Source organism: Rosa chinensis, chromosome 5 (genome assembly GCF_002994745.2).
Source record: "Rosa chinensis cultivar Old Blush chromosome 5, RchiOBHm-V2, whole genome shotgun sequence".
Taxonomy (NCBI): Eukaryota; Viridiplantae; Streptophyta; class Magnoliopsida; order Rosales; family Rosaceae; genus Rosa; species Rosa chinensis.
In genome coordinates, this window is record NC_037092.1 from 72,823,102 (window position 1) to 72,893,343 (window position 70,242).

Sequence of the window (70,242 nt, forward strand, 5' to 3'; positions counted from 1 at the left end):
TATTGTGAAGGTTATCGATCTTCAAGATGTTTTTGATGAGGAGGAGGTGATTGTGCCTGAGATTTGCTGCTGCTACTTCTTACAGTATGCCTTTGTTCTTCACTTCTTCGTGTTGATATCAGCTCACGTAACACAACTGGTGTACGAGAGATGAATGGTGAGTGGTTGAATTTCATTTCCATCTTAAACTCTGTTTTTGGGATTAGTCTCATTCAAAAGGTGCAGTACGTTCATTGTGTAGCAGAATGGGCCTGCTGGTTGCTTCCTTGAGGTACTTTCTTCTTCCTCAATATTTACTAATTCCTATACTAGGTTTTTCTTATAGATCAATTCTTCTTTTCGGAGAGGCGAAGGGGCTGGTGATGGTTTTTCTTTGAGAAATTGAGCTCATTTGAACAAATAGGAATATCCGATTGAGCTAGCACCCATTTGATCAAATCCGGGGGATTTGATTGAACAATCAGAGATCTTTGAAGGATTGAGCTCCGGGTAAGCTACTTATGGTATATTGGTTTTAAATTTTGGTACATGCAGTTTTCGGTGGCTTTAATGAATATGGGATGTTCAATTTTGTTTAGATGGTAAAACTCTATAATCCAAGAATACTATCAGCTTGCATAATATGATAACCATATATCAAATGGCATTATTAAGTGAAAACCATCATCCTGTCCAGCTAAGTTGTGCTCAAGCTAAGGTCGGAACTTCATTGCGTTAACACAGATGTTTCAATTGGAATCATTCAGATCATTAAAACAAAAAGAATGTATTTGACTATTTTTGTGTTTCACTGTTATATTTGAACAAAGAATGGCATGACTTACACATTTCTTTCTATTTCACTTTAGACCTAACTAGAATATGTTGTGCATTCCTATTAACAATGAACAAAAGCTTGGCCTTCATAAAAAAACCTATTGTGCATTCCAATTTCAATTGATAGTGCCATTCAGAAGTGATGAATGACAATAGCATGACTCTTTTTCTGTGCTGGAATTGATTGTACTGACAAAAAAAAAACTCGACCAATCTTTGTTGAAAAGGTCAATCAAAATTTTCAATTGATTTAAATGTATTTCCAGATATTTAGCTTTAATGGTGCTCTTAATTCTTCATTGTTGCATCAACGCTAGCAGATCAAATCGACAAGTTAAATTTTGTTTGGAGCCTCAGGACTATCACGGTGGTTAGAGCGAAGCTTCAGGGTTTGGTCATGATTGTTTGTTGGACTTGCACAGGGAGAGAGAGGGGTGTGGGCTGCTCTTCTCCATGAAATTGTGAAGGTAATTTTTTTTCCCAAACTATTATTGAGGTAGGCTGTTGAGAAACGTTTCCAATTTCAATTTCAAGCTAATGGAGACTTGGGTATAGTTTATGTGCTTCATATAATAAGTTATCTTAATCAGTTCTCTTCACTAACCTCTATTTTACATAAATAGCTGTTTTGTGCCTTAACTGCATCAACAAAAAATCAAAATCAGGTTGATTTTGGTGCTTAACTTTTCCCTTGAGTATGCATATAGAAAAGAAACAACTTAAGTGCAAGAATCAATCTGTTATGCATTATATTCTAACTGCATCGATAATATTACTCAAGTATATGCCTAAACATGCAACAACTTGGCTGAAAAATTAAACATCTTCATTAGTTATCTCTAAAAGTAAAATACACTTGCTTGCTTCATTCCAGCAAGTTTTGCCAATCTCAGATTTTGTTTGAACTTATTTTCAAGTGAAAAATTATGACATTGATAAAGCTTTATGAGCAAGGGTAATATCTACAACACTTCTCCTCTTTTTCCAGCTATTTACTTTGATTCTCTTTTCTTCAATTTCAGTCGAGAATTTGGTGTCTTCACCCACATATAATCAAAATCTGTATCGTACATAAAGGTATTAGTCTCTCCAAATGTTATGCAAGAAGTAGGGGCAACTTATCAACATACTGAACTTGAGAAGTAAACTGCATGAAAAAGACTTGGTGTGGTCTTTTGCTTATAGATTTATGAGCAATGTTTAGATTTGGTTTTTTTTTTTTCGCTTAGTTGTGTGCATATGTCTGGGTTAATGTAGCTTTTGCTATTGCTTTTGCTGATTATACCTCAGGCTGTTGAGAATGCTTCACAGACTGATAAGCTGTTAGCGCTTCTCCAAACAACATTCATAATTTCCAAAAGTAGAATACTTAACTGTCATTAAGATTCATAGCTTAACTGTCATTAAGATTTAATTTCGACAATGCTTTGAACCAAGTCTGCATTTTATATTAGTAACCTTCTGTGCTTTTTTGAGAATACCCAACTGTCTTTTTTTATTTCTCACTTTCATCAAGAATGAAGTCAATTTCAATTATGTTTTTCATGGTTGTTTGTTAGCAACAACAAATTCCGCGGCAAAGCGCGGGCTCCTTTGCTAGTGATAAAACAAAAGGAAGTTGCACATTCCACCAAACCACTTATTTATTTATTTATTTTTTTTTACAACAAATCAAATAAAGGATTAAGCGATATTAGCTAGGGCTAGGCACGGGCCGAGACGGGCCGATTATTAACTCATCCCAAACCCGATCCTGAAATAAGCTTCCGGTACGGGCCGGGACGGGATTGACATTTTCAAAACTTGATACCGAAGGTACCAATCCTCTTTCGGTTTCGGTACGGGCCCGGGCCCAGTTCGGGTTTAAAACCAACAAAATCCCCAAAGTCCAAAATTGAGATTTTTTTTTGAAGAGTCAAAGTTGTTACAATCATATGGTAACCCAAATCTTCCAAGCCATTGTCTCAGCTTCAGAAGCTTTCTTTAGACTACCTAAAGCAACATTGATCTCAAGAAAAACTAACTTTGCATGAGTTTGCAAGAGTAAAGCAAACAAAAGAATTCGACACCGACTATTTCAAGGAGCTCAATGTAGTAATAGTAATACACTAATACATGAAGACTATGAAATATGTGAAATATGTCAAATAGGTGAATATGCAGACCAAAGCAAATATCACATTCTCCTACAGCACATATGCAGAGTTGGAACTTGTTGGCTTGAACCCATAGGAGCTTGCTACCCTGAATTTGCTGGATGAAGGGCTTCAATTGAAAGAGGAGCAGAAGGTGAGGTTGTGGTTGAAGAGCCTTCAAGGCCCGAAGCGGTTGGATGAGGCCGAGCAGTTGCCTTCTTCCATCTAGCCATGTAATGATTTGAATCAAAGAACTAAACTGGAGATTAATTATGAATCAATAGTTATATCATAAAGATCTAACAAGTGAAAAATCTACAAAAAAGAAATTGAAACAATCTATATGATTGATTAAGAGAATACTCGAAAATCAAATCCTGTTTCTTTTGAGGCTTTAAATCAAATCTTCCATTTGCTCATCTTATCATGCTTGCTATATGAGGGAAAATTGGAAAGAAAATTGGGGATCGGGGATTTAGATGAAGAAGAACTGGAGAGTGAAGAAGACTAGAAGAGACTCAAGAGAGCTTAGAACAGATCTAAGATGTTAGCGATTTGGGGATCGAGTTGTTCGTTTAGGTTAAAATGGTTTAGTGATCATGTATGGTTGCAACTCTGTGTTCCCATACAGTTGACTAAAACTAACCAATCAAACTCAGCGAAATACTATAAAAAAAAATTAAAGATTTAATTTATTTAATTAAAACGGGACAGGATGGGACCAACCGGCATTGATTGGGCCGGTACCGGTACTGGGCCCGTTTCCTTGGAACGGGACGGGAGGGGCCCAAACAGTAAATTTCAGAATTTGGTCCCGGCCCGTACCAACGGATTTCAGGATGGTTTCGAGACGGTACTGGGATTTTGGTTTTGAGTGCCCGGCCCTAATTTTAGCTATTCAGAGGCAAACACTAAGGGCACAAAGCCCATCCTCGATCCTGAAGGAGAGGGGTTTGCCACTCTCTTTGAACCCAATGCCCTTCCCCCTGTTTATTTTTATTTTATTAATAAACAAAAAGAAAAAATACGAGCTAAGAAAAGGAGAGGGGACATAACCCTTATCCCAAATACAAAAGGAAAAGAAACATAGCTTCATGCAAGCCTAACAAAAGCTCAAAACTACATTTATGGATACCCCTAAACAATCAGCCGTAAGGCATCGTTTGGTTCATGAAAAATATGACAGGACCCGCCCTGGATTTCAGAGTGAAATCCGAAGTGGCCATGCGGGGCCCACCTTAGAAGAAGTTTTACTAAGAATTTGGCGAAACTTCCCCTAAAATAGATTACCCATAATCTATAGAAAGACAATTACACTTCTAAACAAACCATCCTTATTCTACTGAAGCCATCCTGCTCCCCGAATCACATCATCTCCCAGTTCACATTACACAAAACTGCACTTAACAATACACACACAGACACACACACACACAAGGTTATCAGAGCAATCTAATACACAAGAACATAAAATAGAAAGGGGAAAGCATCGATAAATCCTACAATGCAGAGGCAGTGACGACTATGCCTCAATTCCACATACACCTGACCTCAACTAATCTAGCCTGCAAGCTGAGCATTTGAAACCGAAGGGCTTAGGGGAAAAGCATTTAAAAACGTTAGAGTGAGTGGACGAAAGATAACTAATCTCGAAGGAAAGCAAATATAAGATTTAATGTTTTCCCAAATTATTCCCTTAAAAAAAAAAAACAAGCATGTAGTAAAATCCTGAAAATACTCTTAATTTTTTTTCTTTACTGAAAAGTGAAAACTCAATCACATGTTGTAAAATCTCTCAAAACCATCTTAAAATCTCATGTCTCAAAAATAGACGATGACTAGAGGGAACTGCCGACTAGTCATCTCATGCCACCTGGAGGGGACTGCCGACCAGACGAGGAGGTAATGGTTAGAGAGGACTGTCGACTAACCATAGATAGTTAGAGGGGACTCCTGACTAACTACCTCATGCCATCTGGAGGGGATTGCCGACCAGATGATGCATCAAAGGGGACTACTGACCAGAATATTCTAGAGGGGACTGTTGACCAAATTGTTACCTGGAAGAGATTACCAACCAGGTAATGCATGCATGCGCTGACTTATTTACCTCCTCAATAAACTAGAATCAATCTCTTTAAAATAATTGCTTTCGGAAAGAACCCAATATTAATTCAATAAATCACTAAAAGCATAACTCGAAACATCTCGATAAATCACTCATACTCAAAAATTATTAATTCTCACAATATTTCCTCAATCAATCACTTTCCGAAAACCACTTCTCAATACTTCTAATAACTCAAAAATCAATAAATACTTCCGAAAAAGGAAACTTAATATTAATTCCGTAAATCCTCAATAATCACTGGAAGCATATTTCAATATATGAATCTCGATAAATCAAATACTCAAATATTATCTGCATGCCACTAAATATAATTTAAGAGATTCCGATAAATCAACAATTAAAGGAAATTATTATATAAAAAAAAATCATATACTAAATCTCAACTGGAACATAATAGAATAAATCAAATACTGCATGCATAATTATTTAAAATCAAATGTCCACTCACAGGTTTACGCTATGATATCCGTCTAGCAAGCTCCCCGTATATCAGATTTATTTATCCTCCTACGATCCTTTATAAATTGAACTTATGTCCTACTCCAAGTATTCATGTCCGAGTCCTTTGATAAACATTAAAACCGATAAGTATTCGATCAATAATTTCATTGCTCAATTTCCTTAAAAGTCCCTGATTTAATCTTAATCGATAATTAATGAGAACTATTCCCAAATAACTCAACTTATGTAGTACAAGATCTTCCAGAAAACAATGATCGCACTACTTCCCATATTCTAATTTGGGTCAACCAACTTGACCTTTTATTTAGCATTTCTTTTTCTATCTTAAGCCATTCATTCACAATAACCATTCCCGGATAATTTCCGGTAATTCCGGAATATGGTATTATTAGAGTATTTCAATCGGTAAATTGTTCGTCAACTTAGCCGAAAACTTTTTTTTTTTTAGAGGTTTGGACGACAGTAGTAACCACACACACCTTCATGCAGTGTATCCCAGTGTAGCCGGACTAATCACTGCACCGCAGACACACGTACCTTGGTGTTTAATCAACCTAGCCGGAAACTTAATTTAACTTATTCAAAAAAAATCCATCAATTCAATAATTCGACCAAGCCGATTACAACAGTTATAGGGTCACTGAACCTAAATCGGTTCAACAGAACACATAGCCATCACCTTCTTCAATTCCAATTCATAATCCATTTATCGATGTTGCCTTCCATCACCATTAACCATTCAGGTTCCTAGCAAACAGAATACATTTAACAAACAACCTTCAATCCAAACACCTAACCAAAATAGAGTTCATGCAAAATCCATACCTTGATATTCTTATTCAAACCCAACCTCCTTCTTCTTGCTCGAAATTCCCAAAATCTCACAAATCCACAACCTCATAATCCAATTTAAACAACAATAGGTTTGTTAGGTTTTGTTAATCAATTCAAGCTTGAGGAATGAACTGAGAACGACGATAACAATATGGGAATGACTTACTTTATTCAAAGCAAAGAACATGGCTTTATAGCCTTTACAATCTTAAAAGAATGAGTAAATTCAGCCCACGTAGAGCATGACTAATTCTACGTGGTAAATCAACAAGGAAATGGTCAAATCTAGCTGAAGCAACAACCCTATACATTAGGGTTTTATTCTAACAAGGAAACCTACGTAACAAGAAACCTAAAAACCTGCAACAATTCTATCATTCCCTCCCTTAAACTAATGCGTTTTGAGCAATTAGTTTACATCCATCACGTCACAAACTCCCATCTGAGCACATAGTCTTTGAAAAGCTTCCAACTTCAACGGTTTAGTTAGCAAAACTGCCAGCTGTTCATGTGAACCACACTGCACAAGTTCTACAGCACCATCTTGAGTTAAGTTACGAAGAAAATGAAATCTTACGTCAATGTGTTTGCTACACCCATGAAGCACTGGATTCTTCGAAAGCTTAATGGTAGAACTGTTGTCACACATCACAATGATACCTCTATCTTGAACATAATTCATCTTCTCCAAGATCCTTCCTACCCAGATTGCTTGACAAGCACAAGCTGCAGCAGCTATATATTCTGCCTCGGTGGTTGAAAGAGTAACTATGGGCTGCTTCTTCGATGACCATGACACAACACCTCCACTAAGCATAAACACATAACCTGACGTGCTCTTTCGATCCTCCAAGTCTCCGGCATAATCACTATCAGTATAAGCAATGAGTTTCTTGTTTCCCTCCTTCTTGTAAAATATGCCATAATTAACAGTTTCCTTCAAGTATCTCAACACCCTCTTAGCTGCTTGAAAATGTAACTTAGTTGGCTGTGACATGAACCTGCTAATTAGGCTAACAACAAACATCAAGTCAGGCCTCGAAGCAGTAATGTACATGAGACTTCCAACAATTTGTTTGAAATAGGTCTCATTAACCCTAACACCACCTCCATCTCTGCCCAGTTTGACTCCAGGAACAATTAGATTCATCACCCCATTACTATCCTCCATACCAAACCTCTTGAGAACTTCCAAGGCATACTGCCTTTAACAAACAAAGATCCCATCCTCCTTTTGTAAAACTTCCAGGCCAAGAAAGAACCTCATCCTTCCCATATCAGTCATTTCAAACTCTTTCATCATGGAGCTTTTAAAATCAACCATCATTGACTCATCATCACTAGTGTAAATCAGGTCATCAACATATACACTTACTATTAAGTTATTACCTCCATGACCAGCCTTGATGAATAATGTTTGCTCGCTGCTGCACCTTTGAAAACCCTCCTTTGTGAAATAAGTTTCGATTCGACTAAACCAAGCACAAGGTGCTTGTTTTAACCCATACAATGCTTTCTGTAGCTTGTACACTTTGTCTTCACTACCTTTCTTCTCATAACCCAAAGGTTGCTCCACAAAAACATCCTCATTTAGATCACCATGAAGGAAGGCTGATTTGTCGTCAAGCTGATAGACTGTCCAACTCCTCTGAGCAGCTAATGCAAGTATCAACCTCACTGTATCCATCCTAGCCACCGGAGCATATACTTCTGTAAAGTCCACACCTTGTTGCTAAGAGTAACCCTTGGCAACTAGTCGTGCCTTGTGCTTATCCACTTTTCCACACTCATTGTACTTTGTCTTATAAACCCACTTTACTCCTATCTTCTTTGCACCTGCGGGTAGCTCGACTAGCTTCCATGTTTTGTTTCTCTCAATTGCTTCTATCTCAGCATCCATGGCCTTTCTCCACATCGAGCTTCCTACTGCCTCTTCGAAACAAACAGGATCATTAGACATCACTAGAGCCATGTTTGCCTCAAGTTCCAAATCAGAAAGTCCTTCTCCACTTGTGTAATCACTCATCCAAACCGGTGGTTGCCTGTTCCTCTCTTCTATTGCTTCAGGAGTTTCGAAACCTTGATTTGGTGAATTAGTCACATCCTCATTCATCTCTTCAGCACTTGAGCCACTTCCTCCAGCATTCTCCATGTCTTCAGCTCCATCATCATCTTCACTGCTTGGACTTTCATCTTCACTGCCATTGGTATCCTTCTGATCTTCTCCCCATTCCAGGTCCATCAACAACTGCTCCTCATAGCTTGCATCCCAGTCCTACTCTTTATCTTCTTCAAAGACCATGTCTTGACTAATCACTATCCTCTTTGTGATAGGATTGTAGAGTCTGTAGGCTTTAGACTCTTCGCTAACTCCAAGTAACACACAAGCAACACTCTTGTTTTCTAACTTGGTTCTCCTGGCATCAGGGACATGAGCATGAGCTATACACCCAAAAACTCTGAAAAATTCCACCGAGGGTTTCTCATCACTCCAAGCCTCTTGTGGAGTCACATCCTTGATTGACACGGTAGGGCATCGATTCAGTACAAACACAGTCCAGTTGACTACCTCAAGCCAAAAAGTTTTTGGCATTTTCTTCTCTGAAAGCATAGATCGAACCATGTTTAGAACCTTCCTGTTCTTCCTTTCTGCAACTCCGTTTTGTTGCGGAGTGTAGGCGGTGGTCAATTGCCTCTAAATCCCATTCTGCTTGCAATACTCAGTGAACTCATTTGAATTAAATTCCCCACCTCTGTCAGTACGAAGACACTTGATGAACAAACCTGTTTCTTTCTCCACAAGTCTTTTAAAGCACACAAAAGAATTGAAAGCCTCCGACTTCTCCACCAGAAAATACACCCCAAGATCTTCTACTATAATCATCAATGAAACACAAAATGTACCTCTTGTTGCCATTTGATTCTGGAGTGATTGGTCCACATAAGTCTGCGTGGATGAGTTGCAGTTTTTGAGTTGCTCTCCATGCACTCTTTCGTGGAAAGGGGTCTCGGTGCTGCTTCCCAACAAGACAATCTTCACACTCTACTTTGGAAGCATCAAACTTAGGCAAACCATACACCATGCCCTTATCTTGTAGTGTCTTTAATCCCTTGTAACTGAGGTATTCGTACCTGCTATGCCAAAGATGAGACAAGTCTTGTGATGTTGTGTGAAAGCAGCTTGTATTCTTCGTTATTGCATTGGCAAAGAGTATGAACATTCGATTGGCCGACATCGAGGTTTGAATGATCAATCCTTTGTCTGGATGATATATTTTGCATTTCCCTCCCTGCATTAGGACTGCGAGACCTCTTTCTTGTAACTACCCCACACTGAGAAGATTATTCTTCAATTCCGGAACATAGTATACTTCTGCTACAATGTGATGAACTCCATTAACATGTAGCTTCACACTTCCTCTTCCCATCACGTTTATTTTGGAGTTGTTTCCAAGCTTTACCGAATGCCTGAAACCAACATCCAGTTCATGAAACATCTTCTTGTCACCACACATGTGATTTGAGCATTCGGAATCAATAAACCATGCATCTTTTCTATTGACACCATGCTCTTCCACATATGCCATCAATGTCAGTTCCTCCTGTTCATTCAGCTTCACATAAGTCCCTTCGGTGTCTTTCCCACATAACTCCACGTGAGACATGAGCAACATAGCCTCCTCCTCTTTCATTTATGCATAATTAGCCTCCTTTTCCAAACCTGGACATTCATATTGGAAATGTCCGAGTTTGTGACACCTGTAGCATTCAATGGTGGCTCGATTGAATGTCTGACGTCCTCTCCCCTGCCTCTGCCTCTCATTGTGCTTCTTCCACGTCCTCTTCCTCCTATTCTCTCCTCGTAGGACACCTTGAGAGCCTGATCTTCACCATGCTGTCTGTGGAGCTTTTGCTCATGGACTATTAGAGAACTCTGTAGCTCATCAATGGACATTGCGTCAAGATTCTTAGACTCTTCAATAGAGCAGACTATGTAATTAAATCTGTCTGTTAAAGACCTAAGGATTTTCTCTACGATAGTCACATCTTTCATTACTTCACCATAGATACGCATTTTATTTGCCACAGACATAACCCTAGAAAAATAATTGGTAACAATTTCACCTGATTTCATTTCTAGGGTTTCAAAGTCCCTTCGCAAGGCTTGGAGAACTGATCTCTTCACTCTTTCATTTCCAGCATACTTTTTCTTCATCGGGTCCCAAATGTTTTTTGACGTATCCTTCTTTAGAATGGTTTCCAGGATTGTCCTATCGATTGCCTGGAACAAGTAGTTCTTCACTTTGAGATCCTTCAGCTTCATTTCGTCAAGCCTTTTCTGAGCAATCTCTGACATGTTCGAACTGGACGTCAGCTCCTCGAAGCCAACTTCAACTAAGCTCCAGTATTCCTTTGACCTAAGGAAATTCTCCATGAGCATACTCTAGTGGTCGTAGTGACCATCAAATCGAGGAATTTGTGGTTGCACAAAACTCCCCTCACTCATCATCTCACCTGTTTTGAAAGTCACTCTAAGATGCGGCTTATCTCTCTTTCTCAGGCCCAGTGGGGGCTCTAATACCAGATTGTTAGGTTTTGTTAATCAATTCAAGCTTGAGGAATGAACTGAGAACTAAGATAACAATATGGGAATGACTTACTTTATTCAAAGCAAAGAACATGGCTTTATAACCTTTACAATCTTAACAGAATGAGTAAATTCAGCCCACGTAGAGCATGACTAATTCTACGTGGTAAATCAACAAGGAAATGGTCAAATCTAGCTGAAGCAACAACCCTATACATTAGGGTTTTATTCTAACAAGGAAACCTACGTAACAAGAAACCTAAAAACCTGCAACAATTCTATCATTAGGTTAGGGTCCTCTATCCAAAACAAGTTGGAGACTTGATAGGAGCATAAATGTGATAAATATAATGTGAAACCTTTATACTTTTCTTAGCTATTTCCTTTAAAAAGTCAATTTTAACTTTGTTTTCTTTTTAGGTAGTTCGTGGAGTGATTCAAGAAAAATAAGAGCTTAAAGAGAGAAACAAAGCCATGGATCATGAAGTAATGATGCAAAGGACCAAAATTGATCAACCTTTTGGCTGGAAATTACAAGGGAAGTCCACGGAATTTGTTGTGCAATACAGTTGCTGCAAAGCAGAAACTGCAGTTTCAGAATCAGCTTTCTGGGAACGGTTTTGAGGAGCAATTCTTGCACTCTTCCAGATGCACCTTTGCAGAAAGGGCCAGCGATCCTTGAAGACATGATATTATACTTCAACAAGAGCCAAAGCACTGGCCATAAGTGTCAACGAGGCAGTGGGAAATCTAAGTCGAAGTATGCTTCCCGATAAGGCAGAAACTGTCAGCTTTTCACGAAGCTTTTTGGGAGATCTTTTCCGGTGATTTTATTGGAGTTTTTCCAGAAGGTTGTTGATCAATATAGAATATGTGATGTCATAGAACACGTGGGAGTCAAGAACCATCCAGAAACTTGTCAAGACAAAGTTGTTCCTTGTCCAAGAAGGAAGCTTCAGAGACAGAAATTGAATCCTAGTCAAAACAGGGCATTTTGGCCAAGATTCTTCTTTGGACGGATTTCCAGGGCATTTTTGGAAGGTTATTGCTGCTGCAAATATTAAGGAGAGTCCTAGAATAATTCTACAAGATTACAACAAGATTACCAGGCTTGAAAATCATTTAATTGTGCACCAATTAAAGGAATCCTCAAGCAACAAGGGAAGGTTTTAAAAGCATTGTTGAAGAAGGAAACTGGGGCTGAACTTCTCCTATATATATTGAGCTTCTGCACATGTTGAAGTGGACCACGCCTTTCACCTTCTCTTCTGTCTCTCTCATTCATCCGCCATCATCTTTTTCTTCTTTTTCTCTATTTGTTTTATTTTGGTTTTTAAAACAATGTGTAACTAACTATCTTTTTGTTAGGAGCAAGGTTTGAAGCCCCAATTATGTAGAACATATGATTGTTTAAATCTAGTTTCTTGATCTTTGGTGTGAATCGGTTGTTTATTTCTGCTTGATTGAAAACTTTTATTTGTTTATGTTCTTTGGGTCGACACTTAGGATATATGCATGTAATTGGAGCTAGGTTTAGAAAATAATTCACCTAATCGTCTTGTTTTCTAATCCACAAGTATGCAAGGCTTTGGACAAAGGCTGATGTTTTAAACAACTAGAAGAGCATGCTAGGTGTTCCACACTAGACTGCAACTCTATAATCAATCGTTTCCATGAGATCTTAATGCTTCAAATGTGTTGACACTATATGTGTTGTTGATAGGATAGCGTTCTATACCTTGATTGCATGTTTGATAGGCTTAGCTATTGTGCGTTCACGTAGACTAAGTAATTAGGGAAACATTAATAAGGGACATGATCTGCTCCGACTTGTTTCTTGGTTGATTTCTGTTCACACCTTAGTAATTGAAACTAGGTTAACTTAACATTGTTCGAAAGTAATTGGTGGTGGATTTCCGAGTCTCTAACGTCTTCTCCATATTGTTTTTCAAACTCTAAAATCGTTTTTGCTTTCTTATTTTCCTTTTATTTTCGTAGGAACATAAAAACCCCAAATCTGTTTCAACTTAGGATTGCAACACACCCTTCTATCCCCATCTTGTCCTGCCATCTTTTTCCCTCTTTGACGTTTTTCTTTTTCTTAGTTTTGTTATTTGTTTTGTGCTTTAGTTAGTTTAGTTTTGTTTTCTTTTGTGTGAATTATAAAGTTACCCTCAATCCCCGGCTTGAACGATCCCTGCTTACTCTATATTGCTAACGACTACATCTTGCAGGGGGTTAAGTTGAGCGTCTATTTTGGGCGTATCAAGACTTCCACTAAGGAAAGGGGTACAAAAAAATTACCTACTCGAGTAGCCCGAAAATTTGGCGACAGAGCTACGGTGGTCCACGCGCCAGCATCAGCACGTGCGACAGCTTCTACAGGAATTGAGGGTCGGAAATTTTGGGGCTTTGCTCATTCGTGCTATCCTGAATCTAGTTATAGAGGTGGTGCGACTCAAATTTCACCAGAGTTTGACAAATAGCTAAGTGCAGAGCCGAGAGTTCCGCTGACAGTGAGCAAGGCGTCGTCCGACATCAATGGGCGATGAAACTTCTGGGTTTTCTCCTCCATTGCTTGCTGAGTGCAGCGGTGATGGTGGTGTGGTAAGGAGATGGCCGGAAACCGGTGAGGGTCGTGGAACAGTGGCGTCGCAGGTTTTGAGGGTCGCATGCGGAGGCTGGAGTCGATGTATGGCTTCGATTTCTCTTAGGTTTAGGTCAAATTTAGGTGCTGCGTCAATTGATGGTGACGGTGACAACAGGTGATGGTTGAAGATGGGGTTTCCGGTGAAGGCATAGGGAGAAAGAGAGAGAAGGTCGTGCGGCAGAGGAAGAAGAGAGGGAGAAGAAGGAAGGGAAAAATGACCCAAATACTTGACTTAGCGAAAAGTCAATTTACCCTTTACAAATTTCCGATAACCTTGACGTGGAAATAAACTTTCATAGACCGTCATTTATTCATACGAATTCTGATTTTTGCGTGCTTTGTGTCTACGAACTCGGTCTAACACCTTCTACAACTTTCATGAAGGAAGTTTCATTGAATACCTAGCCAGAACAAAAGTCAACTTTTCATGATACTTACTGATTTACCATCCGAGTGACCAGTAAATTGGTAAGTTTAGAGACGGGGCATAACAAAATAAGCATAAAAAAAGGAAACTTAATCTTTTCTTTATGTTTGGGATGTAAAAGGAAAGGAAATATTTACATGAAGAAAAAGAAAACAAAGGGGAAATGGTTCATTTCAAACCCCAAATGAATCACTTTCCCACTTATTTCCTTACATTTATTACTCACAACATATTATTTTATTGCATTAATTACAAACTTTTTAATAACTTTTCTTATGTTACCAAAAAAAGATATCAGTCACATTTTCCCTCACCTATATGTGTTCAACATCTTTCTAGTAGCTCTAAAGAAACCAAAACCCTAGAACCAGTTCTCGTCAGGCGGGTCCCGCCTGAGGCAAGCTAGTGGCCTCGTCGTGGTGCATGGTCCTGCTGGGCGAGGAGTTCGTTGCTATTGCTTGGAAGGGCTGTATGAGATTTGTTGATCGAGATTCTGGTGAGGTGGTTTTGGCAATGCAATCTGGGGCCATGTCTCCATGGCATGGTGGAGAGTTGGGCAGCGTCGGCACTCCGTCAATGGTGCAGGTCTCGTGGGTGAGTGGGTTGTAGGGATGCTGGATCTTGGCGATGCGGGTTGAGGGGCCACAGGTCGCAACGGCGGGGGAAGCGGCGTTGTCATAGCGGACTAGTTGGGTGGAGGGGCTGTACACTCATCCTTGGCGTGATGGAGATGACGATTGGGCTTGGGCCAGGCCTTCCTGGCTGGGTTTGGGTTGGCTTTCTTTGGCTTTCTTTAGGGCTCCTATTTGTTTAGTTTTTACTTTCTTACTATTTCCTATTGTTTTAGGTAGCTAGACACTCTGTTGTGCAACTATGAGTTTTATCTTTGGGCTTGCTTATTTATTATGTTATTTCATAGTGGGTAGGTGTAAGTACAGAGTGGGTGTATATTTTCCAACTAATGGAAAAGTCAATGTGTCAACAATTTTAGGAATCAAACTTAGGAGTGCAGGCTGGTTTGCATCCTAAAATAGGATTGCAGTATAACTTGAATCCTAATTGAAACTGCAGATCGATTTCAATATCTCTAATGATGCTATGGCTTTCTTGAATTACCAAACCATCAATAGAAACTAAAACATCTCACACAAACACCAAATATGTTGACGCAGTAAAACCCTTAGAAAAGGGAAACAACTGCGGGCACTATGCCGGTAACAAATCCACTAAAGAAATCAGTACATAAAGAACTTACAGACACTCAATCTTTCTAGACCCAATCTAGAAGGCAGCTCTATCTCTGCTTTGCTACTGATTCTGAATGATGGATATGAACCTCCTTCTTCAATCTTCAGATGGCACAACTCTCCACATAGTCGTCAATCATCTCAAGGCACAAAGGCATGCATGCAACACACATGAATGCATCAACTTACCAATTAACTCTAACAGTAAGGGATTGAGACTTGGACAATCATTCACGAGCTAAGGAAGGAACAGCTCATGAAAGGTTCTCAAATGAAATAAAGGCTCACGCTTCTGCAAATCATAGGGGGACAAAGCTCTCTAAGAAGAGGCAGCGAAGATGTTATGATGGATTCGCTGGCTAACCCTAAAAGCCCCAAAAGCACCACTTATACATTCAACAACAAAGTGATAAGATTTCTATCGGGTTTCAGATGGGAATGGACCAGAAAAAAAAAGGACACTCCAAAAGCCTATAAAAGTTATGTCGGTGGAGTAATATATATTAGCACAATTCCAGGTTAGCATATTAGGATTAAAAGGCAAGTTCAATCCTGACTTAGGAGAGAACAACAAGATCACTCCTATACACAAGTATGAGCAAGCATATGAATGCAAGAATTACCTGATGGCAAAGTGTTGAGATGAGAGTAGCACTTGAAGCTTCGAAGTCGTCCATATATATGAAGTCCCAAGAGATGAATACATTCTAGTTATAATGACTCTTGATTATTAAGCTAGGAAATGCCAATTCTACAATATTTTGCGCTAACAGTAGGCTTGTTTAAGTAAGTGAGCATGAATGCCGTCAAATGATCGAATCTAATCTATGTATCGCTGTGGTTTACCACAAACTCTTTATCTACCCTTAACTAGTAGAGGGAGGATATGTAATGGTTCTTTCTGGCCTGAGTTAATGATATATTGACATGATATTATTTCAAAAAAAAAAAATGTTACCAAAAAAAGGGGAATGGAAAGTTCTTGATAAATTTCATTTTTCTTCTCATAGGAAAGACAAAGGAATTACTTTATTTTTCCCGAACCAAACGAGACCTAACACCTTCGTTCATGACAAGCAATAACCAATGAAGCATAACCAACTTTTGTTGAAATTAAACTTATTAATCACAAGTCATAACTCCTTACTTAAAAGAATAAGCAATTCCACCAAACCACTTGAGTTAATGGCGTACTGTGATTAGGCAATGCATTCACTATTATTTTCTTACCGAAAAATAAATATGACTGGATCTAAAGGTCATGTTTGAGATGCGACTGAAACAACAAAGCCAACACACTTAAAGTTGCCAAGGTAGAAACAAAGGAGAATGTAGATAACCTAGCACAAGTGATAAGTCAATCTTTTGCTTTCACAATAATTTTGAATAAAATTAAAGAAGTGTATTTCTCTCTCCTAATTCTAAAGGGTTATTATCACAAATGGTACCTGAACTATACCTCAATCTTATCCATGGTACATGAACTTCAATTTTGATCACAACTAGGACCCGAACTTTTCAATTTCATTTTAAATGATACCTAGAGCCACCTCCGGTCAATATTCCAACTAAAAACGGCATGTGAGGCTATCATAGTGATGATTTCAAGGGTTGCAATCATATATAGTGATGATTTTTTGGTAATAGACTTGCCTTGAACTTGAATTTTTTTATTTTTATTTTTTAGATTTGGCTTTTTTGGCCTGAATAGTGACCGTAGGTGGCCTTAGGTACCATTTAAAATGAAGTCGAAAAGTTCGGGTACTGGTTGTGATCAAAATTGAAGTTCAGTTACTATCGATAAAATAGAGGATAAGTTCAGGTACCATTTGTGATAATAACCCAATTCTAAATATACGAAGATAGTTTCTATTAGGACATCCAAATCTGCTCACTTGACCTCACTCTATTATGAATTATTAAATGACATATATAACCTACTATAAAATGACTATTAGGGACAATAATTATACCAAAAAAATAGTTATATTTATTTTCTCTAGACTTTCCAATTCAATAATATTAGATTGCATTCTTTATTATTTTTCCTATCTATTTTCATTTTCCAATTTCACTACATACTCATTAAAGCATTCATATATATATATATATATATATATATATATATATATTTATTAAGAAATAAAACTATGATTAAGATAAAAATGTATGATATGCATATTGAACGCATATTGGTCAGGGAGAACAAAATAAATTGTATTATGCCCTAAATCTAAATCTATCCATTATATTTGTAAAAAGAAAAAGAAAAAAAAGAGCTAGCAAATAAAAATAAATAAAAATATTTAAATAATTAATCATGAGGCACAAAAAATAGAGAAACATTAAGAAAAAATGATTAATTTTTTTTTGAACAGCTAAAAAAGAAAAAGTAAATAAATAAAAAATCACATAATAGTTCATGTTATTTTATTTTTATTAATTTTTAAAACTCAATACCTTGCGTTTGATTTTTTTTTTCTTGGATAAGAGATTTATGTTGTCTGATTAAGGAATGAAGATGTAATTAAAATTTATAGAGTAATTAAATCATTGAAATGACTAAGTTTTTTATTATAAAGATCTTAGTTTTTTTTTATCAAAGAAGAACTTCATTAATAATGAACTGCTTACAACGAGTTTTAGGCGACATCTCTTAATCAGAAATTGCCTCTAGACTTCACACTGGAACTCTATACTGACTGACTCTAAACTTGCACTACAACTGTATGACAAAGGCAAAAGCGCAGGAGTAGTGAATCCTTGACATCTCACCTCTCGTCCAGCGGGTAAGAACTTCTAAAACTAGACAACTCACTGGTGTCGACACTAAACTCACCAACCAGAGTCCTCCTAACCAGCTTTAGATCGACCAAGCCAACACTCATTGTGACCTAAACTCGACCAAAAGGATTGTCGGACATTCAGACCTGGGACTAAAGAAAACACCATCACCACCCTATTGTCAACACCATCCATCCGTCACTGCTCTAAATCGCCATTGCCTCCGACCCGATCCCAGACAGGAAGGACCCACTAGAAGGCCAAGGATGATTGTCTATGCCATAGCCAGACGTTTTCGCCACCGCTGCTGACCCAACTCTAGAACAGGAACGTCCCACTAGAAGGCCGAAGAGAAGATTGTCTCTGCCACAACCTGCAGTGGCTTATTTCTAACAAAACCTGAAAATAAAAACAAACCCTGAAGCACTAGTAACAACCAAGCCCTAAAGGTAGAAACTTATTAACCCAACTAACAAAACAACCTAAAAATAAAAATAAAAAACATCCCATCTTGGACCCAGATTGGAACCCCAAGCCCAGACCAGGCCCACCACAGAACAAGCCTAGAGACTCTTACTCCCAGCCCACGACTGCTTCTACACGGGCAGCATCGTCATCACCTCTCCATCACCGACGCGCCACAGTTGCTGTCGGACCTCGCCACCATGGCCAACAATGGCACAGCAGAAACCCTCCCCCACCACCTCAATCCCAGATCTGGGGAGTACAAAACCAGAAACCAGATCAACTCCTATCCCTCCGTTGCCCTCCCCAGACCCTCCGTCGCCCACCAGATGGATGATCTCAGCTAGCGCTGCCGTCGAACACTGTGCTCCAAGGTCCGAAACGAGGCCACCATCAACCACAATGGAAGTGCAACTGGATCCAGTCACACACCCATAAATAGGATCCGGAGAGCATCTCAGCCACAGGCCCAGCCACCACCATCCGCCGTGAACCCCCTACCCGTGTAGATACCGCCCTTAACTGGAAGAAAAGTCAATTGAACCCTCGCAGCCTTCCATCCCGACCACCAGAAACATCAAGCTCCCATCCGGCCACACTCAATGGACGCCGACGAGGCCAGAGGCCTGCTCCAGCGCCGTGGCGCAGCCAGATGAGAAAAAGCTAAAGAAACGACAAGGGAGGCTAGGGTTTTTTAGTTTTATAAAGATCTTAGTTCCTTTATAAATTAATTATATGAGTGAGGTTATTTGAGGAACTTTAGTGAGGTTTAATGAGTAAATTTAGTATTTGAAAATTTGATAGGAGGTGTAAAAAGCATAGAGGTCAAGTGAGTAAATTTGGAGGTTCCAATAGAAAAACTCATATACGAAAGCTAAACTACACTTTTACTATTCATTTCAGAGAAGACAAAATGCATAAACAGTGACTTGACGGTTATGCCCTGCATTTTTCTGGTCCTTTTGCTTGATTGCCCCCTACAGGTGTTGGCTGTGTGTTGGTATGGCTTGCTCTGCGTGTTTGCTCTGGAGAAGGACACATCTTCATTCTTTTGGTATGGGTTGTTCGCTCGACACAGAGAGAGAAAAAGAGAGAAAGAAACAGGTATGCTATTCAAGTTGTCAATGTTTGGTTTACACAGTTTATGTGCCATATTTCATATATGCGATTTGCCATCTTGAATTGTGGGTTTGATGTAGTATTTCAAATTTTGATCGCAAGTCGCTGGGATAGGAAGAAGAAGAAGAGACGTCCAAGATTTTGGTCGACTTTCGGAGCAAAGTTTGGGTTTGTTTCGGAAAAGGTTGCTGCTAGAATTTTGATCGAGTTTGGGAGGAAGCTGTCAATAGGTATGTGTTTGATTTGGGTTCTTTTTCAGTTGTCCAGAATTGTGGTCTTAAGTGAGTTTTTTGTAGTTGAATTTTGTGTATTTGTATATAAATTAAAATATACAATAGATTCTCTTCTGTTTTTCTACAGCCGTGTTCTTCGGGAAGCATCTGTTTACACCAACCTCCACTGGTACACTGTTAGGACCACCCTTGCTAATCACCTCTTAATCTTGTATTAGTTGTTCATCAGTAGCCTAAGCATAACTAGAGTGGTTACAATGAGACTGTGGACCTAATGGCCAGCTGTCATCTTTCCCTTTTGTCTTGGAGATAGTTCAACTCCATATATATTATAACTCACAGCCTGGAAGAGGCCAACAATGAATGATGAATTAACCTTAGTTTCCTTTCTTTATTTTCAATTATCAGTTAGTACCCAATATTTGGTATCAAAGCATGGCTCCTTCTCGGACCGTGCAAACTTCCACCCCTTCCACCACCCCTACAACATCCGCCCTCGTCCCACCACTACCCAACCCACCAAACCCCGTTGACACCTCGACCTCTTACCAAACTCGAGATGATGGAAATCTCCATCGTGAAGAATTTCACCATTCCCTTGACCTGCTGCAAGAGGAACTGCATCAATCTATTGACTCCATTAACCACAACCATTCTTCCTTCTAGAACCGTATTACTGCGCAACTCGCAGCCCTGCAAAGCACCGTCATTCACGCCCTTACCTACCAACACCAGCCTACCCTTTCCTCTACAGAGACACCCACCCAGCCACAATCACCAGCACCACTTCCACTTCCACCACCACCACTCACTCCCTCCACCTTTCCCCAAATTACCTTTGGGTCTCTTTCCTCTCCGACCCCCGCCACCTTTTTTACCACTCACCCCGTCTCTTCTCCGCACACTCCAGCCCCTTACTCCTCAGCCCTGCCACAATTCACCACCATCACTTCAATACCTCCGCACCATTCTTCCCCACTCACCACCGTAGTTCATACCCATCCCCTGTCCCTTCCAGAATTTTCTGTTCCACCCACCACCAACCCACCTCCCCCACAAGTACCTCCGTATAACCACAACCACAACGACCACCATTGCTGTCGTCGACCCAAACTAGACCTTCCCCGGTTCTATGGTGATGATGCGGCCGGATGGTTTGCCATGGCAGAACGTTACCTCCGCACCCAGCACATCTCGCCTCATGAGCACATATCGACAATTGCTTCTCATTTTGGGCCTGCTGCCTCAATTTGGATGAATTCCTTTGAACAGAGGCAACCCTCTGCTTCTTGGGAGCAATTTGTTTGCGCATTCCTACAACGATTTGGGGGCGCAACTGCCACTGATCTCAAGGTTTCCCTCTCTCACATCCAGCAATCTTCATCAGTGGATGCATTCATCAACGAGTTCTCCACTTTAGCATGCTGGGTACCGGAGTGGGGCGACGACGACCTGTTGCCCATTTTCCTCGGTGGCCTCAAAGAGTCAATCCGACATGACATCATGGCCCTGGAACCACGTTCGTTGGCTTACGCCCAACGCCTGGCACGTCAATATGAGGCCAAACAGGCTACCAGTCAGAGCAGCAGGCCACCGAGACCTTCTCTCTGGTCGTACTCACACAGATCACATAGCTCCAACTTTCCTTCTGCTCCATCTCCCCATACCTCTACAAACACCGTCAGCCTACCCCACCAATTCAAATTTGACACCACATACTGCCAACCCAAACCACAAAATGACACACCGTATCGTAAGTGGGCCTCGAACGTGCAGTGAGAGAGAGGAGCTAAAGGTCTGTGTTTCACATGTGATGAACGTTGGTCCGAGAATCATGTTTGTAAGAAGCCAGTGATGGCCATTCTGGATCCCACGACAGACCTCGAGGAGCACTCGACAACGACGGATCACCAGTCAGAGGATCCTCCTTCCGAGGATGAACCAACTCTTCCTTTGCACCCCATCACCTCCACTAAGATGGGTGAAATGATGAGTTTTACTAGCTTTATTCAGCAGCAACCCATTGCTGTCTTTGTCGATTGTGGGTCCGCGACCAATTTTCTGAATCCTTCAGTAGCTAAGCGGTTGGGCCTTCCCATTCAATCGGTTTCCCAATTTCGATTCACTTCCGCTTTAGGTGAACCGCTGTCACCCTCTGGGCAAGTCCTCGATATCACAGTGTCCATCCAGGACTATAGCTTCACCAGCTCGTTCTTATTGATGCCAGTCACTGGATGTGATCTCCTCCTCGGTGCCCAATGGCTTGACACACTTGGACTGATTAGATGGCATTTTTCAGACAAAGTGATGATGTTTACCCAGAATGGGCGGTGCCACGTGCTACAAGGCTTAACCACGCGACCACACCCATTGGATCAGTCCGCCCTGCTGGCTCTCTTACCTGCCAATCACATGGACTTGGTTTCTTCTGCCCCAAGCCTAGTACTCGTTCCTGACCCAACCCAGCAACCTGAGTTACAACAATTATTGGCCTAATTTGCAGAAATCTTTGCAGCTCCTTCTGGCTTACCTCCTCAACGAGCCGTGGACCACCGCATTCCGTTGCTGCCCAACTCTGGCCCGGTTAATGTTCAGCCTTACCGTTATCCGCACTCGCAGAAAACGGAGTTGGAAACCCAAGTCCAAGAGATGCTTTCTAATGGCATCATTCGACCAAGTCGAAGCCCTTTCTCATCACCGGTTCTCTTGGTAAGAAAGAAGGAGGGTACTTGGCGCTTTTGTGTGGATTATCGCTCTCTTGACAATGTCACCATTAAAGATAGGTTTCCTATCCCCGTGGTTGATGAACTACTCGATGAATTACATGGTGCCAAGTATTTTTCTAAGTTGGATTTGCGGTCGGGCTACCACCAAATCCGCATGCATGAGGATGATATCCACAAAACGGCTTTCCGCACTCATGAAGGTCACTATGAGTTTTTGGTAATGCCCTTCGGGCTCTCTAATGCCCCTTCTACATTTCAAAGTCTTATGAATCATGTGTTTAAACATATTTTACGCAAGTTTGTTCTTGTATTCTTTAATGACATATTGGTCTATAGCCCGGATTTCCAATCTCACATTCATCACCTTGAAGAAGTATTTCAACTTTTACACAGCCATCAACTTAAGGTGAAGCTTGTTAAATGTTCCTTTGGGCAAACCATAGTAAGCTACTTGGGCCATATTATTTCTGGTCAAGGGGTCTCGGTTGACCCAGAAAAGGTGCAATGCCTTCATGAATGGCCTAAGCCACAAACTGTAAAAGGCCTCCGAGGATTCTTGGGCCTTGCGGGTTATTACAGGAGGTTCGTCAAAAACTTCGGGCTGATAGCCCAACCTCTCAACTCCATGCTGAAGGCCAACAACTTTACATGACTCCGGCCGCTGACGATGCCTTTCGCCGCCTGAAGCTCGCCTTCACTACTGCCCCAGTTCTCGCTCTTCTGAATTTCTCACGGCCATTTATGGTCGAAATCGATGCTAGTGGGCTGGGCATCGGGGTTGTCCTCACCCAAGACAAACATCCCATTGCATTCCTCAATAAAACTCTGTCTCCTAGAAATCAGACCCTCTCTGTATATGACAAAGAGATGTTTGCTGTTCTCTTTGCCATCGATAAATGGCGGCCATACCTACTCGACAACAAATTCACAATTCTTACTGACCACCAAACCTTGAAGCACCTGCTGGATCAACGAATCACTACACCATCTCAACACAAATGGCTTGCAAAACTACTGGGGTATGATTATAAGATTGAGTACAAACCTGTGCACCTGAACACCGTTCCAGATGTCTTGTCTCGGCGTCATGAGCTTTATGCAATTCAGGCCGTTTCCTCTCCGGTCTTCGATAGTGTCGCCCAAATTCAATAGGTGTGTTCTAGGGACCCAGAAGCACAATCCATCCTTGCTGCCCTTCATCAAGGTTAATCTACCCAAAAACACTTCTCGTTGCACAACAACCAGCTACTCTACAAGCAGCGCATCTTTGTCCCACAAACATCAGAGTGGAGGTCCAAAATTCTCCACGAATTTCACGCCTCCTTACAAGCAGGACACTCTGGATATTTACGTACCTTTGTGCGTCTATCTAAGAGCTTCTGTTGGTCGGGTCTCCGACGGGATGTCAAATCCTTCATCGCTGCTTGTGACCAGTGTCAACGTCAGAATTACGAGGCCATCCACCCCCCAGGCTTGCTGCAACCCCTCCCGATCCCTGATGAAGTGTGGCTCGACATTTCGATGGATTTCATCGACGGGCTACCCAACTCACAAGGCAAGAATGCCATCCTGGTTGTGATTGATCGTCTCTCTAACTATGGGCATTTCATTGCCGTGACCCACCCCTATACAGCTGCCCAGATCGCTGAGGTTTTTATGAAGGAGATCTTCCGGTTGCACGGCATGCCCAGGACAATCGTGTCGGATCGCAATCCCATCTTCATTAGTCACTTTTGGAGGGCTTTCTACAGGCTTCAGGGCACCCAATTATGTCATAGCTCTGCGTACCAACCCCAATCCGATGGCCAGATGGAGGTGGTCAACAGATCTGTGGAACATTACCTGAGGTGTTTCATCGCCGACAAGCCGGCCTCTTGGAGTACTCTGCTTCACTGGGCGGAATGGTGGTACAATTCCACCTACCATTCCACCATCAAAATGGCCCCTTTTCAAGCCCTCTATGGCATTCCTCCACCGGCAGTCCAGCGCTACCTTCCCGGCTCCACCGCAGTTCATGCGGTCGACCTGGCTCTCCGTGACCATGATGCCCTTCTACAGTCTCTCAAGCTGAACATGGCTCTCGCCCAAAATCGGATGAAACAACACTCTGACAAACAGAGGACTGAACGCGAATTTGAAATTGGGGATTGGGTTTTCCTCAAATTGCACCCCTATCGCCAGCAATCACTCATCAAACGAGCCTCCCACAAACTCTCTCCTCGCTTCTACGGGCCTTTCAAGATTCTTGATCAGATCGAAAGTGTGGTATATCGTCTGGATCTGCCGGCGTCGTCCAAAATCCATCCGGTCTTCCACGTTTCACTCTTGAAGAAATGCATCGGCGACTCCGTGGGTTCCTGAACGTGTGTTGGATATGTCTGTGACACACAAGAAAAAACGGCCCATTACCCAGTGGCTTATTCAATGGGCTGGGCTACCTAAGGAGGACGCAACTTGGGAGGAAGCCCATGCCATCATGGCCCGTTTTCCTGCTTTCGGCAACCGTGGTCGGCTTGCGACTCAAGGGGGCGGGACTTGTTAGGACCACCCTTGCTAATCACCTCTTAATCTTGTATTAGTTGTTCATCAGTAGCCTAAGCATAGTTAGAGTGGTTACAATGAGACTGTAGACCTAATGGCAAACTGTCATCTTTCCCTTTTGTCTTGGAGATAGTAACTCTATATATATTGTAACTCATAGCCTGGAAGAGGCTAACAATGAATGATGAATTAACCTTAGTTTCCTTTCTTTATTTTCAATTATCAGTTAGTACCCAATATACACCCAAATACCCAAATCGTTGATCCCAAATCGTGACACTACCAATTCTTCGGTGTCGTCTACAGCCGTGTAAACGATATTGACAGAGTTCAGTTCGTTGCTTTTGATCTGTGAATTTGGATTTGCTTTCTTTCTTTCTTTCTGCTCATTATCTCCTTGGTTATGTGTTTGATTTGGGTTCTTTTGCTTTAACCACAACACTCCAATAGCCCAAGTGAAACTCGCCTGCAGTTTATTTGTTCTTTTGATTTGACGATGAAGGTCTCTAATCTGACGATCCGTACTAGAGCGTTTAAAAGGATCTTAAAGTTTCCTCACCGATCTGCTTGATTAGAAACTTGAAAAACAAACATATTCATCAAAGCTTAGTTGAGACGGAGGAAGAACAGAGGATCGAGGAGGACGAAGATGGAACTGGGTAATCAATTTTCAAGTCGTGTTTTTTCCAGTTTGTTCTAATCAATTAAAGCTTTAGCTTGTTTGTTTTTGTGGTTTAATTTGGAATTTCTTTCGGGTCTTAAGATACTCTAGAATGGTCCAAGTGAGGGATAGAAGAGAGGGGAAGATCTCGGCGAGAATAGACCGGGTGGAAGGTATTTGTGAGAATTGGATTTGTGCTTTTGTTCTTGATTGTTTTGAATCATTTTGTGTTTTTTTTCTTCTTTTGTTAAATGTTTTGTGGCTTTGATTCCGACCCTGGACTTTGAGGTATGAATTGTGAAGACAATACATATGGTTTGATGGTTGAAATATAGAATTGTGATTCAATTCGAATGCTTTCTTCCCATGATCAGTTTATATAGAATTGGGAAAAAAATTGTATCCGCAAAAGTTGAATTCACAAAAGGTGCCTACGTTTGTGTATGATTTGAATGATTCGGGCAAAAGGTGTGTTCAAATGTGTGTATTATGCATAATAGACAAGATGTGAGATATTATGATTTAGGGAGAGAGAGGAAAATAAAGATGCAGACTTGAGTGTAGTATGATGCATAATAGACAGAGTTAGGAGAGTGGTATGATGCAGACTTGAGTGTTCAGAAGGTGAAATTAAACAAAAGATGCCTACCTTTGTGTATGATTTGAATGATTTGGGCAAAAGGTGTGTTCAAAAGTGTGTATTATGCATAATAGACAAGATGTGAGATATTATGATTTAGGGAAAGATAGGAAAACGGCTTTCAATCTGGCAGTTGGAATGAAACTGGTTTCATTTTGAAATCAATAGTTTTTAATGTTTTATGTTTAGTGGCACTGTTCAATCTGATATTTGATGTTTCTTTGTGTTCCACTGGTGATAATGTGTTTTTTTTTTTGTTTTGGTTGTGCAGGTTCTATGAAAACGATTATTTGTATTGATCAGTTGCTGCTTTTCTTGGTCTGTATTGAGATTGGTCATTGTTTAGGTATGTTGGTGATTATTTTGGTGGGTTTCTGGTTTCTGGTTTTGGTTTGTTTTTTTTTTTGGCTTTTGTTCTTCAGTCAGTTCTATTGTCTTCACTGATTGAATATAGGTATATGTAGAAATAAATGGTTTCTTTGTTTTTTGGTTTGCAGATATCAGTAACAGTGTGCAATCGGAATTTGAAAGTGCTTTGAACTTGGGCATGAAATGTTTTTGTCAGACTGCATACATAATTATGTAGATGTTTTTACAGGATGAGTTGAAGTTTTATATAGAACTTGGACCACACAAATGATAAATGGTTGTATTGAGTTTGATTGCTCAGTGACTAAAACAGTACTAACATGGTTGTTATAAAAAATTCGTGCTAGGATTATTGAATCACAGGTTTTACTCCATCTAAGAAGACTATTTATATTGCTTTGCATGATTAGTCTTATATATTTGTAACAAGTTGGAAAATTTTCTAATCAATCAAGAGTGTTTCTCTGATAGCAACCTGGTCTTACAGAATGGTATAAAAACTTATTGGGAAAAAATTACAAACAGTACCCAACTTATGGGCCAATCCGAATTTCTATACCCAAGCTTCCGAAACTATCATAATGGTACCCCAAATATCCCACCCGACCCAACATTCGTACCTGCCGTCATGGACGGCGTTAACTATCATGCCACGTGGCATTTTCTTAAGGATAAAACCGACCCTCTGTCTTTACCTCCAGGGAAAAAAATACAAATAGTACCCAACCTATGACCGACTCTGAATTTCTGTACCCAAATTTTCAAAAACTATCACAATGGTACCCAGGTTATCTAGCCCGACCCAACATATGTATCCGCGTCCCACGCTTGCGCAGCCCACCCAGTGCCCCGCGCCTGCGCAACCCACCCGTGCCCAAGATGATGGGAGAGTTGGGAGGAAGAAGAAAATGAAGAGAGTTTGAGGAAGAAGAAGAAATCTGGTGAAAGGACGAGAATACCCCTCAAAGTTTGACAGTTGACTAACTCCGTAACGGCCAATAGTGTTCTAGGTACTAAAGTTGGGTCGGGGTCCGAACTTCAAGTACCAAAGTGATAGTTTTGGAAACTTGGGTACAGAAATTCGGAGTCGACCATAGTTTGGGTACTGTTTGTATTTTTTACCCAAACTTATTATTGGTGAATGACTTAATGATTTATTAGGAAATTTGTGGTTGATTCTGTTTCCTCTGCTTAAATTTTGTAGATTTTTTGCTTCTGTTCATATTTTACACTTAAGATGGATATCACATGTTTAAAATGAGATTATACTCCATTTAAGAAAAACGATTTACCAGTTTGCATCGTAAGCTTTATACATTTACGAAAAGCGAGAAAATTTTCTAATCAATCAAGAATACTTCTCTCATATCGACATGGTCTTACAACATCTATACTCCTGTCGATTGATGAATCACTGAGTAAGTTAATAGGAAATGTGGCACGTAAACTGCATGAATCATGATCATTTCACAATCTTAGTATATGCAAAGTCCTTATGATTCTGTATGATTTCTCGGCCAAAGTATCTTCATTTTTTCTTTCATTAATGGCTTGCAGATCATAAAGGATGGTGGATGTGGCTGCTGCTGGTGCGGGGAACGCAAGAAAGGATCCAAATTTGATCCCACCACCTCCTCCAACCATTCCACCCAATGTGAAGCCAGGAGTTCTGACTTCTCCCAAGTATTCTATTACGAGTAGGAAACAATTGCTTGCAAACCACTTCAAAGTCACTGTGAAAGCTCCAGATTCTGTATTCTACCAATATTCTGTATGTCTACCTCATGTCATTCTTTTGCTGTGCAGTTTACTATGTTCAGTATAAAATTCTTAATGGCATACTATTCCTCACAGGTTCATACTACTTCTGAAAACAAGAAGGCCGCTCAAGGCAAGGGAATTGGCAGAAAACTGGTTGACATGCTCTATCAAACATATTCTTCTAAACTTGCTGATAACAAGTTTGTGTATGATGAAGAGAAAGCTCTATATACAGTTGGTCCTCTTCCGCAGAACAAGCTTGACTTTACAGTTCCCCTGGAGGAGACATTTGCAAAGAGGTATATCCTACTATTGTTCTCTTTTTTGTGTTCTTGCTTTAAAGATTCTTCTATATATCTCTTATACAAGAATCCATATATTTTCTCAACTAGGATTGTTCTCCAATTTAACAATTTCAAATTCAGTTGCTCACTTTGCTCTATTTATGCTTAATTGAAGAATTGCCTAATATCAATCATCCAAGTCCAGTTTGTGAGTACAATGATCAATATTGATTGTTATTCATCTTTGGATTGTTAGTTAAAATTCATCTGATCCAAATGAACCGCACAATATTAGGTTGAAGAGAAATAGTTTTTGCTTTTAATCTTACTCATCTTTGTTATTGTTTAGAGTGAAAAAGTGGAGCCTAACAATACGTACTTAAAGGTAAATAATTATTTACAATAATTGATTCGTAGAAAATTATCCTTTTAGTATGAACTGTTAGACATAGAGATTTGCGAGTTTAAAGATTCAGTTCAAAGGTTAGCATTTTGTATACACAGTTAAGAGAACATTGTTTTAACTTGATGATTAATATTGAATGGCAGATAAACAATGGAAAATGAATATGTGATATATATTTTTCTATCATCTATGACTGAAATTATCCAGATGTCTTGTGTTTGACGTTTTCAAGACTTTTTTTTTTTTTTAGGAAAGATGTGAGATATTATGATTTAGGAAAGATTTTATCTTCCGGCATTCATTTTGGCTATTTTTATACAGAAAAATGTAAGCCATGCATTACCAGTATAATGGACTTCAATTTTGTTCAAGCACCTGGATGCCATCAACAACCATACTCAACTTTACAATGTCACAAAAGGTAAGATTATGTTATTTTGCAATAAAACTTTCTGACATCAAAAAAACCTTATCACAACCCTTTTGTCCTCTTTTCCAGAACTTCAGCCGGTCTTTTCCAACAAACCGCGTTACAACTCACTGTATGCTACTGCAGGTCATGAACTAAAACACTTGCTTCAAATTTTTTTTTTTTTACTTTTTCTTTTCTTTTCCTTTTTAACAATTTACATATATAGTACTAATTCTTTTTACTAATCAATTTACAGACATTCGAGAGGCAAAACCAAAAATTCCAAAAAGAAAAGCAGAAAGCTTATTCGGCTGATTTCATTCTGATACTCAATCTAACTTCTTGGCAGAAGCAGATATTCCAGAAGGAATTCAAGAAGTCAAGAAGTTTACAAGGAAGTTCAAGCAAAGTTCAGTTGGCAGCGTTGTTTGTATGCGCTTGACTAGGTGGTAGTGTTTGTGAAAGAACCTCATCTTAAACTGGAACAGATTTTCAGTTAAATGTGACTTCAGCTTATCAGAAGGTTGTGTGCGCATTAGTGTTTTGCTGAATTGCAGAGTATTATTCCTTCATGTTCAAAGCTTATGCTCAGTGGCTCAGCCAGCCCCTCCAATTATTTGAATTTGCTATTTGTTGTCTATATCTGTATGAATAGTAAGTGGTAGCTTGCCAACCTCTTACATTCACTCTGTACTTCTTTCAAACCTGTATTTACACTTTCTTTTCTACTCTTTCATTTTCAGTTAAGTTTCAGTTTCTAATTCCCGCAGCAAAGCGCGGGCGAGTATTACTAGTTTCTATCGAAAAGGGAAAGAAGAAGATAGATATACTGATCCGCTGCTTCACTCTTATCACTATCAACTTCTGCTACCAAAGAGGAGGAAGGAGGGGATCGAGCAAGCAGTGCTCATCAAACACTAGACTCTTCATCGATAATCATTGTACGTATATCGAATCCCATTTTCACAACAACACTGCAAGCAACTCATGTCCATAACTTTTCTGATCGAGTTCTGTCCTGTTCACTATCAGCCTATTGTTTTCTTATCATTGGCTTCTCTATATTGTAAGTAGCCACTCTCTACGTTCTTCAATTTGAAATCTTTGCTGGCTATTTAGCCCAGTACAGATTGATTGCTAATAAGTGTTTGTTGCTTGCGAATTTGGACTTTGGTGGTTTGGGATGGGGTATCTAAGGTCTTGTTCTTTGGTGGTTTGCAAATTTATTTATTGGGTTTTGATCTTGATAATTTTCTGCTGGGGATTTTCTGTGGATTGCTGAAAGGTTGGAACTGGTTTCTTTGATTGTATGCATTCTTGTATTGTTTTTTGTTTCCCCTAAATGCATGGAATGAAAATGAAATCGTAACCAAGGCCCTTGAAAATAAAGAAATGCATAAAATGAAATTAACTTGAAACGTTTTAATTCAGGAAACAGCAAGAGGAAATGCTTCAGAAAATGTGAGTTGAGGAAGCAGTAGCAAAGCGCAGACTCTGTGACTAGTTAACTCGAACAGCTTGAACAGCCAAAAGAGCATCTTTCGATCCTTAATTTCAATTCCCATCACCAAGAAAGATAAAAACTTAAGGGAAATTCTAGTGTAGTGATGGGTATCTCATACCCACATTTACAAAAGTGAGAACAAATTTTATTGTCAAAGTTGTAATTTGAGTCATACTTTGTGTAATCTTAGTTCTAATAATGGTAATTTCACCTCTTACGACATTTTATAAGTTTTTGAACAAATTTGTTGTCAATGTTGTAATCTTAGTTCTAATAATGGTAATTACACCTCTTATGCCATTTTTACAAGCTTTTGAACAAATTTGTTGTCAATGTTGTAATTTTTGTTTAACTATATGTAAATAGTGTAAATGAATATGGTAACTTTTGTTCTCAATGTTGTAATTTGGTTCAAATACTTGTAAATTTTTGTTCAAATAGTTGTAAATGAGGGTATCTTATACCTACCAGTACACTAGCTTGTCTCAAAACTTAACGAGTACGACAAAGAGTTGTCGCAAAAATTAATCGAGTTTGATTTGAACCACACGTACAACATTGATCATTTACACATCTTGATTTGGCCAAAAAATGAATGGTCGCTCTCATGCATGATTCATCAAGGTAGCCACGAAACATTGCTTAATTGGCATTATAAAACCAAGAGACCAAAACCATTTGTCTGGGCAGCTTCTCTCGGACGAAAGGTATATTACCAACTATGCCTTCTTATTTTCTAACTTTTATTTATTTCCTATTTCTATATAACAGTTAGAGGTGTGGGGATTTTCTTTGCTTTCTAGCTAGGATGTTAATTAATAACAACTTCACCTGAAAAAATGGCCTCATGCAACTTCAAATTTTGCTTTGTGGATCCAAGATTCTAGCAGGAAGATGGCGGTCAATGTCAGTGTGATTGAGTCGACAGTGGTGAGGCCAGCGGCAGAGACACCTCGACAGTCGTTGTGGCTCTCGAACTTGGACTTGGTGATGTCCAGCACTCACACTCCCAGTATTTATATGTACAAGCCAAAAGTCGATGCTGGTGCAGACAAGGACAGTAATTTCTTTGACAGGCATGTCTTGAAGGACGCGCTCGGCAAGGCCCTTATGCCCTTTTACCCCATGGCCGGCCGCCTGAAGCGAAAAATGGATGAGGGCGAGAAGGGTCGTCTCGAAATAGATTGCAATGCGGAGGGGGCCTTGTTTGTTGTGGCCCATAGCAGCTCTTGCATCGATGACTTCGGCGATTTTGCACCCACTCCCGACTTCGGGAGAGGGAGAGGGCTCCTCCCTACCGTTGACTACTCCGGCGGGATATCTTCTTATCCTCTGTTGCTGGTACAGATCACATATTTAAAATGCGGTGGAGTGGCACTTGGTGTTCGCATAGACCATCACGTAGCAGATGGATTATCTGCTCTTCACTTTATAAATACATGGTCTGATATGGCTCGTGGTCTGGACCTTGCAATCCCACCAACGATCGACAGGACATTACTTCGTGCTCGAGACCCACCTCGAACTTTACTCAACCACAATCACCACACTGTATACCAACCTCCTAATGACCACGATCAACATGAAAGCACCGGGGCAGAAACAGTAGTCTCGGTTCTTACATTTACTAGGGAGCAGCTCAACATCTTGAAAGCTATGTCGACCACGACAAAGGAGGAAGACGATGATATGAATATCAAGTATACCTCATTTGAGGTGTTTTCAGGTCATGTATGGAGATGTGCTTGCAAGGCACGTGAACTAGCTAATGATCAAGAAACCAATTTACACTTTCCTGTGAACGGTAGGACCAAACTGCAACCCCCACTCCCACCTGGTTACTTTGGTAATGTGATTTTCAGAGCCGCAGCAACAGCCATAGCAGGAGATCTCATATCAAAACCATTATCGTATGCTGCAAGCTGCATTCACAATGCTGTGGTGCGTATGGACGATGATTATGTTCGATCGATACTCGACTATCTTGAACTTCAGCAGCGCCATCAGGATTTGTCAAGCCTTGCTCATGTGACTCATATTAGGTGCCCTAATCTTGCGATAACTAGCTGGTTTACGCTTCCCCTCTATGATGCTGATTTTGGGTGGGGGCGACCAAGTTTCATGGGACGCGCTGGAATTCCAAGTGAAGGAAAGGCTTACATGATACCAAGTGCAACTAATGATGGTTTATCGCTGTGCATAAATTTGCATTCTCGGTATATGAACACATTTTCCAAGTTGGTTTATGACATATAACGATCATTGAGGAAAACCATTCAGAGTTGTTTGTGGTAATGGGGCTCCCGTTCTTTTTGGCCAATAAATGGGGTTCCACTTTATGCCTTGTTAATTCGAGGATCGAGCATTGATGTAAGCTACTAAGCTTTGTTGTCCTATATATGGTGTTTCTACTGGCTGTATTTTATGACTACTTTCAATTTAAAAGGGATATCTTGCTTTTTATGAATAAATAAATTTGAAGGTTAAATTCATTTTATCTCCTTGAATTTTACCCTTAATTTATTTGTGCACTAGAATTTCTAATTTGTCTACATATATATTAATATCTCCATGAGTTTTTTACTGATAAAGTAATCTGGGGTTCACATCTAAAACCAATTGGCAATGGATGGAGTGGCCCAAACCCTTATAAACCCATAGGCAAGGTCTCATTTTTCCCATGTGGGATGACATATATTCTCAACACTCCCCCGCACGTGTGGCGAATTTTCAAGCTATACTCGTGGACAACTTTGGGTGACATGGAGCCCGTATGACCGTTAGGCATGCACACGTGGGTAACCCGCTCTGATACCATGATAAAGTAATTTGGGGTTCACATCCAAAACCAATTGGCAATGGATGAAGTGGCCCAAACCCTTAAACCTATAGGCAAGGTCTCATTTTCCCATGTGGGATGACATATATTCTCAACATTGACGTGGTGAGTTTAGTCATGTTGATTTTTAGTCTTGATCTTGTAAGATGCAGTATTTCTTAACCCAATGTCTAACCAGTTTGAATAGGCTCATTATGTCACCAATTCATGACAAATTGATGGGTTAAATAATGATTACTTGATTAGTTATAATTGATCAAATCGAGTACAACGGCACATATGATCAAACTAGAAATTTAAAGACAAATGATTTTATGTCTACAGTTTATAAAGTTAAAATGATTTTAGCTCTAGATAAAAAAAATAAAAAAACAATTCCTAGGTTCACTCCTAGGGTGAACTACCATATTCACCCTCATTATTGATTAACATACTTTTACTTAATAAATTTATAATCTAACGGTCCATATCCTTAAATTAGCATTTAAAGATCATCTTTGTAAAAAATCAATCGAAAATCGTTTAATTCAAACAAATGGATAGTTCTAACAACAGTTACTATTATTATGATGAACCGTCCATGTATTTCATAGAAATGAATAACTAAAAGATCTTTAATTTGATTGATTTTTTATAAAGCTAACATTTGTATTATGTTATATAACATAAATAGTTGGATTATAAATTTATTAAGTAAAAGTATGTTAATCGACAATGAGGGTGAATATGCTAGTTCACCCTATGGGTGAACCTAAGAATTGTCCCAAAAAAATGCAACACCCGCTTATTACGTAGAAACCGCCTTAATATTAAGGGTTAACTACAAAGCACTACCAGACAACATATTTTTTGACAACTAAGTCCACAACCTTTTCCACTATACAATTAAGGACAGACACTATTCTCCTTTTACCTTCTTTGCTTTTTACATAGTATCAGCTATAGTACACAGTATCAGCCTATTTCTTTTCCAAACTAACACAGTATCAGCCTAAGGACTAGCCTTCAACATGCCACAATTTCACCTAACGACTTCCTGTCTAAGCGGCTACTACCAGGGCGGAATCACTGCTGCCTTAGCGTATGATAGGGGTAAGTTTTTATAGAAAGACTGCTACTGCTTACTGACTGCTACTGCTACCAAAACATAGATGCAAAAACAGTAAAATATTTTTGTGACAGAGTACTGGGCACAAACTGAATTTATTTATTCAAACATAAATACAGATACAGAACCCAGAGCCTCACTCTTGGGCAAACAGCTAGAAGCTGTTTTAGCTACTCATAACTGATTTACAAACACTTACTTGTAATAGAAAGCACACTGTGTCCACAGACGGACTGCTACTGCTACTGAGATATGCTGATCTTAGAGATTTTCGAATATAGAACTAATGCCTTTTTTTTTCGAATGACTTCTAAGGGAAGCTAAAGCTCCTTATATAGGGAGCGGAACTCAAATTACAATTCAAAACAACAAAATGTACAGAACGACTCCGTGATTTCCTGCTTTCCTTAGTGCTCCTGCTGGTGGAGGTCGACCGAGGAAAAAGCAGATTCCTTTAGGTGAAATGTTTTTCACCTGCTTTTTGAAAAGCAAAAGTCACTTTTAGGAAAAATCCAAAAGGACTTTCGGTGTTTTCTACACCTGCTGCTTCACATGTTCTCGTCGGTTTCTGAATTGTGACCAAGGACAAACGAGTCGTTATCTGCCTGGGCCATCCTTACTGTTGTTGCATTGTCTTCGACATCTGTATCAACATACATCTTGTAGTGGTTGTCAGTTTCAAGTTTTTCCACCCATCGTAAGCATGCCAGTGTCGAATCTATCTCTTTTCTGGTAAGAGATAGAAACAAGTCACTGCTGACTACGTCAGGATGATCGTAAGCAGTGATGATAATTTTCTCTCCTGCTGCCAGGAAGGTATTGTAGGTATCCTCAGAGATGATCTTTTTGATATATTCTAGAGTCATGGCTTTCATCCAAGGGATGCTTGAGTTTGGTTGGCCATTGTACCCTACACAGGCTGGTTGAAGATATTTCCTTTGAATAATTCTTACATAATGATAAGGAGGAATATATTCAACTTCACCGTTTGCCTTCTGGATCCATTCTGGAGGAGTAGATCTGAACTTCAGTCTAAGCATACAGTCATTTTTTCTTACATTTTTGACTGTATTAACAATGATAGGCGGCAAACCTTTTAGATCATCATTTGTTTTAGTCCACAGATTATGGACAAAACCATTTTCAACAAGCCAGAGCTTGTGTTCTTGAGGATGTTCACTCTGAACATTAACCAGGTATCTTCCAACATAAGGACCTGAAACAATAAAGAGAGTTGGAGGAACTAGATCTTCTGGATTATGTCTTCCTATCAGACTGTGGAATTCATGCCAGTCTGATTCATTAAGTGCCATGACAGGAACTCTAGCACTTTCTGGACTTTCAAGGAAGAGAATTTTTTCTTTTCTTACAGCACTCTGCTGTATATGACTTTCTTCAAATTGTGGTCTGGCGTTCTCATATAGTTCTTCAGCTAGTGCAAAGAGTGCTGGGAACATTAGACCACTGCTTCTTTCTTGGAAAGCAAATAAGAGATTATCTAAGATTGCCTTCTGGTGATAAGCTAGTCTCCTGCCAGTTCTGAACACAGGAGTGTCAAAAGTTCTTAATTCATAATTAAAAACATTTATGACTCCAGTTGGAGTTGGTCTGCTTTTTGGCAAAGCAGCAGCCGTCAACGGTCTTGATGAGCCTTTACCGTCTGCCGTTTGAGACGGGCTAGCCAATCCTTTACCCTGGGATTGATCAGTTGAGGCTAGTCCTTTAGGACTTAGCAGAAACCTTTTAAGAACTTTTTCTTTGGTTTCCATAGGATCTTCTTGATGCTCATGTTCTTTCCCAGTCCTTCTGCTTCTGGGATTACGACCTTCGTCGTCTTCTCTTTGGCTAAACATTGCCATTTCCCTGGTCAATGCGTCTGGAAGATAATTCTTGTTTCCTGCAATTAATTCAACATTATAATCATATTGGTTAAGAAATAATTGCCAGTTTGCTAATCTTCCTCTATCAGCAGCTTTATCAAGTTTAAAATTTTTGAAATTCTTTACTCTGGCACAATCGGTGCGGACAGTAAAGGTTTTTCCAAGAAAAGCTGGTGAATTTAAAATCGTTTTCTTGACAGCCAAAATTTCTTTTTCCCCTGTGGGATAATTCAGTTCTGCAGGGCTGAACTTGCCACTACAAAATTTGCAGATCTTTTCAATGTTAGTTCCAGGCGCTCTTGCCAGAACAACACCGGACCAGTAATTATCGCTCGCATCTGTCTGGAGGATAATTTCATCATTCTCTTCTGGCTGTTGGAGAGGAGGGAGGTTTTTGCAGAGATTTTTTATCTGCTTCACAATCTTTTCATCATCTTCTGTGAAGTTCCATTTTCTTTTGGAACTTGTCTTAGGAGATAACATCGCTGTTAACCCTGAGATTTTAGGGATGAAATCTCTCCCATAATTTATGACACCAAGGAATCTCTCTAAACTCTTAGCATCAGGAATTTTGTCTGGGAACTTCCAGATCTTTTCAAGAATATGAGGTTGGAGTTTTATTACTCCATTTTTGATGTTTATCCCTAGGAAATCAACTTCATCAAGGATAAAGAAGATTTTCTTTTCACCTAGGATGATTCCATGCTGAACTATCAGCTTTACTACCTCATGGAGGTGTTTCATGTGTTCTTCTTTGTTTTTGGAGAAGACTAGGATGTCATCTATGTAGACGACGCAAAACTCTGCCACATGCTTGAAGATGTTGTCCATCTTTCTTTGGAAGATTGAGGGAGCTTGCTTTAGACCAAAAGGCATTACTAACCATTCATAATGGCCTTGTGGTGTTCCAAATGCAGTGAGAGGTATGCTCTCAGGATGCATCTTGACTTGCCAGAAACCCGACTTTGCATCGAATTTCGAAAAGACTTTGGCTCCTCTGAGCTGGTTGATCAGTACTCTTACTTGAGCAATTTGATAACCATCTTTGACAGTCTTCTTGTTGACATCTCTGTAGTCAATCACCATTCTAGCTTTTCCTCTTAGAGTTTCTGCATGATTTCTCACGTAGAATGCTGGAGCATGATGAGGGCTAGTGGAAGGTTGAATCAATCTCTTGTTCAGGAGATCTTCAATATCTTTTCTGAATTCTTTTTGATCTTCCTCTTTGTAATGAGGAATGGCTTTGACATGGCAGATAGCATTCATGTCATGCAATTTCAATTCACAGACCACTGGGTCTTTTTTCCAAAACTTTTGAGGATTTGTATCCACATTCTGCTCGAGTAGTTTCTTGATTTTTTCAAGAGTGGGAATTTGCTGAGACTCAAGCTTATTCTGAAAGTGCTTGAGGTTGTGTTCATGGATGAAACTAGCTTCTTCATCTTCACTAGCTTCTTCTTCTTCTTCTTCTGAAGATTCTTCAACAAGCAATTCTTCTTGTTGTTTGATTTGGAGTATGGGCTCGAATTTGGGTTTGTAGGGGGTAAGATCACCACTATTCTGTTGCGATCTCTGATAGTGAGTAGTAAAACCGGGACCTACCACACTGAATGCATGTGTGAGTCGGTCTGCCCAGAACACCCGTCCTCCTTTCCTGAAGCCTATCGCTTCTTCATCCTGAATAAATCTTTGTTGGAGAATAAAATCATTTCCTAACAGGAAATCAGATCCTTGGCCTTCTGACTGCCAAACATTCTGGATGATAAATGTTCCTCCACCAATGGTGATATGAACATTTTTTGCTACTTTCTTCATGGTGAGATGGCTTCCATCAAATGTAACACCAGTAGCAGACTTTTTCTTATCTTCTTTCCAGAGTTCATCTGGAATTGCAAATCTCTTTGCAACAGTAAAACCTGATCCATTATCTACAAAGGCATGTAGATGATATTTCCTGTGATCAGGGAATTTGAGTCCGATCTCTATGTAGTTGCTGTATCTACTTGTAGAGACGACTTTCGATTGGTGAGGCTCATTTTCTTGAGCTTGCTCTTTTGGAATGAATGGTTTACATTCTTCTGAAACATTTTCCTGCATGGGTGATTTATCTTCACTATCATCCCAGTTTGTAGGAATTATCTCTTTGATGTCTGGATCACTGAACCAGGACGGAGGATCATATCTGACTTTATAATCATACTTGCCAGAAGGTTGGCCAAGTAGATCCCATGTGTCAGTAGCCTCTTGTCTTTCTAAGAGATGTACCGTTTCTGGTGGTTTCACCAGTTCTACATTTTCTGGTATTTCAACCAGTTCAATATCTTCATCAACTACTTTTTCTTTATCGACGATTTCTTCCTTTTTCGAGGAAGATGGTTCCATGGTTTCCTGGAAAAGAGTTTCAATTTCTTTTGCCTTTTGCTCGGCAAAATACTCTTCATATTCTTGCTTAACCAATTGGCTGACAAGACCATTCTTGGTTTTTCTTCTCGCTTCAGCTATGAAGCATTCTTTGTGATAAGTCTTCTTAGACTCTTCACAAAACATTGGGAGACCATTCTTTTCGTGACAAAAGCAGTAGTCACAAACGAATGTACCAGGGTTCACCTGATAAGAAGACATGAAGGATTCTGTCTTGCTTTCTTCCCAGTTTTTTATTCTCAAAACATTCAGTTGTCTAGATTCGAAGTACTCTACTTCAGAATCAATCTCAGACTCTTCTGATGAACTTTCTTCTTCTCCAGACCAGGCAGAGTAGACTGACCTGTCGTCATCTTCATCATCAGAATAGGCTATTTCGTAGCCTTTCATGTTTGCTACCTCTACTATTTGCTCATATTCTTCAAAGAGAGCCTTAGTAGATCTTTTACCCTTTTTCGGACATTCATTTGCATAGTGTCCTTCAGCTTTACACAACCAACATCTGCAAGCTTTCTTGCTAGGCTGTTTATGCTGATAAGTATTCTTCTTTTTGAAGAATTTCTTTTTAGGATCTTCATCCTGTTGCTTTTTGTAATTGGAACTTCTCTTGAATTTCCAATTCTTCTTCTGATTACTCTTTTTAAATTTTTTAGAGTAATATTTTTCTTTTTTCTTCTTTCTGTCGAATTTGGAGTCATGGCATCCCCAGTTTGTGGGCATATCTAATATTCCATAACAGAAATTTTCAACTCCTTTGAGTTGTTTCTTGGCCATCTTAGCTCTAAGATTGGCTTTGCATTGCTCTTTCAGTAATTGCCGGATTCTGTCGGCAATCCCTCCAACTGAAAATCTTTCAATTGGTTTTTCAGCTATGCTTTCTCTCACAGCTGTTCTCCATGGTTCAGGGAGTTTTCTGTGCAACAGATTAACTAGATCAGTATTTTCTAGTTCACCAATTGTACAGTAGTACTCTTGAAACTCATTCAAGTATTCTTCGAAATATCTCATGTCACAGATTTTAAGAGCATAGATATTCGACTTTGCCGTTTCTTTGGCTTTTTCACTCAGATTTGAAAGATCTCCACAGAACTGATCATACAGTGGTACTGCAAAATCATACGGAGATTTTGAATTTTTGATTTCTTCCAGCCAGTCTTTTCCTCTGGCAGTTTCTTTGAAAGATAGGTAGTACTTTTTTGCTACTCCAGTGAGAGTAGTTTCATAGTACACCTGCAGATCTGGTGCTTCAAATTTGCCAAGGGTGAGTGCAGAAGCCATCATCAGGCTGTCTACCCATTGGTCAATGGTTTTTCTTTTGTCTAGACTCTTGTCTAGATTTAACCATATGCCATAGTTCGTGATCGGAACTCTAGGCAGATTGTCCTCTGGGACAAATCTTTGAGAATTTCTTTCTCCTTTTTTACCCGTGGGGGCTTTTTGAAATGGGAGTTTTATTTCTTTTTTTTCTCTGCTAATGAAAGTTCTGGAGCTTTCTCCTTCTTCCATTTCAATATCTTGATAAGGAAAGACTTTTCTTGTCTTTCTGAATTTGTATTCTTTCATTTCTTCGATTAGTTTTTCTAATCGTTCAGGATTTTCGCAATTCCCAGCTTCTTCATAAAGATCATAGAGCTTCTTAGTTCTGAACATATGGACTGGTCTGTTCAGATCAGCTTCCAATTCTTCTTCAGAAATTGGCTCTTCAATAGTGGGTTTTATACCACTGACACTAGCTTCTCTAGTGTTGTAGCTTCTTCTTAGAAGATTGTTCTTGTTTATCCTGAGATTCTCAGGACTGACATCACTTCTTCTGTGATTGTCAAAATTAAGACTAATTTCTCCAGTCTTTCTACTCTCGTAGATCTTTGCTTTAGCTCTTTCCGGCTGCTTTTTTGGACCGGATAATTTCCATTCAAGAGGAAAAGTTACTTCATTCCAAGTAACTTTGTGGATTTGTTGTGAATGGTTCTTCTGATTGGTGAGGAATCCAGTAGTAAGACCTGGGATATTTGTTATCCTTGTCTTAGGGGCTACTGTAGTACTCATCAATTTATAGTATATTCTATATACTATAGCAAGTTCTTGCATATCTTCTTTCATGGATATACCATCTGTCTTGACTCTCAGTCTGAGACAATGAGCTGCATCTTTCAAGCTGGTGGGGAAGCAGTTGAAATATGCTACTTGGTCGCATAAGGATGCTTCGAGTGTTCCCAACAGACTAGCTTGGAAGTCTGTTAACCTGTTGTCCTGTAGGACACATAGGACCGAACAGTTTATGTCTTCACGTGCAAGCAGATTTATGCCTACTTGGACTGCTCCAATATGCATAAATTGATATTTTTTTGCTTGAGCTCTAGCAACTTCTGAAGGAGTGATTAATAGAAGATCAGTCTCTCCTCCTGCTGTAGCTGGAGTTGTAATTTCCAGAAGTTTAAAATAATGGCTATCCATTAAATCAAACTTTCCCCTTTTGTAGATTTGTTTAAAATCTAACTTTGGGATTGAGGAATTTTTTACCACTTGTTCGATTTCGTTGAATTCGAATTCTTCAGCATTTAGGAGCTGTACTCCCTTCTTTTTCCCAAAGATGCTTAACATCTTCATTTCTCTATTTTCCGGATTTTCATACCGGATACTAGTCTGACTAGTAGATGGTTCCAGAAAAATCATATTTGGAATACGATTTGTGTCTGGTTTTTCTAACGGTTTGAATCCATTAGTTTTCTTTTTTACTGTAGGCACTTTCTTGTCCTTCAGTATATTTTTCATGATATCCAGCGTTTTTTGCTGTTTATTGACTTTTCTACTGACAACTGTCAGCTTTTCTTCTTCCACTTTTGGAAGTTCTTTGATATAATCCAGTTTGTTTTCCAATCTTTCTAATTGGTGGATTATAGCAGGTAATTTTTCTAGATGAGTTTGACATCTAGATATTTCTAGTAACAACTTCTGATATTTCTCATCAGAAGATTTCAATAGAGAATTTATTTTTTCTAATAACAATTCTGACATTGTCCCCATTAAGGAGGGGTTCTCCTTGAGCTATTTTACAAGCTCTGATACCAGTGATGTGCGGATCTAACCAATGCTCAAATAATCAAGAGGTTTTTGTTCCTCTTCCAGAACTTCTAAGAGATTATCTATCTCCTCTTCTATTCTATATATTCTAGTCTGTAGTCTATAGATAATATCCCAGTAATTGGGAGAATCTCTACTAAGATTATCTCTATAGGTTTTTAATTTTCTCAATTTCTCTCTCTCCTTTTGCAGTTCCTTAGTAGTAATTTTGCAAATAGCAATCAACTCAAGTCTATCAACAATCGAAATTATGAATGGTGAAAATAACCGTTTACCTTCGAGTATAGAGGATGGATTTATACCTGCAATATGGTTAAACAAACAAATTCAAAAGCATGGGCCCACTACGCTCCGTCAATTTTATTTTTACCCAAGGAAGAGATAACTATTAAGGAAAGTAAAAGACTTACTAAAGACAAAATGTCCTTAAGTGTAAACTTTTGTCCTTAGATGTATAAAATCAAAAGTGGAGGAGTTATTTGTGTTTTGGACTTCTACTAGGGGGGTCTTTGTAGTTTGCTATAATATTAAAATGCCTTTTAATTTGATATTAAGGTCTTAATAGAGAGATTATTCAGAGTATCGCCGTGCACTTATACCAACATAAATGAATGGTTAGATTGCATTAAATACACTTTTTGTTTATTAAAAATAAAGTTGATAATAAATATCAAGGGTTGAGATTATTTTATAAGAGTTGAGTCACTTACACCATCGGTACATATAATAATTTCCAAAGGGTAATTACGTATAGCAATCAATTTATATCACAAACAACTGATTGTCAATCAATCAATGCAAAGTTGGGGTGGATCCTATATACAGCTGGCCTCATTCAATCAATGCGAGTTCGTCCTTTTCCATAATGTTTCAGAGCTCACATGGGTTTTCTCTGTATTGAATTCCCAAAAGGGGAACACCAATAATTCTTATCATTAATTCAGATCTAGTACCACGTATGGATAAATCCGATGAAAGAATGGGTGGTAGAAATAGAATTAATGAGAAAACGTAGAGTCCAGCTAAACGATGAAAATATCTGTATACTCGCTGCTTGTGTAAACTCTGACCACTTAAGTAGAAGCACTGAGCATTTATATTATAAAGGCATGCAACCCAATCTTCATTGAGCGTACAATACAGAGAGCTAGTTCGTCGGGCTGCGGTCCATTTCCTGGACTGAGAGTTACGTATTCTCCCAACTACTATAACCTGTTGATTCTTTTCTCAACTTTTTTCTCAAATTTTTCTTCATTTCCTAACTTCTATACAATCTCGTTTTACGAAAAGCCTCAGGCAAAACGTGAGCCAGTCCATATCATGTAATCAATTATATATACGTACGTACAATTATTGCAATCTTATTTGACATGAACCTGAGCGCCATAAAACATATCTATTAGTACAGATATCATTAAATCCACTGATTTGGCACCACCACCTAACCAATCCAACACCAACCACTTGTAAAGCAATGACGCCACACATTGCTAAAGTCCTCTTTCGAGCGGTCATTGTCGTATCAGTCATCTTTCAATGGTTTTGCAAAGGGTTACAAAGTACAATCATTCCAGCCTTGTCGGATTCAAATTTGCTCACTACTAATACTTTGGTGGTGATACCAACAAATAAATTTTAAGTATTAAATTAATTTTATGACGTGACAAGTTTTAATTTGGTGATGATATCACCACAAAATAAAAATAGTGAGCAAATTTAAATCCCAACCTTCTTTCTCAAAATATCACAATAATTTCACCCCTTGTTCATTGAATGAGACAATATTCCTAGAACAAGAAGCTAGCAGGAGCTTGGCTGTATAAATAAAGGCAGGAATAAATTTCAAGGAATCGAAGATGGCAGTCAACGTTAGCATGAGAGAGACAACGGTGGTGAGCAATGGCGGATCCAGGATTGAAATTTTTTGGTGGGGGGGGGGGGGGGGGGGGGGGCTTGGATTTCTTAAACAAAAATAATGGAGTCCAGAAGTACTTCCATCCTGCACAAGATCATACATAGATGCACACATGAACAAGAGATTAAAATAAAGAAACCCCAGAAAGCAGAGAATCTTGAAGTAGAAAAGATGCAAATCTTCAAGTCACCGAATCAGCCCACAAATCTAACTCAAATTCCAAGAAATTGAAACCGAAGACGAATCACAAGTTGAAAAAGAAAGGGGGATGAGTAGGAAGCTAGCTTAAGAAGAAAGCAAATAATGGACTCAAGCTTCTTTGATTTGTAGCAGTAGATTGCATATTTGCAGAACAAGGAGACCAAGGAGACAGAGAGAATGCTACCTACAGCCTACCTGATTTCTAATCAGCAACCTTCATTCTTCAATCCACGAAAGCTTCAATCCAAATATCCAATACAACCTACGAAATTGAATTTCACATCAATCCTTAACCCTATGAATTGCCCCAAATTGGATTGATTCAATTAAACAAAATTGAACTTGAGCAGTTGATCTCTGAGAGGAGTGGAGAAGGGAGAACCGGCTGAGCCACAGGCGGCGAGAGGAAGAGGAAGTGGGAGAGAATGAGACTGTGAGAGACGATTCTCCAGTTGACCAGTTCGAAACTTCAAATAGGCCATAGACATGTAGTCATGAGTGGAGTCTGGAAAGCCGGCTGAGCCGCAGGCGGCGAGAAGAGGAGGATTGGAGGAAGTGGGAGAGAGTGACCGAGTGAGGCTGTGACTCTGTGAGAGACAATTCTCCAGTTGACCCGTAGTCCATGAGTGGAGTCGGGACTCGGGAGTGGGGAGTTAGATCGGGTCGGCTACTAGCCTACTGGGCTTCTATTGTCTGGACAAACCCCAATTAAAAAAAAAAAAAGTATACATCTAATATTTTTTGAAACCCGTCCTAGTCTGTTCACAGATCCGCCTATGCCTTCTTCTTTTCTAACTTTTATTTATTTCTTATTTCTATATAACAGTTAGACGTGTAGAGATTTTCTTTGCTTTCTAGCTAGGATGTTAATTAATAACAACTTCACCTGAAAAAATGGCCTCATGTAACTTCAAATTTTGCTTTGTGGATCTAAGATTCTAGCAGGAAGATGGCGGTCAACGTCAATGTGATTGAGTCGACAGTGGTGAGGCCAGCCTCGGAGACACCTCGGCAGTCGTTATGGCTCTCGAACATGGACTTGGTACAGCCCAGCACTCACACTCCTAGTATTTATATCTACAAGCCAAAAGTCGATGCTGGTGCAGACAAGGACAGTAATTTTTTTGACATGCATGTCTTCAAAGACGCGCTCGGCAAGGCCCTTATGCCCTTTTACCCTTTGGTCGGCCGCCTGAAGCGAAAAATAATGGATGAGGGTAAGAAGGGTCGTCTCGACATAGATTGCAATGCGGAGGAGGCCTTGTTTGTTGTAGCCCATAGTAGCTCTTGCATCGATGACTTTAGCGATTTTGCACCCACTCCAACTTCAGGAGAGGGTTCCTCCCTACTGTTGATTATTCCGGTGGGATATCTTCTTATCCTCTGTTGCTGGTACATATCACATATTTAAAATGCGGTGGAGTGGCACTTGGTGTTCGCAGAGACCATCACTTAGCAGATGGATTATCTGCTCTTCACTTTATAAATACATGGTTTGATATGGCTCGTGCTCTGGACCTTGCAATCCCACCAACGGTCTATAGGACATTACTTCGTGCTCGATCGAGACCCACCTCGGACTTTACTCAACCATAATCACCACATTGTGAAAACACCAGATGGAACAATGATGTGAATAAAAGACAATACTAAATAATCAACCAATCCACGTAGAACGAACACAAGTTTTTGCTGACGCAGTGTAAACCTCTCCACTGAGGAAACTTCACTACGAGGCTGTTTACGTAGCCTACACGAAAGATAAATCCACTATGTGTAAAGAGAATACAATAACAAGTAGTGATATTGATCACAATCACTTTACTAGCACACAATGCTAACTTGTTTACAATTGCAGAAACTATTCTACACACGTAGCCAATGCTTAGTGTATTCTCTATACTATAGATCTCCCCCTCAGTTTCTTGGATCACAAACTCACTGATCTCACTGTTTACAAATATGGCTCATGATATGCATGTAGTGAGAAATCAAACTATATAAATAACTGTTGAAGTTTTGACATGAAAAACAGTATGTGAAGGCTAAGCAACACACAACGAAAACTAATTATTTTAGAGTCAAAAAACCTACTACAGAAAACTGTTTCGAAACCTTTTATAGAGGAGCAAGACTCCCCCTCAATCAAATCTCCTATTGTATCACTGAATAAGATATACATGTAAAGGTTTTAAAACAGTAAATAATTTTCCTTATTTTCGTGCATATCCAATCTTGCAAGATGAAAACACCTTAATGAAGATAAGCATATCAGATCATTTATCTGATATGCAAATCATGTAAAATGATATGTATGAGTCCTACTTTAAACACAAGATCAGTGAGGCGATCTTCCTTGATTTTCGCTGTAATATCTGATTCTGCAATCTTCTTCTTGTTGCTTTGGATTTCCTAAATTGCAGGAGAAGTATTCTCCTATTATTCTGTAATCTTTGATCTCCCAGTGGTGATAGGAAAGTGTGTGTTGAATGGTATTGGCCCAAATACTTACAATCTCCCCCTTTGGGCATTCCCATTCAACACATGATGTTTTTCTTGCTTGAACCCCTGCATCATAGATCATTACAGATAATAAAGGAGAACAAAGAGTGGCTTCTTGGATCAAGGAATCAGTTTCCATCCTTTTCCGGATCCAAGTAGCCAGAAGTGAATATCACAAAATATGATAAACTAAAAAGCATCCTAGTTAGTTTGTGCTTATGCACTTACACCCCAAAAGCAAAAATAGACATTGTCCAACAGAGTTTAAAATAAAAATAGAAAACAAAAAGTTCAAAGTAAAAAGAAATCACTTCTCCCCCTTTGAAGGGGAATGCCCTTCGACTTCCTCCATAAGCTTGATGACATGGTTGTGAAATTCCTCGCTATCCATCGAGGTCGAGCTCTCCGCAGGGGCGACTGCTGCCGGAACAGCGGTGGAGGGACCGGGAGCGTCAAACCCGGGAGGGTGGCGCTGCAGGTTCCGGATTTCCTTGGTGAGGTTGGTTACGGCATGATGAGTACGAACCAGAAGAGAGTGCATGTCGTCCATGTCAGTAGTAAGACAGGCAAGCCGCCAGTCAGTCACCAGGATGGAGTCACGAAGGCTATCCAGGGAAACAGGAGGAGGAGGAACAGCAGAGGGGGCACCAGAAGGAGAGGGACGACGAAGAGGGCTCCGGCTGCGTTCACGGTGCATGCCAGGATGAAGGATGCCGGCTCGGGCAGCGGCCTGACGACCCTCATCTGGAGGAGGAAGACGCCGGTGTCTGCCAAGGCAAGTGGTGATCTTTGTGCGAACCATGATGAGATAACCTGCATACTGAGACAAACAAGAATAACATCCGAGAGACAGAAGAGACTAGATATATAGAGCCGGTAGGGTTTGGGAAAACCAAAAGATACACCGATTGGGATAACGTCACAAAAAGGAGAGGAGTTATGACAATTGATTTCTCCTAGATACACGCATGCAGGTTTCGTCTCCTTCTTAATTTAGGCGTAACCAATAAGAGAAGTAAGTGCAATTAAGTCAGAATGCAAAGAGACAACTAGAAGCACAAAATCAGCGGACGTATCACACAATCTATTCTTGAGCTAAGTATTAACGTAATGAATGCAGTGGTCATATCGAATAGAGAGATTAAAGCAGAGTGGAAACACAAGGAGCACGAATCAATTAATGAACATAACATATTTTCATGTAGAGACCACGATGTATTCCATCAACAAATAGGATGTGTACTCATGAATAATCATGACCTAGTGTACGCATAGATCAAGCTCATGAGCAGTACATGGGGCGTGAAACATGTTCAGTGAAGGAGAGAAGAAGTGAAGAGGATAAACGGCACACATAGATCAAGCTCAGGAGAACTCCGAGAGGGAGTGGGACACATTTTTCCCAGATACCTATGATTTGAGGCATAGACTTCTTTATGGTGTAAACAAGAACTCATGTAGCAAGACTCGTCTTAACAACTCCCAGACCAGATGATCTTAGGGTACTGAGCATAGCAAGGATGCTCCAAGAAGAGAGTCTCGAGTGGTTGTTTGAAGTTTCATATTAGACATACACAGTGCACGGACCAACTCGTTTCTTGCAAACCTTGGAAAGTTCACCACAACCAAGATCTGATTACTTTGAGTGATAGGATACAGATAATCATTCTCGTTTCTTACAAATCCTTGAAAGTTCACCACAACAAGGACCTGATTACTTTGAGAGTAGAAAATTAGCCATCTGAGCATATTAAACGTTTTGCCTCTTCAAATATTCTCCCATGACAATGAACACGAAACTTGCCACCACATAAAGTAATAATTGAATGACATAGTAATGCGATGTGAGTCAATGACTAATCATGATTACAGAAGCATTAGTCCAGAATAAGGAATGGTCAGAGAATGTACATAGTTGAAAACATATGCAGTTCACGAGTGATGGTGGTCCAAGTGTACTAAGAACATTAATCTCTCAATCAACATTGGACAGACATTCTAGTACCTTACTACTTAGAACATATTCCAAGGGCATTTCTCAACATTTCAAACCTAGCAGTGTCAAGAGGTTTAGTGAATAGATCAGCAAGTTGACTCTCAGTGGGCATAAAGCTTAATTCAAGAATGTTTTGCTCAACCAAATCCCTAATGAAATGATATTGAAGATCAATGTGTTTTGTTCGAGAATGTTGAACAGGATTCTTTGTGATGTTAATGGCACTTGTATTATCACAGAAGATAGACAACTTACCTTGAGAAATACCATAGTCATGAAGCATTTGTTTCATCCACAGCATTTGTGTGCAACAGCTCCCAGCAGCAACATATTCAGCTTCTGTAGTGGATAAGGAAATGCAATTTTGTTTCTTGCTATGCCAAGCTACAAGATTGTTGCCAATAAAGAAACAGCCTCCAGAAGTGCTTTTCCTATCCTTTAGGTTGCCTCCCCAGTCAGCATCAGAGTACCCTGCGATCTCCACGTTAGTATCGAATGTATAGAAAATACCACAGGTGACTGTACCTGAAATGTATCGAATGATTCTTTTGACAGCTTCTAAGTGAGATTCTTTGGGATTTGCTTGAAAGCGAGCACATACTCCCACACTGTAGGAAATATCAGGTCAACTGGCAGTAAGATACAGTAAACTTCCAATCATGCTACGAAAGAGTGTCGGATCAACCGATTTCCCTTCCTGGTCTTCATGCAGCTTAGTAGTGGTACTCATGGGATTGCTCACTGTCTTCTTAGATTCGAGACCAAATTTCTTGATCAAATTCTCAGCGTATTTGGTTTGAGATAGAAACAGTCCTGTATTCATCTGTCTTACTTGCAATCCAAGAAAGAAGGTTAGTTCACCACACATACTCATTTCAAATTCACTTTCCATGACGGATTGAAATTCTTTGACAAGGTATTTGGATGTGGAACCAAAAACAATATCGTCAACATACACTTGAGCAATGATAATATCATTTTTAGTTCGTTTGACAAACAATGTTTTGTCAATGGAGCCTCTGGTATACCCTTTTTCCACAAGATGTGTAGAAAGCCGTTCATACCAGGCTCTGGGAGCCTGCTTCAGACCATACAAGGCTTTCTTGAGTCGGTAGACATGATCTAAGCTATGTGGATCTCTGAAACCCGGAGGTTGTTCTACATAAACTTCTTCCTGAAGGATCCCATTCAAAAAGGCAGTTTTGACATCCATTTGAAATAAAGTGAACTTGAGATGACATGCTACAGAGAGAAGTAAACGAACTGATTCTAGTCTAGCTACAGGAGCAAAGGTCTCGTCAAAGTCAAGACCTTCAACCTGAGAATATCCCTGAGCAACTAGTCTGGCTTTGTTTCTAATCACATTCCCTTTTTCATCACTTTTGTTTCTGAAAATCCATTTGGTTCCTATGATATTGCAATTTCTAGGTCGAGGAACTAAATACCACACATCATTCCTAGTAAACTGATTTAGCTCATCCTGCATAGCACTAATCCAGTTATCATCCAACAAGGCTTCCTTAATGTTCTTTGGTTCAATAATGGACACAAAACCAAGGTGAGAGATAATATTCATGCTTAGCAGATTTTTGGTAACAAAACATAGGAACACATTCTCTTGACTTACCTCGGAGGGGTTTACCTGTGCTGTAGCTTTTCTCCTGGTGGTTGTTCCATCTGTTAGATTTCCGATGATATCTTGAGTGGAGTGGTCCTTTTGAACTTGCTTGAACCCTCTCCTTGGATTTGGAGCTGGTTCGAAAATGCTTTCAGAGATTTCTTCTCCTTCTTCTGCAGTTGGATGTTCTGTGTTCTGAGGTTGTGTAACAGAAGAGGGAGACGGATCAGCAAATGATTCTTCCTGTTTCATACATTGATCATCAATAGAGACATTAATAGATTCCATAATAATTCGAGTTCTTTTATTGTAAACTCGATAAGCTCTACTGTTCGGAGAATATCCCAAGAACACACCATCATCACTTCTAGCATCAAATTTACCGAGGTGTTCTCTATCTCGTAAAATGTAGCAAGGACTTCCAAAAATATGAAAGTACCCCACATTTGGTTTCTTACCTTTCCATAGCTCATATGCTGTTTGTTCAGTACCTGGTCTGAGAAGGACTCTATTCATTGTATAGCACGTAGTGCTGATAGCCTCAGCCCAAAAATTTGTGCTGAGACCTGCAGCATGTAGCATTACTCGAGCCATGTCTAACAATACCCTGTTTTTCCTTTCCACAATACCATTTTGCTGTGGAGTGATTGGAGCTGAGAATTCATGTGACACACCAAGCTCTTGAAAATAGTTAGAAAATGCAGAGTTTTTAAATTCAGTACCATTATCTGATCTTACTCTCACTATACTGGTATTAGATGATTTCTTCTCAACAATCAATTTTTGACTCAAGTGTCTAAAAGACTCAAACGTTTCAGTCTTGTCTTTTAAGAAGCTTACCCAAGTGTATCTTGAGAAATCATCTACAACTACTAGTATATAACTCTTACCTCCAATACTCTCAGATTGAGCAGGTCCCATGAGGTCCATGTGTAACAGCTCCAATACTGTTGAGGTTGTTGTAGAATTTATCACTCTGTGAGGTGCCTTTGTTTGTTTTCCGATTTTACATTCTCCACATATCTTGTCAGTTTTGCCCCTTAAATTTGGCAAGCCTCTGACACATTGCTTGGAAGATAATTTCAGCAAGTCCTGATAGTTAACATGTCCCATCTTCCTGTGCCAAAGTTCAAAGGTCTCCTCTGTAGATTTTACAGACAAACAAGACTGCACGCTAGAAGATTCATTAGCTTGAATATGATAACAGTTATCAGTAGATCTCTTACCTCCCATGATACCTTCTCCTTTCTGATTTAAGACCAAACATCTTTGTTTGTTAAACCACACGTCTTCATAGTCGTCAGCCAAGTGACTGACGCTAATCAGGTTTGCAGTTAAGCCTTCAACAAATAAGACATTTTTAAGATTAGGTATACCTGCAGTGTTTACTGTGCCTTGAGCCAGAATATTTGCCTTCCTTTCATCTCCAAACGTGACTGATCCAGTTGTGTTTTCATCCTCAAAGGATGTGAACCAAGATTTGTCTCCAGTCATGTGTCTGGAGCAACCACTGTCAACATACCAGAAATCTCGTCGCTTGTCAGCTAATGCAGTCAAGGCTACCAAACAAGTTGCCTCAATGTGAGAGCCTTATTGAGCTTTGCTTGCACATGCGAAAAGACATGTATCATTAGTTTCATAAGAACTAAGATAATTGCTTTCATTTTTCTTGGTCCAGATCTTTTTCCTTTTTTCAGTTTGAAAGTCCTTCTTAGAAACAATTTCAGCTAGTCTGTTAATGAGTTCTTTTTGTTCTTTAAGCTCAAAATGTAGGGATTCAACCGTACATTTTTCTTGAGAGAACTGTGAGTTTGAAAGTCTTTCATTACACCTAGGTCTGATATGGCCTATCTTACCACAGTGATGACAAATAGGAACAAAAGTTCTAGAGTGTGCGTACCTGTTTTGACCAGTGGGGAAATCTTGGTCAATTTTTACCTGACAGTTTGGAATTGGCTTGCCTTCCTTCACAATCTTGACATGATCATTAGTGGAGACTTCTTCTTTTTCTCCAGAATGTCTTGATGCTCTTACAAATTTGGTACTTTTGGAATTCTCTCCAGTGTATCCTAAACCACAAGTGTCATGGGGAGCTTTTCCAGATCCGAGCAATTTTGACATGGAGTTGGAGCTGACATCAAACTTGGTGAATCTTTCTTGAGTCAATCTCAATTCATCTTGAAGAGACTCATTTTTAGCCGACAATTCCAGGTTTAATGCTTGTTGTCCTTTAACATCCAGTTCTAGTAATTTGATCCTGTTGAGGCACTCATTTTTTTCAATCTTCCATGCCAATAGCTCTTGGTCGTCTAGTAGATCACTCATAGGTTTGCTTTTCTCTAATTTCCATGCAGAGTGCGAAGATTCCAATAGACGCTCCACCTTTTCTTTTTCGGTTCTCAGAGATTCAACTTCTTTTTCCAAATTCAGGTTTCTAAGCAGAGTAACCTTTGAGGCTTTGTAGAGTTGTCTGCAGTGGACATTTGTTTCATCATCACAGAAAGCCTCGTCACTGTCTGAATCAGGTAGAAGTGATGATACAAGAGCCAGATTTTCAACTTCTTGAGATTCATCATCACTCCAAGTTGAGAGAAGAGACTTGTTGTTGTTGTTTCCATGCTTCCTGTTTCCACAGTCAGTAGAGATATGACCATAGCCACCACATTCATAACATTTCGGCTTTCCTGAGAGGTTTCCCTTGAAGCTTCCTTTTCCACTCTTGCTGTTGTAATCACCGCTACTACTGCTTCCTCCATAAGAGTTTTTCCTAGGAGCATTTGGATTTCTAGTGGAGTTCTTGCTTTTGAGAAATTTTTTGAATTCCTTCGTTAGTAGAGCGAGATCTAGTGTTTCTTCTTCTTCTTCTGCTCCTTTTACGGCTTTGAAGGCAACTCCCTTGTTTTTCTTTTCAGGTTTTAACCTCATCTCATAGGTTTTGAGATTGCCGATGAGCTCATCAAGTGGATATTCATCAATGTCAAAAGAATCCTCTATACTAGTGACTTTTGAGTGAAACTTTTCTGGCAAGGCTCTGAGGATTTTTTTTGACAATCTTATCTTCATCGAAAGGTGCTCCCAGACTCCGACACTGACCGGAAATTTTAAGAATTCTACCATGGAAGTCATCAATGGTTTCATCATCTCCCATAGTCATAGTTTCAAATTCAAAGATCAGTGCTTGTAATTTCTGTGCACGTACCTTTTTATTTCCTTCATATGTAGTCTATAGAAGGTCGCATGCCTGCTTGGCAGTATCACAGTGACTTATCCTTAGTTTTTCCCGTTCAGATAGGGCAGTGAAAATGTTGTTCTTGGCCTTGAAATCTGCTTGCAGATCACGAACTTCTTCCTCAGTCCAGTCCTTCCTTGGTTTGGGATTTGTAGTGGAAGAGCTTTCTCCTTTTGCTTTTACCATAGGTATAGTCCAGCCATTTTCTACAATATTCCACACATGTTCATCTTGAGCATAGAGATATGATTTCATGTATATCTTCCACTGAGTATATTTTTCACATCCACCATCGAACCATGGAGGACTATTTATAGATCCACCAGCAGCCCTATCACGTGAGTGTTCCATCTTTCCTGGGATCACTAGACAGTTCTAGAACCCGCTCTGATGCCAATTGAAAACACCAGATGGAACAATGATGTGAATAAAAGACAATACTAAATAATCAACCAATCCACGTAGAACGAACACAAGTTTTTGCTGACGCAGTGTAAACCTCTCCACTGAGGAAACTTCACTGCGAGGCTGTTTACGTAGCCTACACGAAAGATAAATCCACTATGTGTAAAGAGAATACAATAACAAGTAGTGATATTGATCACAATCACTTTACTAGCACACAATGCTAACTTGTTTACAATTGCAGAAACTATTCTACACACGTAGCCAATGCTTAGTGTATTCTCTATACTATAGATCTCCCCCTCAGTTGCTTGGATCACAAACTCACTGATCTCACTGTTTACAAATATGGCTCATGATATGCATGTAGTGAGAAATCAAACTATATAAATAACTGTTGAAGTTTTGACATGAAAAACAGTATGTGAAGGCTAAGCAACACACAACGAAAACTAATTATTTTAGAGTCAAAAAACCTACTACAGAAAACTGTTTCGAAACCTTTTATAGAGGAGCAAGACTCCCCCTCAATCAAATCTCCTATTGTATCACTGAATAAGATATACATGTAAAGGTTTTAAAACAGTAAATAATTTTCCTTATTTTCGTGCATATCCAATCTTGCAAGATGAAAACACCTTAATGAAGATAAGCATATCAGATCATTTATCCGATATGCAAATCATGTAAAATGATATGTATGAGTCCTACCTTAAACACAAGATCAGTGAGGCGATCTTCCTTGATTTTCGCTGTAATATCTGATTCTGCAATCTTCTTCTTGTTGCTTTGGATTTCCTAAATTGCAGGAGAAGTATTCTCCTATTATTCTGTAATCTTTGATCTCCCAGTGGTGATAAGAAAGTGTGTGTTGAATGGTATTGGCCCAAATACTTACACATTGTATATCAACCTCCTAATGACCAAGATCAACATGAAAGCACCAGGGTAGAAACAGTAGTCTCAGTTCTTACATTTGCTAGGGAACAACTTAACATCTTGAAAGCTATGTCGACCACGATAGAGGAAGAAGATGATATGAGTACTTTACTAATCAAGTATGCCTCATTCGAGGTGTTTTCAGGTCATGTATATGGAGATGTGCCTGAAAGGCACGTGAACTAGCTAATGATCAAGAAACCAACTTATTCTTTGCTGTAAATGGAAGGACCATATTGCAACCCCCACACCCACCTGGTTACTTTGGTAATGTGATTTTCAGAGCCGCAGCAACAACCTTAGCAGGGGAACTCATATCAAAACCATTATCGTATGCCGCAAGCTATATTTACAATGCTGTGGTGCGTATGGATGATGATTATGTTCGATCAGCACTTGACTATCTTGAACTTTAGCAGCGTCATCAGGATCTGTCAAGCATTGCTCATGGGACTCATGTTAGGTGCCCTAATCTTGGGATCAGTGACGGTCTGGCTTCCGGTGGGCCTCTAAGATCTGAGCTTCAGTACATTTTTGAGCTTTTTACCAATAACTACAAAATGACACTACTATTTACCAATAGCAGACTCCAAAATCCATAGCCCATGCGGTCAATAATTGAAACAGGCTGTCAGCCCATTTCATAGAAAAAACACTCAAATATTAAGATAATTACAAAACATGCCACTGAGACTCACATAACCCATTTCTCCCAAAATCAGATCGGTTCCCAATCGAAACCATCCCAAAATCCAAATCCTCCCTAAATCGATCTAGGGCTCCGACGAAGGTAAGAGACGAAGCAGCTAGCAGATCGAGGCGGCGAAGCAACCGGCGAAGGGAGGCTGCGAATCCGGCGAAGGGAGGCTGTGAATCCGGTGAAGCAAGGCTGCGAAGCCGGTGAAGTGAGGCGGCGAAGCAAGGCTGCAAAGCAACCAGCGAATCGAGGCTGTGAAGCAGGAGAAAGGAGGCTGCGAATCCGGCGAAGCGACCCGTGAAGGGAGGCTGCGAATCAAGCGAAGCAACCGGCGAAGGGAGGCTGCGAATCCGGCGAAGCAACCGGCAAAGGGAGGCTGTGAATCCGGCAAAGGGAGGCTACAAAGTAGGCGAAGTGAGGCGGCGAATCCGGCTAAGCAAGGCTGCAAAACAACCAACGAACACGAGGCTGCGAAGCCGGCGAAGGGAGGCTGCGAATCCGGCGAATCCAGGCTGGGAATCCGGATTTGGTTGAGAAATTCTGAGGATCAGTACTTTTAGCCTCATGTTGTCACAGGTTTTGGCATGGGTAAGCTATAATGACCTTGTGTTGTTTATTTGTTTTGCAATTTTGTGGAGCTGTACTGATCCTAATTTGTTTGTTATTTCTGCAGGGCTCAGCAACATTTTGTTTGTAGGTCAGTAGCTATAGTATGATTGTTAGTTTTGTATTGAGGGTTAGTAGCTTTAGTTTGTGCTTATGTTAGTTTCTTATGGTTCTTTGTTCTTGCAAGTTCATGGATTAGTTGCAAATTTTGCTGCTTGTATCTTCTACTTCCTTTCATTTTTTTCTTTTCCAATTTTTATCTTGGAAAGAAATAGAAGAAACTATAGACATTAGGCTCTAAGTTTAGTGACAGTTTTTATGTGTTTGAATGCTATGATTTTTTAAGAGAAAGGATTAGAGTTGTAATCGCCAAAGCATTTTTGGGCACACTTTGTCATCCCTTATGCTCTGTATTGCCGATTGACTTGCAGGATGGAGCTAATGAAAGCAATACTGAAGTGAGCAAATGCAACAAGGCCAGGCTAGTATACTACTAGGGATCAGTACACTACTGAGGGTCAGTATACTACTGGGGCTAGTATACTACTGGGGATCAATATACTACTGAGGGTCAGTACTCCAGGAAATCTTGCTGGAGAAACTTCTTCACTATAAGAAGAGGTGAAATTCAATGCAACTTGTACGTGCAAGCAGCAAAGCCAGAAATAAATGATATATTGTTCAAATTTCATATTGTAATATTTATAAATAGTTTTTGGAATTATCAAATAAATGAGTTGTTTCTAAGAAAAACAAAGATGGAATATAGAAATATTATTTATTCACAATGTTACTGACATTCAGCAATGTTAATTCACATTATCAAATTCACAAGGGCAGATTCGTAAATTACTTACCAATAGAAATAATTCAAAAAGTGAAGGAGTCTGACCGCATGGGTCATGAACAGTACCGCATGGGCCATGAACACTACCGCATGAGAATTTAAAAAAACAGGTCTGCTAATGGTAATTTATAGACTAAAAGTGTAGGTATTGGTAATTTGCTATACATTTTATACTAATATATGTAAATTTTGCGTATAAATTACAAGGGTAAGGAGGTAGAGCAGTGGCGGTGCCATTTTTGATGCTCGTTTGTAGCGGGAGTTCGAATCCTAGTTCACACCTTTTTGCATCCTGGATTCTATTTTCTGTTTTTTGTATGTTTTTGAAGCAGGTTTTTTTTGTTGTACTGGTACAGACATGTTCTCAGTTGTATGTTTTGAAGTACTTATACAAAACAAATTCTATATATTTATTTTTGTTGTAATGATTTTATAATTATTAAACTCAATAAAAAATAATTTGATAACGAAAAAATGTGATTGTTTGCCTCAGGCCTCTACAATCTTAGGACCGGCCCTGCTTGGGATAACTAGCTGGTTTACGCTGCCCCTCAATGATGCTGATTTTGGGTGGGGGCGACCAAGTTTCATGGGACGTGCTGGAGCTCCAAGTGAAGGGAAGGCATACACGATACCAAGTGCAACTAATGATGATTTATCGCTGTACATTAATCTGCATTCTCGACATATGAACACATTTACGAAGTTGGTTTATGACATATAACTGATTAATGAGGAAAACCATTCAGAGAGTTGTTTGTGGTAATGGGGTTCCCCTTTTTTATTGGCCAATAAATGGGGTTCCACTTTATGTCTTGTTAATTCGATCGATTATAGTTGGAAGCTTTGTTGTATATGGCGTTTCTTGTACACTCCACTGGCTGTATTTTATGACTATTTTCAATTAAATAGGGATATCTTACTTCTTATGACAAAATAAATTTGAAGGTTACATTCATTTTATCTCCTTGAATTTTATATTTAATTCGTTTGTACACTAGAATTTATAATTTGTTCACATATATGGAATTTCTCCTTGAGTTGTTGACGTGGTGAGTCTAGTCATGTTAATTTTTAGCCTTGATTTTGTAAAATTCAATATTTCTTAACCCAATGTTAGACTAGTTTGGATAGGCTCATTATGTCCTCAATTCATGACAAATTGATGGGTTACATAATGAGTTATAATTGATCAAATCGACGAGTACAGTGGCACTTATGATCAAATTAGAACTATAAAAACAAATGATTTTAGATCTACAATTTATAAAGTTAAAAATGATTTTAGCCCTAAATATAAAAAGTAGGAAAATGATTTATGGCCTCTATGAAGCCTAAGATTTGTGACCTCAATCTTAGGTGTCATGTCATGTCATCTACACACATTACATATTTGTCAAATCATGTCATGTAATTTTTTAGAAAAAAGACCTTTTATCCTTTCAAAATCTAATGACTCTAAATTGTTTTGGCTTTCTTCTAATATATATATATATATATATATATATATATATATATATTGTTTAAGTAAATCCAGAATATGCGTCTCGCCCAAACTCTAGGTTACTTGTGCAAGTTGTAATAGGGTTAATGTTAGAGATATTCGTAGATATCCAATCATTGTACGATTACCTTTTTATGTACAATTCTGATTCTATGCTTGTAATCCTCTATATAAAGAGACCCTATATTTTGTAGTAAATGTCATTGGTTTAGTTTCTCTTCAAACTAGGTTCATCCAAAGTGAGTATGATGTCTGGGAAGGTTTTGAGATAAGTGGTACTTAAGCAAGCTTTGCTCCACCAACATCTCTCTACTCACCTGGTCATATTTATTTTGGAATTACTGAAAGAAGTTAAACAACTACCATTATTTTGCATTAGCTAGTACTTAATTGGATTAGATTCTCTTAATGGTTAAAAAACAATGATGTACTTCATTGACTTATGAATAAAATTTCGAGTTTTTTTTTTCATTTTGACTATATTTTAATTCTAAGCATATTACTTTGTAACTGTGATGGCTGGGCCATCAGGATTAGTTCAAGGACATGGAATAACCCAAATTTCTCTTGCCAACTGGCACCTTGATTACACACCCATATGGTCTCGCTGAAATGACTATAATGGTAGCTCAAAAATTAGTAATGTGCACCAATCTTCTTATATCCGCTTGGGGTGATGCAATATCACATGCAGCTATGCTAATTCGTCTACGACCTACCGTCACTTAATCTATCTCTACGTTACAGCTAGTGACTGGGTACTCTTGTACTTACGCATATTTGAGTGAGTCATTTATGTACCTATTACGCCGCCACAACGTACTAAGATGGGTCCACACAGACGAATTGGCAAATAAGTTGGATTTGAGACTCCAACAATCGTCCGCCATTTAATACCCTTACTAGGCAATCTCTTTACCACATGTCTTGTGGCAAATAAGTTGGATTTGAGATTTCAACAATCGACTGCCACTTAATACCCTTGCTAGGCAATCTCTTTACCGCATGTCTTGCAGCAAATAAGTTGGATTTGAGACTCCAACAATCGTCCGCCACTTAATACCCTTGCTAGGTGATCTCTTTACCACATATCTTGCGGATTGACACTTTGATGAGACAATCTTCCCATCGTTAGGGACAGATAAGAACATGGATGTTCAACAGGAACGACATGAATTGTCGTGGTCTGTCCCCACTATGTCTCATCTCGATCCCCGTTAAAGTGATGAGATCACACAGATCTGCTGCAAACATGCCTGTAAGGATAGCCATCCCTACGAGAGGACGTAAGCACCACCCTACATGAAACTAGGCATAGCGTCAATGTCATAAAGAGTGGCACTCTGGCGTTACAGGCCATGACCCCAGCGAGGATATGTGGAAGGCCAGTGGGTTCGAAGGATACTTTGGTACAATCCAATCCTTTGATCATCGATACTCAAAGTCAGTCTCATGAGAATCTTTCATATTATGGTTATCGTTAGGGGATGCCTCAATGTCAGAACCTATTCTTGAGAATATAGAGCTCTCTGAAAACTACACTAATGTACATAAGACATGGGATAGAAACTCTATCATGATTAATGATGTATTCGCGCATTTCATAGCACATGAGTTTGTTGAGACTTATGATATCGAACCACGCTCCTTTGATGAATGAATGCCAACGTAGAGATGTGATCCAAGTTAAGTTGGATTCTCTAACGAAGAGGAAGGTTTTTTTGAGCCAATGATGCTAACACCTCCTACATAAAACTTGTTGGCCAATGGGTCTTCGTTAGAAAGCGTGGTGAGAAAAGGAGATGGTAATCTCGCCTTATGGAGCAAGGCTTCTCACAAAACGCCCTGAAATCGACTACGAGGAGACATATTCTCTCATAATGGATGTCATTGCACTCCACTACCCTGTCAGTTTGGTAGTTTTTGAATAACTGAATATGCAGCTTACGAATGTGGTCATTACGTATCTCTATAGGGATCTAGATACGGAATATACATAAAGGTTCATGGTGAACTTTATTTACCCAAGTCAAGTGGCTCTAGACCACAGAGCGCGTTTGCAATGAGGTTGAAACACTCACTAAAGTGACTACTTGATTAGGAAAGAATATGCCCGCGCGTTTTCATGGCAAGTTTCGGATTCTATCACAGTTCATGTTGGACATCATCTTCATTAGAAACCTTTAAAAAGTTAAGGGAAACCGCTAAATACTAGAAATCCGAGTTTTAGATGAACGATCTTGGAAGAACATGATTATGTCTCTGTGTGGAACTTGAGAATCGTGTTGATAGATGCTTAGGCGTTTTGACAAGGTCAAGCTTTCAAGTACCCCTATGATAGTCTGTAGTCATGATCCTGAAAATGATCCTCTTCGTCCGAATGATGATGACGAAGATGTGCTAGAGACAAAAGTGCCTTACTTGAGTACAATATGCGCATTATTGTACTTAGCTCACTGCACAAGATCGGACATCTTATTTGTAGTGAACTTGTTAGCTAGATATAGCTTTGCGCCAACGTGACGCTATTGGACTGGTGTAAACAATATATTTCGATACTTGAGATGTACGATTAATATGGGCTTGTTCTATTCTTACAGAAAGATGATGGATTTAGACCCATTACACATCAAGAACACCCCAACACAAGCCTTACGTCCTCTATCCCCATCCCAAAATAACATTGGCATTTTTTGAAGGTTTTGCTAATGCTGGGTATCTCTCTGACCCACACAAAGGTCATTCTCAAACTGGTTAAGTGTTCGCCATGGGTAAGACCGTGATATCTTAGAGTTCTACATAACAAACCCTAGTCGTTATATCTTCGAACCATGCAGAGATTATTGTACTTCATGAAGCGGTTCGTGAATGTATATGAATTAGATCCCTAATTACGCATGTTCGAAACAATTGTGGTTTGAAATCTACCACAGATGAACCTACGAGCATTTGTGAGGATAATGCCGCTTGCATTGAACAAATGAAGCAAGGCTACATAAAAGGCGACGACACCAAGCATAATCAGCAATAAAGACTCTCCTCAAGATCAAAGTGAAATAGGTAAGATTTGAGGATAGTGTTGCAGACTTGTTACTATGTCATCGCCTAATTCCACTTTCGAGAGACATGTTGGTAGCATTGTTTACGGAAGTTATTAGAACTCCCATAACCGTAGTCATTAGGGGTAGATGCAGACATCAGGGGGAGATGTCTACATGAATGGTCTCGAAACATGAAGGGTGTGTTGTACTCTTTTTCTCCTTTGACCGAAGTTATTTTTGTTTCACTGAGTTTTTGTTACTTGGCTAGGTTTTTAATGAGGCAACGAGAGGAGCACCACGTTTGGGCGACACAAGGGGGAGTGTTCATGTAAATCTAAAATATGTATCTGGCCCAAACTCCAGGTTACTTGTGCAAGTTGTAATAAGGTTAATGTTAGAGATATTCTCGTAGATATCCAATCATTGTGCGATTACCTTTCCATGTACAACTCTGATTCTATACTTGTAATTCTCTATATAAATAGGCTCCTATTATCAATGAAAGCAGGACACAATTCTTTTCCAATTTCAGTTTTCCTTAAACCATATATAATATATATATATATATATATATTTATATATATATTTATATATACATATCCTATCCAGAGCGGAGTTCCGCTTTGAAATTACTGAGTGAACTTCGAGTTTTTGGTCACTTTTAGGTTCATATCCACTTCTTGACCATTCAGTTTTTAGGTACTAGTGTATAGATCATCTCTGCAAATTTTCAGCTAAATTGATGATTGTTAAGGCATTGATAACTGCCTTAAAGCTAGTACGGTGAGGGTTGACAGATTTAGTTCGTCAATTGGTTTAAACAAGTTAGATACTTTAACGATCATCAATTTTGCTGAAAATTTGCAAGGATGATCTATACACTAGCACCTAAAAACTGAACGGTCGAGATGTGGATTTGTGACCTAAAAGAGACCCAAAACTCGAAGTTCACTCCGTAATTTCAAAGCAGAACTCCGCTCTGGATAGGATATATATATATATATATATATATATTTTTTTTTTTGCCCTTGACCCAAAGCACCAAAATTGGATCTCACTTACCCCAACTACAGATTTTTATTCCCACTTTCCCAGTTCAAGAAAATGACAATTTTGCCCTTCTATAATTAAGAAACTATATCGATATACCACTCTTTCCTCTCTCTCTCTCTCTCTCTCTCCATGGTGCCAGCAACTCCTCTCTCTCTCTCTCTCTCTGTCTCTCTCTCTCTCTCTGTCTCTCTCTCTCTCTCTCTCTCTCTCTCTCTCTCTCTCTCTCTCTCTCTCTCTCTCTCTCTCCACCTTCTGCGGGCGATGGCGGAGATGCAGTCCACGCCTAAAGACGACGAAGAAGCTCCGGTTAGAGCTCCCGCCACTCTGACGTCCTTGTCTCCGTCCAATTGATTGGTGATCCTGAAGGCCTCCGGCAACAACGAAAATAGTCAGTGCTTTCTCTCTCTGAGTTCGATGACGACAACAGCCTCCCAAGGCCGATAGTGGCCGGCCCAAAGAAGGACAACTTTGATCTAGTACTCGAAAAATCCCTCAAGAAATCCCGACCTGATAACCAAATCCGCCGCGAAATCCACCAAGGTCCGTCCCGATTTCCCACCCCAATTCCTTCTACACTGAAATCTATGGCTACACCTCTCAATTCCGCAAAATTGAACTGCATGTCCTTTAGTTACACCCAAGGTCCGACCCGATTTTTGGGTGGGTTTGCTCTGATTTGGTGCCTAGAGCATTTTCTGGGTGCCCAAAATCTTTTTTTTTTTAGATAAAATGGGGGCAGAAGGCTCAGAAGGAAAGAAAAAAGAAAAAAAAAGGCAATAAAGGTCTATTGGGGGGCAATAAATATTTTGAATTGATGTAATCTCCTCATTTTTTTCTTCAATCAAAGTTTTATTTGTCTAATTTTAGAAAGATTAGTTCACATTCCGGAGACCGAAAGGTCGTTTGGGGGCAACAAAGTCTAATAGGGGGGAGGGGGGGGGGGGGGGGGGGGTGTGCAATAAACCTCTCCAACCCCATATGATCAGATCTTCGACAACCTCTTTAATGACTTCTGGCGAGGTTTCATAAACTTTTATTGCCCCCTAATAAAGGTCTATTGGGGGGCAATAGAAGTTTATTGGGGGCAATAAAAGTCTATTTGAGGAAATAAACCTTTCCGGCGACCTATGAGATCTCCAACGACCTCTTTGGGGACTTCCGGCGAGATTTTCAGAGAAGTCCAGTAGGTGACGACCGGGGACCACAATCCAGCGATTGTTGGTCAAAATCCGGATGCTGGTGAAGTTTCTTATGACTTCTCTCTCTTTCTCTCTCTATGCAACAAATGGGTGAGGGGAAGATAGTCTCAAAAAAAAAAAAAAAAAAACTTAAGTTGGTATTAGGGAAGACCTTATTAGAGTCTTTATAGGTAAGAGGGAATTGAAAAAAACTTAGGCTTGGTTTGGGATTGTTGTGCTGTGAGTAGAAGCACTTCTGAACCTGCTGTGAGAGGAAGCACTTCCGAACTTGCTGTGAGAAGAAACAGCTGAGGTGTTTGGTAAATTGTTTTTAAAAGTGCTATGAGAACGAAAAGCAATTTCTAGGTGTTTGGTAAGTGGCAAGGCAAAAGTGCTTTGGCTGGGTAGAATTACCAAAATGGTCATACATACTAAGATATGTTACTTTAGAATGTTATCACTTAAAATAATATGTGATTCACACATGTAGGCCGGAGCGCTATTCAAATTGAGCAAGCCACTGTAAACAAATCTCTAATAACCCAATGAACACTATAAGGTGTTAAACAATAGCAAGAAACCAAATGCTAATGCTCCCCAATAGCAAGAAACAAAATGCTAATGCCAAGATGATGATTGGTGAGTACATAGAATGCAGATCAAAGTTAATTGGAAAGACTTCACGATAATATAAAACAAAGGGCTTCTTCATTCATTGGCTTACCAGTAGAGAGTACAGAAAACCAAACTACATAACCAACAAACAAGAACAAAAGTGCTTTGTCAAATGAAATACATTGATTGATAGTGGACATAAGACTCACAACTCACAATACATCGAAGCAGTTTCTTCATTTGGTAAAATTTAACCGCAAACAACACTCTAATATATATACATATGCCCTCCTAAAAGAGATTACATGCCCATAAAACCAACCAGTAATCTCCATCGATCTCTCACTCACTGCAACTAGTACTTGCCAGCTCTACCTCCTAACAAAACGAGCTAATGCTCTTTTCCAGTTTCCAGGGTTGTCCCAAGTAATATTCTAATACTGCCTGGTGACCATTAGAAGTTGTAATCTCAAACTTCACTGGTTTTATGTTCCAGCCATGAACATGCTCCGAATTGCATACTTAGCGACCAAGTCTCTTGGAGAATCTGCCAAGGTGGAGCCTAAAGAACAGACTATATTTCCCTAATGCAAATTGAAAGTCAAACTCTCCATTAACTTCAAACCGCCAAGTTTGTAGGAGATAAGCCACTGTCTGAAACCTAAACAATTTAATAACACAACACATCAAGTTCTTGAATCTCCTATAATTTCATATTTTATGGAACAAGAAAATAGTATGACCACAATAGAAACATTACATATGAAAAAGGGGCAAGGCTCGGAAACTGGGACATAGAAACACAATTGAAGCTCTTGCTGGTTTCCTAGCTCATATCAAACTCTAACATAAGGCCTCAAACAATAATGAACATATCCACTATATACATGCTCACCTTGATTCATCAGTCGCTATGAAATTTCAATATCTCCGATCATCAATCCCTTTAATCGATAATGCCTTTGCAGAAATCGATAGATGAGTAACACCTTTGTTCTTATCTAGCCAAATTTGTAATCAATAGCATTCAGAGGATTTATGGAAACCCCCCACTTGTTGAGTTTACATCTGAAATGCTGCACGAATCATAAACTATCACTACTCAAAATTTGAATTGACAACCAAACTCCCACTTCCTCATATATCTAAGTTTTCTCTCCTCTCTCTGTTTCTGAGACATGTCAAAATCAAGTCTCCAGCTTTTTTTTTTCCTTACTTTTTATTTTCTTTTTCCCAGAATGTTTACAAAAGAGGAAGAACAAAATCTAGTTCTAATTGATACACACATGACATGTCTCAGAAAGCAACCAAGAGTACAGAATAATAGAGAGAACACCAAGAATACAATCAAGAGATTTTATGCTATAAGCGAAAGCTTATATTCAGTTCAAATGCACCCCAAAAATCAGAAAAACCCATGAAAGCAAGCACGGTTTCAGAACAGAAATTTGAACAAAAACCCACATAGCATCATAATCAAAGAGATGAATGAAACCTCCTAGTGTACGTAACCTCCAAATGGCAGGATGAAATGAAGTGTCGTCGGATTTACTTCAGTGCGGCAACATAGTGGGAAAGCTATGCTATTTGTAATGATGCTTCTTCATGATAGAGTTATCTTTTTGGTATATCACCTCTATGTCAAAGAAAATAGAGTAGCTATTGGTGCACACTAATTATTGCTTGTTAGAATACATAGATTTTATGGAGACTCTTGGTATTATTTCAGAATGTTCTCTCAATGTTTATTGCAATTTGGGGTTCAGGCTTCAAGTCCACCCCTGTATTCTGCAGTTTTTATTAATCAAGGCTTGAGGGCAGCCACACCAGTCCCCCTTTCAAAAAAAAAATTAATAACAAAATAATTCTTACAAAGAAGTCTGAAGGCACAGGACAAGAGACCTAAATCACAATTAATCTTAGCTTAAAGAAGCACTCATAAGCTTAAATGCCTAATAAATCATATTCTCAAGTAGGAACGACATCAACAAAGGGAGAATTAAAGAATATGCAGCTAGGCTCATAACCATGATCAATATTTGCTAACAAGCTAGCCACTGAATTACACTACCTGTAAACATGGGTAAGGGACACATTCCAATCACTTAAAATCTCCTAACAGTTTGCCACAAGACTATAAAGATGACGAAAATGATCAGTCCGAAAGAGAACCAACTTGACTACAACAAGTGAATCCATTTCTATTTCCAACAATCAACTACCATTCTGCCAAGCCATTTCCATTCCTCTCAGAAGTCCCCAAAGTTCAACTTCAACAACTTGATGAATGCCCAATTTGATAGAATACTCATTCATCCATTCACCCCTATAATTTGGAAAGGCTTCTCCAACACATATAATCCTGGTATTTTTAGACCACAATTTTGTATATCACACCTCACCTTGACGATATCAAATTCATGGTTGAAATGATGTAATTTGATTTTGGTTTCACATTACTCCAAATGCTAAAAAGAAATGAAATCATCCTGTTGCACCCCTTTGAAATAAAATAAAAAATTAGAAAAAAATGAATACATAAAACAAAAAAAATTATAGATACAATGCTTTTTGTAAGGGCCATCTTCTAAGGTGACAAAAAATAAATGGATAATAATGCTACCCTCACCAAAAAAAAAAATGCTCTCTAAATATATTATTGAGGAAAAAATATGTAGAATTTTGAGCCCAGTGATTAATGTATTTCCAAATGCTTGTTTCACTAATAGACATCGAACCTCTATCGACCTTCTGAGATAGTAATGGTGACTCCATTTGATGGAGAAGAACCAACATCACCAAAAGTAGTCTCCGTTGAATATGCAAGTTCTTTGAAGAGGTGAAGTGGTGTTGCTTCATTGACCAGCATGTGAACTATGGAAGACATTGCTGGTCGATCAGCTGGAGCTTCTTGAACACACAAAAACGTAACATGGATACACCTTAAAGCTTCATAAGGGAGACATGTTTCTCTCATTGATGCATCAATTACCTCCACTCCTTTACCTTCTTTCCATAATTTCCAAGCTTAAGAATCAACACATATGTATATAAACCCATCAAGTTTGCATAATTTCTTACTTAAAATGGAAGCTAATAAGCTATCGGCAGTGGTAAAGCTAATTAATAGCTTCCTTAAAGGCCTATTGGGGGGCAATAGAGATTTATTTAGGGGAATAAAGGTGTATTTGGGGCAATAAACTTTTTTGGCAACCTATGAGATCTCCAATGACCTATTTAGAGACCTCCGGCAAGATTTCCAAAGAAGTCTAGTGGATGACGGCTGGTGACAGTGTAATGTTGGGTGTGTGGATCCGATTCCACATAGGATAAGGATTTGTTAATCCTTGATCAAAGAGGAGTTTTGATTGTTTCCTACCTGCTTACATAATCCTACTTGGTAATGGTTTCTATGTCTATTGGGAATAGGTTTCCAATGTCTTATAGGGTCTAGTTAGATATCTATAAATAAGGGCATAGGTTGTAGTAGTAGATTAAGTCTTTGAAGCATTAAACAGAGAGAGCAAGTGAGGTCTTGAGAGTTGGTGATAACTTCTTGTGAGAGATTCTTGTATTCTTGTTCGTGTATTCTTCTTCTTCTATAGTGAAACCCAAGCAGCCCGGGGACGTAGGCAAAGTTCTTTGCTGAACCTCGTTAACAAGTTCGTGTTTGTTTTCTCGATCGTTTATCTATATTGTTTTGCACTTGTCTGCTTCTGCAAGAGGAATTTTAGGTCAAATTCCTAACAAAGTGGTATCAGAGCTTAGGCTCTAGAGTGGAAACAATGAGCATAGAAGACGTTGAGAAGAGGGTCGATAAGTTCGACGGTAATGACTTTAGCCTATGGAGGTCACAAATTGAGGACTACTTGAATATGAAGAAACTTGCTAAGACTTTAGAGGGCAAGCTCCCAAAAGATATGAAGGAGGAAGAATTTGTCGAGATGGATAGGATGGCCCTTGGAGCAGTTCGACTATCGCTTTCGAATGATGTACGGCGATTTATTATCAAGGAGACTACGTTGAAGGGGATGATGGATAGTTTGTCCAACATGTATGAGAAGCCAAATGCCGTTCAACAGTTGTACTTGATGAGGCAGCTGTTCACTTTGAAGATGGGTAAGGGTATATCTGTTCTCCAGCAAGTTGGGATAGTTGGTGATATTATCGAGCAACTAGCATCGGTGGATGTTAAATTTGACGAACACATCAAAGCTTTGGTGTTGTTGACTTCCATGCCTTCGGATTGGGATGTGACTGTGAACTCGATTTGTAGTGGAGCTGGGACTACGAAGAAGCTGAAGTTTAATGATGTGTGTGACATTCTTCTGAATGAAAAGACGCGAAAACAAAATAACCTTGAAGATCCTTCAAGTTCTGCGCTCTCTATAGAAAATAGAGGTAGAACGTTCAACAAGAACTCAAACAACAATCGTGGAAGGTCCAAGTCTAGGGCACCTGGAAAAGGCCGAAGCGTGTCCAAGTCAGGAAAGTGGTCCGATGGGTGTTGGCATTGTGGGAAATCTGGACATGTCAAGAGAGACTGTAACCAGTGGAAGGAGACAATGAAGATGGCAAACACAACTGAGTGTGATTCGGATGCACTTGGACTAAGTGTTACTGAAGCACCATTGGACTTATGGATCGTAGACTCTGGAGCGTCATTTCACTCAACTTCACAACAAGAGCTCATGGTGAATTACCGACGTGGTAATTTTGGCAAAGTGTTTCTTGCTGATGGTGGAGCCTTGGAGATTGTGGGAAGGGGTGATGTGAAGATTTTGCTGACAAATGGTGGATAATGGACCTTGACCAATGTTAGACACGTACCGCGGTTGAAGAGGAATTTGATCTCTGTGGGTCAGTTGGATGATGAAGGATGTCGCACTACCTTTGAGAAAGGTACGTGGAAGGTGTGTAAAGGAGCTATGGTGTTAGCTCGTGGAATCAAGACAGGAACACTTTATACGACCTTGAATATTGTTGCTATTGTTGAGAACAATGAAGGCACTACGATCGTTGAGAAAAATGAAGATGCATACTTATGGCATCGTAGACTTGGGCACATCAGTGAGAAAGGTATGGGTGTACTTCAGTCGAAGGGTAAACTACATGGTGTGGACTCAGTGAAGATTGGGCTTTGTGAAGACTGCATATTTGGGAAGCAAAAGGTTGTTAGTTTCTCAAAGGGTGGCAAGGCACCAAAAGATACAAAGCTAGAGTTGGTTCATACTGACGTGTGGGGACCTGCACCGGAGCTTTCATTAGGTGGCTCAAAGTACTATGTGACTTATATTGATGACTCCACAAGGAAAGTATGGGTTTATTTCTTGAAAAATAAATGGGAAGTATTTGATACTTTCAAGAAGTGG

At 39.5% G+C, this 70,242-nt stretch overlaps 3 protein-coding genes, 1 long non-coding RNA gene and 1 pseudogene across 8 annotated transcripts; 4 read left to right on the top strand and 1 right to left on the bottom strand.

Moving 5' to 3' along the window:
• Nucleotides 1-10,066: 10,066 nt before the first annotated feature.
• On the bottom strand, nucleotides 10,067-10,813 carry LOC112164004. Its single transcript, XM_024300250.1, has one exon. It carries the CDS (start codon nucleotides 10,811-10,813, stop codon nucleotides 10,067-10,069), a length of 747 nt encoding a protein of 248 aa, XP_024156018.1.
• An 8,691-nt stretch (nucleotides 10,814-19,504) lies between these two features.
• LOC112164005 lies at nucleotides 19,505-20,066 on the top strand. 2 transcript variants are annotated; one of them, XR_005800673.1, is made up of 3 exons: nucleotides 19,505-19,643; nucleotides 19,739-19,888; nucleotides 19,997-20,066. It is a non-coding gene; the product is annotated as an uncharacterized LOC112164005 (long non-coding RNA). The 2 variants fall into 2 exon arrangements; XR_005800674.1 differs by having other exon boundaries at nucleotides 20,019-20,066.
• Nucleotides 20,067-25,792: 5,726 nt separating this feature from the next.
• Nucleotides 25,793-30,071, top strand: LOC112166533 (protein argonaute 6). 4 transcript variants are annotated; one of them, XM_024303403.1, is made up of 5 exons: nucleotides 25,793-26,825; nucleotides 26,957-27,004; nucleotides 28,386-28,599; nucleotides 28,683-28,888; nucleotides 29,948-30,071. In XM_024303403.1, exons 3-5 carry the CDS (start codon nucleotides 28,396-28,398, stop codon nucleotides 30,015-30,017), a joined length of 480 nt encoding a protein of 159 aa, XP_024159171.1. In that variant the 5' UTR covers nucleotides 25,793-26,825; nucleotides 26,957-27,004; nucleotides 28,386-28,395; the 3' UTR covers nucleotides 30,018-30,071. The 4 variants fall into 4 exon arrangements, with proteins under 4 accessions (XP_024159171.1, XP_040362786.1, XP_040362787.1 ...); XM_040506852.1 differs by having other exon boundaries at nucleotides 25,793-26,805; XM_040506853.1 differs by lacking the exon at nucleotides 29,948-30,071 and adding an exon at nucleotides 29,601-29,692 and having other exon boundaries at nucleotides 26,740-26,805.
• A 1,721-nt stretch (nucleotides 30,072-31,792) lies between these two features.
• LOC112202237 (shikimate O-hydroxycinnamoyltransferase) lies at nucleotides 31,793-33,666 on the top strand. The gene is made up of 2 exons (XM_024343188.2): nucleotides 31,793-31,902; nucleotides 32,076-33,666. Exon 2 carries the CDS (start codon nucleotides 32,090-32,092, stop codon nucleotides 33,449-33,451), a length of 1,362 nt encoding a protein of 453 aa, XP_024198956.1. The 5' UTR covers nucleotides 31,793-31,902; nucleotides 32,076-32,089; the 3' UTR covers nucleotides 33,452-33,666.
• An 11,763-nt stretch (nucleotides 33,667-45,429) lies between these two features.
• Nucleotides 45,430-58,203, top strand: LOC112164007 (annotated as a pseudogene).
• The last annotated feature ends 12,039 nt before the right edge of the window (nucleotides 58,204-70,242 follow it).

Excerpts from the sequence above, each read along its gene's own strand:
- LOC112166533 (XM_024303403.1), top strand. The coding sequence starts at position 28,396 with ATGGTGGATGTGGCTGCTGCTGGTGCGGGGAACGCAAGAAAGGATCCA. Across the intron at positions 28,600-28,682 it reads CTGTATTCTACCAATATTCT|GTTCATACTACTTCTGAAAA; the intron begins GTATGTCTACCT and ends TATTCCTCACAG. Across the intron at positions 28,889-29,947 it reads GAGGAGACATTTGCAAAGAG|ACATTCGAGAGGCAAAACCA; the intron begins GTATATCCTACT and ends ATCAATTTACAG.
- LOC112202237 (XM_024343188.2), top strand. The coding sequence starts at position 32,090 with ATGGCGGTCAATGTCAGTGTGATTGAGTCGACAGTGGTGAGGCCAGCG.
- LOC112164004 (XM_024300250.1), bottom strand. The coding sequence starts at position 10,813 with ATGGAGAATTTCCTTAGGTCAAAGGAATACTGGAGCTTAGTTGAAGTT.